Here is a 72,089-nt window from a genome sequence, read left to right as displayed (position 1 = left end):
TCTTACGGACCGCGCCGAGCCTGTTTCCGTTGTTTGCCCGCAGCTCTTATCATCCATCATGTTGGCTCATCACTTTGAAGCTTGTTTTTGTGGTTTTTCTTGCGAAAACGAGTGCTTAGTTGTACGCTGAATGCCTGAATTCAAGTAAGCTATACTGCTATACCTGCAATTGTTAGCGGTTCGTCGGGATCGTTTTTTGATTACAGCGACGGACACGACAGAACCCTTGGCTGGTAGAGGTACAAAGCTTCGCTTTAAAATATTGCTAATCTGTATTTGACTGTCTTAGTTTCATTTACGGTTCTTGTACGCGATATGTATGCAGTGTTGGTTATTTTTTCAATGTAGTTATCAGTGTTCTAATGGTTATTTATAAAATGTTCTGTACTCGCCATCGATGTGTTTGGCTGATGCGACGTATTCGATGGTAGCTGATGTATTCTGGCTGGATATCTTGATTGATATTACCCGCGGTTGCGTTTTCTTGTTTGCATTCTTGTTTTCGATTTATATTGTGTGTAATAAGGTTGACGTACTCACTTGACCCCCCCCCCCCCACCATGTAATGAATAAATAAAAAAAAAACTCTCACTATCCCGAATTGTGTGTCGAGCTAACGAAAGGCCGCGTTTCTAGCGCGTTTCTAACGCGTTTGTGCTAGCGCGTTACGGCCCGTGTAAGAAGCTGGTGTAAGACGCTGTGGCCTCTCCGCCTTACCTTCAACGCGTTTCGAATGCGCTGCCCAAAGCGGTGGCAAGTCAAGTTCAAGTCGAGGAGCGTTTATGAATACGGGGGGTATACTCTCTCAGCAGTCATGTGATGGCGTCAGCAAACGCGGTGCACGTTCCGGCATGTGTAAATGGCTGCGTAAGACGCTGTGGCCGCTCCCCCTTACTAGAGAGTACTGCACGTTTCTAACGCGTTTGTGCTAGCGTCCCCTTAAGCGGGAGATCCGATGATTCCCTCCGGAGCTTCGCCCACTCATCATCATTCACCCCGTGGATATGCTGTGATTTTTTTTATCTCGTCTTTCAACATAACCTTCAGGCGCCACGCAGTACATATAATTTTTCATGTACATATCTCTTTCATGATTGATTGTACTAGACATTATAAGTAAATGTATTTTGTGCATCGTTTGGTTTCTTGTGTGTACTACGCAAGATTGACACAGACAAGTTACGTTACATGTTTCTCTACAGCACTAACTAAACCTTATTTTCACATCGCAGTTATTTTTACACCAGCTTAATCTTGTCAGCACACAGTTTTGTGGGCAAAAAAAAGCAAAATTGCGCGTAGATATCGTCAAATAATTGCAACGAACGCGAAGAGCACGCGCAACGCATGGGAAACTAACTGCCGTGGCCGAGTGGCTGGCTACGGTAAAGGAGGCGTGACGTGTAAACCAAAATACAACAGCGAAAAAGAAAAACTTCTACAGACAGGGGGTCGCAAACATTATATACCAAGCATCGAAGCGCAAAAAAAAATGTGGTTGATCCCTCTTATATAGGAATCGGTATAGAACACGAAAGTGAAACGTGTCTTCACAGAAGTAGTGTAATGTTTATTGCACATTGATATATAATGTCTATTGGTGTTTTGTGGCTAAAGCGCCCTTAGGCGTTGATGCACCCACGCTGACGCCTGGTGGCACGTCTCCTCCATCACGACTACCAACGTCGATGACCATGAGCAACCGTCGTGCATATGGAAGCTGCACTACGCTGCACACGCTAGCACAACGCGAAAGACGAAGCACGTAACTGACACACTAATACAACGCGCAAGACAAAGCACGTAACTGAATCGTCACCGAGTCAAATCAGCGCGTACAGCGCGTCGTAATTGCAGCCTCCGCGATCAACTTCAGAAACATTTTCAGAGCTAATTGCGGAGGCCACGCTCCGCTGTGCTGAGTACGGTGAGTGAACGCCACCTAGGTGGCGTTGGTAGTGCTTCTTGATGCCAGCGTCCCTTCGGATGCTGGCATCGAGGCGTCGTAGTGCTGAGACCACCGAAGCGTTCACTGTCGGTGCGCGTTAGTGTCATAATGCAGTACTTCTCTTTTCTGCTCGTAGGCGGCGGCACCGCCCCGAGCAAGAGCGCGGGTACACGGAGGAGTGTTAGATATATAAGGCGCGTCTGTGTAGCTCTCTGCAAATGCGTTTGTGGCGCAATGGGTTAAACGCTCGGCGATCTATCGTCGCGGACCGAGAGGTCGTGGGTTCGATTTCCAAATTTTGCATGTTTGTGGAACTTTTTCTTCTGGTTTCTTTCTTTGTATTATGTTCGTGTATGTTCGTGTGACGTATTTCCGTGACGGAAATACGTCAGTGAAGTCTTGGTGGACCCCGGCATAAAACGCTTTCGTGTTAAAATATAGTGTGTATTTCAAACATACACACGGCATATTAAATGTAAATTGAATTAGGCAACTTGGGGCGTTCCCGGCGCCATACATTTACGTCTTGGACCTTCGACGAGTTAACGGCTATTGATTATAAAGATGTGCAGATGCGATACCGATAAAAAAATCCTCATCAAGGCAAAGCACTTGGAAGTGCGCCGCGAGTAACACTATTTATGAACGCAAGCGTAGCTGAGTCTCAGCTCGTGTGACTCAATATGGCGGCGCCAGCGGGGTTGTCTCCACCCTGGACGGCGGCGCTGGGCATCGAGGCACTCTATGGCCGCGTCTGGCTACACTGTGCAACAAGGCGGATACGAGGAGTTAGAGGTGTGCGCCGTGCCGGTTTCGACCGGCGGCGGCGTCATCGGCGCGGCGCCGGGTATTTGATCGGCGGCGGCGCACTGCCATTTTTCGTTGGCGGCGGCGTGGAAACCGAAACCACAAATTTAAAGGGCTGTTTCGCTACATCCTCCATTGCTAAACTGATTGAATATCTGGGCTTTTCATAATACGGGCGGAGAGGACCGAATACAGAGGCGTTCAAGTAAGAGAAACACAAAACGTTTTGATAATCTTTTGCTTTATAGCCGACAGATTTGGAAAAATATTGGGCACATATCTGAAGGCGCTGATATAATCTCGACCGGCTGAGGTGGGTCGTCACCGCAGGAATCAGGAGACGACGATGAAGGCGGGCATCGTGATGATGAAAAATAGAAAAGATTGTATTCACTTCATTGGTACATGGTTTTGACTCTATCCGAGTCTCGAGCGGTTCTGTTTAACACGGGGGCCAGGACGGCCTTAAATCCCCTCGTGGTGGCCGATGTGTCCTCTCTCCTGTGGTCAAGTTGACGACCTCCTCTCCCTCGGGTCTTCCTTCTTGGTAGCTCGCCGTTTTCGTCTGCTCCGTAGAGGTGAGACGCTTTCTCGGGGATGAAGGGGATTATCTCGTCATGAGAAAAGCGCTGGGGCTTGCTTCCCACATTGGAGAGATACAGATTCCACGAAGATCATAACCTGCCGATGACTCCTTCGTGGAACATTGTGGAAGTGTCAGACCTCTGTCGGGCGGTCAAGTTGACGACCTCCTCTCCCTCGGGTCCTCCTTCTTGGTAGCTCGCCGTTTTCGTCTGCTCCGTAGAGGTCAGACGCTCTCTCGGGGATGAAAGAGGATTATCTCGTCACGGGAAAGGCGCTCGGGCTTGATTCCCACATTTGACAGGTGCAGTTCCAAGCCAATCATAACAGCGCGTAATGTGTGTTTGTACATTTCATCCCCCATGAATATGCCGAACCTTGCTTATTTTTTGCGTCGTAGGCACAATTGTATTCTTTTTGCTATGCCTCGGTTTATATGAGATATTGTTCCATTGAGCAAATAGTCAGTGAATTCGTCTAGAATTGCTAAGCCAGCACCGGCGCACGTGACACTCTCTAGATATGTTAATCTTGCTTCCATTTGTCCTGAATGCTTTATGTAAAAATAAATAAAAATATAGAACAGACCTCTTCTATGGCCATCTATTGCTGGGTTCAACTCGAAGCAGTCAAAAAGTCACCAGATGGTAACACACATTCCCGACTGGACAGTAAGTCAAATCATTTGTTCTGAATATTAGTGACCCTTTGCTTAAGTAACTATAACGGCCTTCTTCCCGGAAGAAAAATGAATCAAAATACTTTTCTTTTTGCTTCAGGTGAATATTTTTTTCAGCTGAGATATGTTATGATGCGGTTCAAAACAAATCTTGCTAAATTTGGTAACTCGTCATCACCAGGTTGATTGAACCAAGTGCGGATTAGTAGAAATCGGATTAGTAGATTAGTAGAAATTGCTCGGATGCACAATTACTTCAGGAAAAAAAAAACGATTTTTTAACCTGCACGTCGGAACTGTTTTATAGTTCAATGCAGCTATCGGTGTCATTGCATTTGATTTTTCACATGAGTGTTCCAAAGAAAGAGCACCATGCAGTAGACTTGTAGAAATATTTTTATTTAGGAAACGAACAAACTGCGAACAAAACAATGATTGGATTGAACAATTTCGTTCAGAGGCAAGATTTGCAAAGGCTGTAGTCATCAAGGAAATAATCCTTGGCCGTCGCGGCTGCCCCCTTCTTGCAGTCGTCTTGCAGTTTGTGAACATCCATCAAGCGTCTCTGCATGTTCGACGTGCTTACTGTGCACGCGTAGCGTTTTACCTTGCAGCTGCGGTGGGTACAGGCGCATATTTAAACTCTCACAATGAAATGATGAAACGGCTACGACCAACAGATTTAGTTCCATAAAGAACCAACGGCGCTCTACTCACGATTCGAAAGGCTTTGAGTCGTCCTCCTTTAATGACTTCGTCAAGCAGCTCTTGCAGTAGTAGTCCGTTCCAACTGTCTTCTGATTTCCCCCAGTGATGTATGTTAAGTGTCCAAGATGTTTTCAAACAAAATTAGACTTCACCTTCGAATGCAACGGAATAATGCGAAAACTTCCAACCGGCATCTTATAATCACATCGGGGCCAGAAATTTCTATCTCGCAACAAGTTGCATCTCTCACGTCGATGCTGTTTTCAGACATATCGCCAATTCTATCCGCAACCACACTACCCACGACTGTCAAGCCGTCATTCCGACGTTCTGAGGCCGCTGTTCCCTCTCTTCGCTCCATATTGCGCTTTTGAAAGAGGAGTTTCGGAATCCCACCAAATCACGTTGCGTTGACTGGTGACGACACGCATGCGCAGACGCGCGGAGAGCAGGATTGCTTTTGTTTGTTTTGTGTTGCTTCATTGCTCCCCACTTGACATGATTCTATGCCTGAGACAGGGAAAATAATTAAACAAGACAACACAAATCTCAAACGAAGCTGGATTTACTTTTTAAAAATCTTTATTCCTACTTGGGCGCGCCGATCGCGCCGAGAAAAAACGTCGGTGGCGGCGGCGGCGGCGCCACGAGAACAGTCGGCGGCGGCGCACCGACGTCTCGGCGCACACCTCTACGAGGAGGTCCCCGCTAGGGTGGCTAGAAGGCACGGTGTAAGATATATACTCTTTAGGTGGGGACACTTCTCGGCTTGCTTGTTAGACGCGATCGACCAGATAAAGTAGCACGGGCGCGCGTCTATCGGGGCGGTGACGGCAGCGAATGCCTATCGGCGGAACGACGCAACTTCAGTTAGAACGCACGCGAGAGCGTGCGCCGACAAGGAACGCGCGCATGCCCTCTCCCCGGTGACCTACTTTCGTGCGTCACTCAATCATTTCGGATTTCCCGCGAACCGCCGGTTGCTATAACAACGGGAGATTAAACCAATAAAAAGCTTTCTGTGTTGAAGTTGCGTGGTACTGCCGATAGGTATCCGCTGCCGTCACCGGGCAGATCGGCGCGCGCCTTTGCTAGTTTATCTGGTCGATCGAGTCTGGCGAGTGTCCTCACCTAAAGAGTATATATCTTAAGCCGTGCTAGAAGGGGAGGTGTGAATACCGGCGGCGCAAGCGTGACCCCTCAGCGCACCGATGCCGCAGGGCGGCGCTGTTGACCGAGGTAAAATGATAATGGACGGTAAAGCCCCCGACGGGTGGAGACTGAGCAGGATGAGCATGATATATAAGGGAAAGGGGGACAAAGCCGACATAAACAACTACTGTCCCATAACAGTGACATCAGTGGTTTACAGGGTGATGATGCAGATTATAAAGGACAGACTGCAGGCATGGGTGGAGGGCGAGGAGGTACTGAGGGAACTACAAAACGGGTTCCGGAAACAAAGAAGGTTAGAAGATAATCTGTTCTCATTGACGCAGTGTATTGAAATAGCAGAAAAGGAACACAGGCCCCTATGGCTTGCATTTCTGGATATCAAGGGAGCCTATGACAGTGTAATCCAAAAGGATTTGTGGGACATACTGGGCACTCTAGATGTGGAAGATGGAGTAAGAAATCTTTTAAAAGATGTCTATAAAAGTAACAAGGTGCTTATAAAATGGGAAAACAAGGTATCTGGGCCTATAGAGATACAGCAGGGGCTTAGGCAGGGGTGCCCTCTGTCACCTTTGTTGTTCATGCTGTATTTACAAGGATTAGAGAAAAAAATTAGAGAGGAGCGGACTTGGCTTCAACCTTTCCTATTTCAAGCAAGGAGAATGGATTAAACAGTCATTACCAGGACTGATGTATGCGGATGACATTGTGCTTATGGCTGACAGCAGGGAGGACTTGCAGAGATTAATGGACATCTGTGGTAAAGAGGGAGATAGCTTAGGTTTGAGGTTTAGTAGAGAGAAATCGGCAGTCATGACTTTTAATGATAATCAGGGCAGCGAGCATAGGATACAGGAGGTTACGCTGGAGGTGGTGGATAAGTACAAATATCTTGGAGTGTGGATAAACAATGGGGCTGAGTACCTAACGGAACATGAAAAATATGTGACGGCTAAAGGTAGCAGAAATGCAGCTGTGATGACATGGGATGGACGTCATTCGAGGGCAGGGAAGCCAGCAGCAAGATAGAATTTGAGGAGCGATTGAGAGAAATGGCAGAAAAGCGGTGGGCAAGGAGAGTTTTCAGTTATTTGTACATGAGGAATGTTGATACAAAATGGAGGAAGCTGACCAGAAAACTGTCAATCAAATATTTGGACTGCAGGAGGGGTGCAAACCAGGAAACAGCGGTTAAGAAAAAGGTTAAGGAAACAGAGAGGGGTCTGTGGAAAACGGGGATGCAGACGAAATCAGCACTGGGAACATACCGAACTTTCCAGCAAGAAATTGCCAAAGAAAATATCTACGATAATTCTAGAGGAAGCTCTTTGTTGTTTGAAGCCAGGACGGGAATATTGCGGACTAAGATGTACCGAGTCAAGTACCAAGGTATAGACACGTTGTGCTGTGCGTGTGGAGAAGAAGAGGAAACGGCTGAACACCTCATACTTTTCTGTAAAGGGCTTAACCCTACAGTGCAAGGCAACGGGGCTGATTTTTTCAAAGCATTGGGGTTTAGGGACAGTGAAGGCAAAATAGACTTTAAGCGGGTAGAAATAACCAAACAGAGGTTATCTGATTGGTGGATAAAATCAAGGCAGGGGTGAAATTTCACCTACCACAAAGTACAAAATAGGTTAATAGTCATGGCTAGGTGGCGTATGCCACCGCCCGGTTTAAAGGGTTCAGCCTCATCCATCCATCCATCCATCGGTAAAGTCCCTATATAAGAAAAGTAGCGCCATCCTTTGACAAATGCCGCTTCGCTCTCTCCTGTGTTATCCTGTATCTCCTATTGGGCGATGATAGCGCGCGCTTCTCACTTCTTTATATTTTCTTTTTTTCCGCCTCAGAGCCATGTTGAAAGTCCTCTGCGCAGCCGCAGTCGCCGGCGGCGGCGGCGCGCGCCCGGCCTGAAAGCTTCAACGTGGACTTTCTAGGTGCGCCACCGTCGACTTGGCTTTCGCAAGCAAAAAGTAAAGAAAAAGCAAGCGCTTTAGGAGAGGAGGCGGCGGAGGAAAGAGTAGATGGCGGTACTTTTCTTATATAGGGACTTTAAGGCGCGGGAAGGCACGCAACCGAAATGAGCGCATCACCAGCCTCGGGTATCGCGCGCTGTCTGCGAGCGTCATGGAATACGTCTTTATCATGAAATCAACGTTTTATCAGCCCACATCACTACTCCTGTGAGATTTTACGGGCCCAGTTCGCATTGCGTCGATAGATTCAAACGCGTTTTTTTTTTTTCGTTTTTTTTTTTTTCCTCCGGATCAGGATCATAGGGACTGGGGGCTCTGGAATAATTTCGACCACTTCGGGTTCTTTAACGCGCACTGACACCTTACGGCACACGGGTGCCTTGCATTTCGACTCCCTCAAAATGCGACCGTCGTCGTCGAGGTCAGCAGTAATCACCCTATGCGTGCCGTACATACGACCTGTAAACCGCAGTCATTACCCGATTACTTCTGGTGGCTTCGGTGCGCAAGGGGGTCACGCGCGCCCGCAGGAAAGCGCCGCCGGTATTCACACCTCCCCTTCTAGCCACCCTATCCCCGCGTTACAGTGTACCCGCGTCGCCGCAACCACTGTTCTAGCCACTGTAACCGCTGTGTTTGATGATTTTCGTGCAGTGTGATGCGGGTTTGCGCTGTTTTGTGGAAGGAAAGCGAGTTGCTTATGCCGACCACATCATTTTAGCCGATCTGAGAGAGGCACAGTGGGTAATAAGGCTGAAGTGGTCGCACGGTGTGTGCAAACCTCTGGCGTGACAGCGGACCCGCACGAGATTCTGATGAAAATCACCGATGTATTCTTGAACATACCGGTCGTGGAACCGAAGTACTCGTGCACTGTTGGATTGTCGGAAAAGCACAATCGCGTTTCTGCTGCTTTGATTCTAAAGGCTCATTCACACCGGCGACAGCTGGCAGTGGTCGCGCGACCAAGTTGAGTCGCAAATGGTCGCAAATGGTCGCTTTTCTCGAAAAGCGACCATTTTGGGCCAGCGTCCTCCGCGCCAAATGCAATGTCCACGCCACCATATGCAGACTACAGGCCGGTAATTGGTGTCTTGTCTTGTGATGCTGGCACGCAGCAGTTGCAGCAACGTGTGGAATGTACGCGGGCGCATTCCCTGGAAGCTAAACAGCAGGAAAAGAAAGCCCAACACAAACCCTTTTTTCCAGCTGCCGTTGGTTGGATGAGCACGCCACCCAAAGGTGATACAGCGGGTGAATAGCTTCGCTTTAATATTATGCACCGAATCTCACGCAATGCGAACTAGAAATTACAAGTTGCTCTGGTTAATACTCGTTGTCATCCGCACAAAGTTCGGGCAGGAGGCGGCTTGCGTGGCCGGCCACATTTACGCGAGCGGAGGCACGGGCGCACCCACCAGCGTCGCGTTTTCTTCGGAGGCTTCCGCGCTGCCACAGCTGACACCACGGCAGAGCACATCAGCACAGGGACGACGTCTTCCTGTTCGCTCGAATAAAAAATCAGCCATCGCTCGAATCAAAATCCATGGCTGTTGCCGGAACGCGAATGAATGGTGTGTGAACACAGTGTGAATGAGCATAAGGCGCGGATAGTTTTTAGTCCGGCGTTTCGAGCGTGCGAGAAGACAGCGGCCGGCGAAGTTAGATACGTACAATGCGTCACGCTGGCCTCGCCATGATTGCCGAAAACTTACAACCTGCTCAGTTTGGCACGTTTAACATGGCCCGCAGCAGCGCACCGACTTGCTCGATCAGCTTCTGCCGTTGTACATTCGTATAAATGAGCAGCCGGAGCGCACTTTTTCATTGTTGTTGCGTTAACACATTTTCGTTCGGCGAAGGCGCAAACTCTGCGCGCTCTTATCAGTCCAGAGAGAAGCGAACCTAAAATCAAGTTTTGCACTTTATCTCGAGCATGCACTACGTATCTGTGGCGAACCTTTCCCGCTACTTTTGCGCTCCTGTTATCTATTTTACATTCAAGATTTGCGCAACGTGACTGCTGCTTCGCTTAGCTGTAGTTATTGCAGTAGTTGGCTCATGATTTCTCTCGTAGAGAACAAAACGATAAATAAGAAACCGAAGGATCTGCTTACTACAATAAATCACATTTGCACACCATGTGCAGGTATGGCTTTTGGTGCGTGGCCTGACCATGATTGATTACTCCCCGCTGTCTACGAACAAGGCGCTTATGGCTGCTGTGTAAACAAATGAAATAAAACAAATGTTTCTCTACAAATTAATGTTAAATCAGCTACTGCATGATTAATCTAATTTTGCATCTTGTTTTTTTGTTTCTGGGATTTTACGTGCCAAAACCATTTCTGATTATGAGGCATTGATTATGAGGCACGCCGTAGTAGAGGGCTCCGGATTAATTTTGACCACCTGGGGTTCTTTAACGTGCACTACAACGCCAGCACACTTGTAGCGCACTACAACGTGCACTACAACGCCGCATTTCGCTTTCATCGAAATGCGGCCGCCGCGGCCGGGATTCGATCCCGCTACCTCGTGCTCAGCAGCGCAACGCCTTAGCTGACTGAGCCACCCCGGCGGGCAATCTAATTTTCCATGTTATTCTATAAGTGACGTATCCTGCATTTTAAGTGGCCAAAACTGTGCTCGCCTCTGAACTGCCAATTTCCTTCAGACACTGATAAGAGATACAATTGCTTTGATAATTACGCATTTTCAAATGAGCGCCTACTAATTTGCACTAGTTATACGGGTAGCGTGTCCAGGCCGCAAGGAAGGCGTACCGCTATGCCACCCCATGGCTATTTTGCACGCTGGTGCGTACATCTTGTGTTTACATAGAACGATTTACCGACGTTACCCGGGAGCACCTAAACTCCGATTTTCGCTGATATACCATACACGGTAGTTCCACGTTGTGCGCCGCATGTATCCGATACAACAGCTTTAATCAAGGTAAGATTGAGTACCGCGGCGACATTCGCATCATAAACTGCGCAAGACAAAACTAACGCATTGCGACGACTGGACGATCGGCCGTTGTACGTGCAGGTGCTACTTGAAGACCGTCCCCATCGCTTGTCGGCCCACAAAGCTGTGAAGGCACTTCTGTCTTTCTTGAGGGTGTTGTGCCATAGTACGTGCCAACCCTTCATCGAGGCGACAGGAACTCCGATTTATCCGCGTCGAATGGATTTGTCGCGGGTAATTGCAAGCAGCACCGGCCATCATCGCCACCCGTCCCTGGGTCCTGTCGACGAGTCGCCAAGGAGGCGCGACGACACAATACGACGCGGTTGACGTCAGCAACCGCCCCGTATGGTTCCTGTCGATGAGGAGTCGCCGCCAACCGGCCCATTGTTAAGCCAGAGAGTCGCCACCGGCCGCCCCGTCGGTCTGGTGCGCTCTTACTGCTTTGACCAGCTAATGGCAGCTATTACCAGCTATTACCTGCTATATCTGTACATATTTGTACATATTGTATAAAGCTTTCGTCTCATCTTCGTCTGCTTCAAGACTCAGTCTCTCGTCCTGACCCCGAGTCACAATAAGGGCGACTGGCCTATGTTAACGCCTTTGACTTGCCCAAACCCTCCCTCCCCGCCCCCTCCTCTCTCCATCTCATCTTTCTATTCCCTCTTTCCCGTCCGCCAGAGCAGGGTAGCCAACCAGACGCATTTCTGGTTAACATCCCTGCCTTCTCTCTTTCTCTCCTCCTCCGATCCTTATTTTCGCCAAATATAAACAAAATGTCTTGTTTAGTTCCACCGAGGCATCGCTGAAACCAAATCGGGACGTGTTACGACGCCTGAAAATGAGGAAAGAACCATGTTTCGGTGATGCCGCCGACTACGACGGATTTACGCGTAATGGGGTATGTAATGCTTTTGCATTAAAACGACAGCTCATTAGTTAATTGCGACGCTTCCAACTGTACCAGAAGCGTAAAAGGTTTGTCCCCCATCCCCTTTCCACAAAATATAAGCCTGTTCTAACCTACAGCTATGTCAGTACACTGGAAGCATAGTTGATAGCTGCCATATCCCACGCTCTAACACTTTAATAAGAATTTTTTTACAAAAGCTGTGTTTGGTCCAACTGAACTTAACTTCGCACAGAGAGTTCCCATAGCGTACCACTAATTTTCGCTAAATTTGGTCTCGGTGGATTTTATAGTTCTGTTAGGGCAGCGGGCTCAATTCTTCCCTGCTTGTTAGACACGCTCATAACACTCTAGAGTGCTTGTATAGGTAATTTATTGCGAAAGTCACAATTACCCATCTACTTTGAACATCACCTGTTAACTTGTCCTTACTGTCACCAAACATAATGAAGATGCCTCTTTTAGTTCAGTGAGGACACCAGGCAAACCTAAAATATCATGTATGAAAAAGTACAAAAAGAGAAGGATGAGGGTTCAATAATTATTTGTAACGCTTCTAAATAAGCTAGAAACGTTAAAACTACTCGACACATTGCACTTAAAATGCTGCCTATTCCTTCAAAGTATAAAATATCTGAAAAGCAGAGTTCTCTTGGGACATGGGGAAACAGCTAACAGCAGCGTGATACTTGGACTTTTAGACTTTTTTTTAATCTGTATTTGATGAACACACATTTACCGTCGCACATAAACTTGGCGTATTGTTCCCATATATGTGTCGAAAAATTTTATCTTAGCGCAGCTGTCCAAGTAAACTGCTCGTAAAACAGACTGATGACACTATGGACCACTTGCATAGGTATTCTACTGAAAAAGGTGCATTTTAACCACCCATTTGGAACATTGCCTACACATTACCTATACCATGCTCCTAATTTCTCCCAAATATAAGCAAGATACCATGTTTAGCTCACCAAGGGCACCGGAGAAACAAACTACGAATCTCGTATGAAGCACGAAAACACATTGCTTCATACTTCGAAAAAATAAAAACAGAGTGCCCCGCATAGTTAACCGAGGATACCGGGGGAAAACAACTAAATGGCGTGTATAACGCATAACAATTGGGAGAAAGCGACTATTCAGTAACTGTTTTCAGAGCCCATAAGCAACCCACACAGTGCAAACTTTCGGTACACGTCACCTAAAAGCGGCCCTGAATTATTTTTTTTTTTATATGAAATATCTGCTGTTGTTGCCCCTGCCGGAAAACAAGTAATAGTGTAGCTCTTATTTAGAAACAGCCTGAAACTGAAATCGACAGTCGGTAAGCGACACATGCCTTTAGAAAAAATTTAAGTCAGTGTTCTATATTGGTATTGAAATGGCTCTGCACGATCAACCAAGGTCATTTTTGCGACCATATCTACGATATGTCATGAATGAAATTAGACAGTTATACCTGTAAGAGGTTTGATTAGAATTTTGATGGTGATAACATACTGAGACTGCAACACTTTGTAGGCTACCTCTGGACAGAGGTTAAATATTTCCAGCATTTGGTAATCCCATTTCATGCTCAAGGCAAGGCACACTAGTCATTGGGCACGGCTGGCTATATTTTATCCAGACCTCCCACTCAGCCGCAGGTTAAATATTGCAAGCTGATTGTGCTTTCAAATACGAATATAGCGGTCCCAAAAAAACTGGGGAGAGAGAAACAACTTTATTGAAATAAAGATAAAGATTTAGAAGATAGCGCCAACCTTTCCTTTCCAAATGAACCACTTAGTAGTAGTAGATTGTGCTTGGTTACGGTGGGTGGAGCCCCTCTTCCAGGGCCCCACTGGCTATTGCGGCGTGCCGGGCCTGGTCGAGGGTCGCCAATTGGCTTCCGAAGTCCAGTTCGGAGAGTCGTGCCTCCCATGACCAATTGCCGAGTGTGTGGGGATGATGCAAGTAGCGCAAGCTGACATTTGTTAGTGCGGGAATCGCCCAGCGCCACGCCTTCTCCGCAACGCGAGCGTGTATGCCGAATCCGGCACGTCGTCGGCTACAGCGCGTCCCGAGGCGGCATATAAGACAACCCATGCTGCCCAAGCAGGGGATACGCAGTAAAGAAAAGCATTGCTTACGTGTCCACTCTATTAAAGAAAATTTAGCTTCAGCTGTAGTTTTGTTGGGACTCCCCAGCATGCAGCCGAAAGCGCCCTCTTTCAAGTGTGTGTGTGGGGTGGGGGGGGGGGGGGCGCAAATGGCATACTTTGCCCCCCCCCCCCCTGTAAGTACGCCTATGGCTATCAGTAAACTGTTGAGCTATGTAATCTTGAAAGCTGAAAGCGCTTTTCAGAGCAATTTAATGTCGCACTTCGCGTTTAGAAGCGTCGTCAGCCGATTCTGTGCGCCAGCAGTTGGCGTACACACGGATGTATGCCTCAACTCTGCAATACAATTCCTTCTTCGGTTTGAGTGCAGCGAGCTTTGGCTTCCACAATACATGCAGCACGGTTTTACTGAGACAGCAGCGGCGAAAGAGAAGAGCAACACAAATGTGAATGAACGTCGGCGGATAGATGAAGAAAACGACCCCAGCAAGCGTGTCAAGTTAGCATATAATGTGCAGTATGGTAAAGTGTAACTTCACTCTGTAATTACGTGGCCTTAAGGTGGAAGCTACAGCGGCCGTCAGCCAGTGGGGAGCATAATCACACGAATACTCGTACCCCTGCGCCGCGTGTCCCTCCGTATCCCAACGTCATCGGCTAAGTCCCAAATGCAGTCTGGAACACCAGAGCATACGTAGTAGATTCAACTACAGATGTGAAAGCTCGGAAAATAGATAATGCTCAAGAAAAAAAAGGCTCATTTTTCTTGGGCAAACAAATGCATCAGTAAGCACACGAGTGCACACAAGTAAAAATTTACTAATATCATCATCATCAACCTACATTTTATGTCCATTGCAGGACGAAGGCCTCTCCCTGCGATCTCCAATTACCCCTGTCTTGCGCTAGCGTGTTCCAACTTGCGCCTGCAAATTTCCTAACTTCATCCCATCTGGTTTTCTGCCGACCTCGACTGCACTTCCCTTCTCTTGGTATCCATTCTGTAACCCCAATGGTCCACCGGTTATCCATCCTACGCATTACATGGCCTGCCCAGCTCCATTTCATCTGCTTAATGTCAACTAGAATATTGGCTATCCCCGTTTGCTCTCTGATCCACACCGCTCTCTTCCTGTCTCTTAACGTCAGTCCTAAGATTGTACGTTCTATCGCTCTTTGTGCAGTCCTTAACTTGTTCTCGAGCTTCTTTGTTAACCTCCAAGTTTCTGCCCCATATGTGAGCACCGGTAGAATGCAATGATTGTACACTTTTCTTTTCAACGACAGTGGCAAGCTCCCAGTCAGGATTTGGCAATGCCTGCCGTATGCACTCCAACCCAACTTTATTCTTCTGTAAATTTCTTTCTCGTGATCAGGGTCCCCTGCGAGTAATTGACCTAGATAAACATACTCCTTTACAGACTCTAGAGGCTGACTGGCGATCCTGAATTCTTGTTCTCTTGCCAGGCTATTTAACATTATCTTTGTCTTCTGTATGTTAATCTTCAATCCCACTCTTACACTTTCTCGGTTAAGGCCCTCAATCATTACCTGGAATTCGTCCCCATTGTTGCTGAATAGGACAATGTCATCTGAAAACCAAAGGTTGCCGAGATATTTGCCGTTGAATCTCACTCCTAAGCCTTCCCAGTCCCAAGAGCTTGAATACTTCTTCCAAGCATGCAGTGAATAGCAAGGGTGAGATTGTGTCACCTTGCCTGACCCCTTTCTTGATAGGTAACTTTCTACTTTTCTTGTGGAGAACCAAGGTAGCTGTGGAATGCTTGTAGATATTTGCTAAGATATTCACGTATGCCTCCTGTACTCCTTGATTACGCAATGCCTCTATGACTGCTGGTATCTCTACTGAATCAAATGCCTTTTCATAATCTATGAAAGCCATGTAGAGGTTGATTGTACTCCGCAGATTTCTCGATTACCTGATTTATGACATCGATATGATCCATCGTAGAATATCCCTTCCTGAAGCCAGCCTGTTCTCTTGGTTGGCTGAAGTCAAGTGTTGCCCTGATTCTATCGGAAATTATCTTGGTGAATATTTTATACAATACTGAAAGCAAGCTAATGGGTCTATAATTCTTCAGTTCTTTAACGTCTCCCTTCTTATGGATTAGTATAATGTTGGCGTTCTTCCAGCTCTCTGGTACACATGAAGTTGTGAGGCATTGCGTACAAAGGGCCGCAAGCTTTTCAAGCACGATATCTCCTCCATCTTTGATTAAATCTACTGTTATTCCATCTTCTCCAGCAGCTTTTCCCCTGGTCATGTCTTTCAAGGCCCTTCTAACTTCATCGCTAGTTATAGAAGGAGCCTCTGTATCCGGTTCATCACTATTTCGAATGAAAGTAGCTTGGCTGTTTTGGGCACTGTACAGGTCAGTATAGAATTCTTACGCTGCTTTTACTATGTCATCAAAATTGCTGATATCAACATGCTTATCTTTCAGTGCATACATCTTGCCTTGTCCTATGCCAAGCTTTCTTCTTACCGATTTAATGATACGTTCATATTTTACGGCTTCCTCAACCTTTCCCACGTTATAATTTCGAATATCCCTTACTTTCTTCTTGTTGATCAGTTTTGACAGTTCAGGGAATTCTATCTGATCTCTTGACTTGGACATTTTCATGTTTTGTCGTTTCTTTATTAGGTCCTTTGTTCCTTCGGAGAGCTTACCATATAATGAGCCACATTAAAGCAAATCATGGGCAACTTGCTTTGGTGTTTCTTGGGGAATAACCATTCGCACCCCATAGCTAGATTGTAATCAGTTTGCGACACCACACAGGGTATGTACAATGATCCGGTCTCTTTACATGCAGAAGCGCTATAATGTAAAGGTATGCCAATCTTTTTCTATTCCATTTCTGCCACTAGCCATGGCGAAGAAAGCACTAAAAGCTAATGCTCCCTCCTAGTTCTTTCCTTCCCCCATGCTTAGCGGCATAGACCTTTGCAGGCTTGATGCTGCGGAAACTATGCAAGTAATGCGATCATAGAAGTGTCTCTCCACAAGTTTTGCAGTGCAGTTTTTAGTGGCACGAGCATCGAGTGACTCGTTTCTTGCGCAGCACTTACGGTTCACCTCCCGAGACGACCGGGGATGATATTCAGAAAAAATAGAAAAAAGAATACTGCAGTACCAAATTCATGGGTTTCATTATAGATATATCAGAGCATAAGTTTAGTTACAAGTTGTTACTAAAGTGTCTGTAATAATTGGAATTAATTATCTGAGACGAGATTCAAAATAAATCGGAAAAAAAAGAATACAGTACAAAATCCATGGGTGTTATTATAGATATATCAGAGCAGAAGTTTAGCTACAAGTTGAGTTACTGAAGTGTCTGGAATTATTAAAATTAGTTGAGACAACTGGGGACGAAATTCAAAATAAATAAAAAATCACCAGCCCTTCCCCGGTCGAGAAAATGGGAGTAATCGAAGCTTGTGTGTGTACCTGACCTACTATTTTCCCGTAGTTACGAGGCGTGCACTACCATTATCGGGTTCCTGGAAGGCACGACAATGCTGTCACAGGCGTTCCGCTTCGTTTGCCCTAAACTCAAGGTCGGTGGCTCTTTGCTGACGTTTGGCCTCAACATCGTGCCCCTGCAACTCTGGGTCTCCGGCTCTTCACCGACGTTTCGCCTGGGCTTCGGAAGCCCTCACGCTAGAATCAGCACGTCAATGACGAGCCCTTTCCCAAGCGAGTTCGCGGCGCTATTGCTCAAACACAGCCTGCTCCTCGGCAGAATGCACCACGCGCCGCCTGCCCATCCGGTCGCCGAAACTTATGAGAGAAGCCCAACGGAGCGCGCGCCAACCCCCTTTCCTTCTCTTTCCTCGACACACCAAACGACCCCAATTGGTCACGCGCGTCACGTGATCCGGCGGTGGCTCGCTTTCCCTGCACCTGCTCTACTCTGGAAGCAGCCGGGTTTTTTAACGTGACACCACCACCGCCGCCGCCGCCGACACTTGTGAGGCAATACAAGCTTCGCTTGAAAACTAGTACAGTACAAAATTATGGGTTTCATTACAGATATATCAGAGCATAAGTTTAGTTACAAGTTGAGTTACTGAAGTGTCTGGAATAATTAGAATTCGAAATCACTGATTACCGCAAATCAACGCACAGCACACCAACGCCACTGCACAGCGCACCAACGCCACTAAGAGACATCCAAGTCAGATTAGGGTCACCTACAATTTCCGATCTGCAACACTTTCTACGAAATAACTACTTCATGTATTGAAGTCATGAAATTAAATCAAGCCACTTAGTTTTATTTGTTCCCCTTTGCAGTTCCAGTAGTTGCAGAAATGCATTACTCCGGTCATTGGCAAGTCTGTTCATATATGCGACGCCTCCCATGTAATAATTACACCGTATTTTGTACCATAAAAGTACGACACATAATGTTACATCGAATTACATGATTTATACCTACCGCGTTGCATGCATAAGAATGCCAGGCGTATGGCTTTTCCAGGTCACTGGTCGAATTCCGCTGAAATTTTGCGTAAAGGTGGCATTTTTCAGCGAGTTTGGTTTTATACCACGTTTCGGCACTACTTACCAGTTTCGCCAAATATAAATCCAAAGTGGGTGTCCATCGAGACCTTTGCATTGTTCAGAAGCAAAGTTCCCCACACTACCAGTCTTGCATGCTGAAAAAGTGCCCGCTAGATTTGCGGGTCAAAAGCGAAACGGCACACTGTCGTCATTTATAAAGGAAGCCCCCACATGTAGCAGCGAATGCTTTTGCAAAAGCATTTTAGCCCTCATATGCATGAAAAGCCCCTTCGTAATTTGGCACAACAGTTTACAATTTTTTGTTCACATAAACATGCGCCAGATGCAACCAGTTATCTGGGAAAACAGGCAATGCAGGTCCCACCACAAGCCAAAATCTACAAGATGAAGCTATGCATCACCTCGGAACAATACAGCAAATACCTGCACACTATCCAGCAGTCTGCATTCCTGTACAATGCCTCTACAACCCCACACGCCATTTCCATTCCACTACGCAGTCTGGAAAATTCTGTCGCTTCTTGCCTAAACCGTCAGCTGGCATAACCTCCACGTTAGCAGAAACATCCATCTTCACACATTTAACATGGCCAGTAGAGCTTATCAAGCTGCTGCCGTTGATTTTTATTGCGATAGCAATTACACTCCAAGTGCATTTCTGACGTCACCGTTGTCGCCGTGAGTTTCCGTATTGACCCTTTTTGCGGAGCAGTTTGTTCTAGAGAAACGAGATGGCGCGCTTACAGCGGCGCGCCATACGTCGCCTCAGCGACCGCGCACAAATACGAAACCATTACCTTGCTTCTGTGCGATCAGCAGTCGAAAATGCAACAGAGTTTTCGCTAACGCACTGTGCTCCATTCATGCTGGTTTGAATCATGTGGATTGAAGACGTGTGCAGTAGTTGGCTACAGAAATAGTGCCTGGCATATTAAGGAATGTAATGAATATGTGGGACCAAGTTCGCGGACCACTGCTGCAACTGTCCATACGTGTTTCCGGCACTTCGAGATATATGGCTTTCCTCGAGGATACACAAATTTGCTCATCCGCCAGCGTTATATCCCTAAACTTCAAAGAAAAGGACTCAGCCCCGGTACGTCGGCAAGAGCGAGTACTGCTCGTTAAACAATAATAAAGGGAGTAGTGCCGCTTCCTGTCATAGTACGTTTCGCGCACAGTATCTACACACATCTACCCCAACCGGCATGAAAACTTACGCCCACTCTTTCGCCAACGTGTCAAGAATAAGTGAATGGGCACACACTTGAATATATGCTCACTATACAGGGTGTCTCAACTATCATGCACCTAGATTTAACAATATGCAAATGCCACGTAGCTGGACAGAACCAAGGTAACGTTTGCCATCGCTTGGAGTTACTCAGATTATTTTTTTGCATTCTGCCTAATTAGTCTAATTAATCAACTTCTCAAAAAGTATAATTAAAGGGAAAGTGTCTATGAGAAAATTGTAGAGCAACATGAAAAACTCTCGATACAGCTTTCTGTTGCTCAATGCGTGCTACATAAGTGTTTTTCCAAGCGTGAAAGAAGCCCACGAATACACGCAAAGTGCCTCGAGCGGCCAGTCACGTGGCAATTTTTCGTGTATTTGCGGGCTGCTTTCACACTCGGAAAAGCACTTTTATGTAGCATGTATTGAGCAACAGAAAGCTGTATCAGGAGTTTTTCATGTTGCGCTACAACTTTCTCATTGGCACTTTGATAATTAGGACAGTACTTCTCGAGTTAAATAATTACAATTATCTAATTAAATCTCAGTAACAAAAAAAATTACTGGCAGGTACTCCACTCTACTGGAAACAATGTGCACTAGGTTTTATTCGAGTAACGCAATTGCTCTTTTTTTAAGTCTTGATGCATGATAGTTGGGACACCCTGGATACGCACAATAAATGACGGTACTACACCAATAGCGCACGAATGGTCAAAGCTGAATATTTCAGCTTGTGGGAGTGTATGAGAGCGTAAGCTTCTGGGATGGTTATCTCCTATTAAAATTACCGAGCTGCTTCATGCACAATTTTTTTATTGTGTCTTTACAAAAAAAAAAGTGTACGAGATAATTGTGTGGTGGATGCAAGTGTATTTGTGGACACCGCTGTAGCATGCATTGTCAAATACGCTTACATTGGCACATTCTCATATGCAATTAAAGAAAAAAAGCAAGTCACGTCTTTTTTTAGATCCTGCAAGAGTCACTCAGTCCTCAATGGACGAAAGCCAAATGAATAATATACACGGTCTATGTTAAGTGCAATTGTAATAGAAAAGTAATTTGCTCAGGTTTTCACCAGTAAACTGTATTAGTGGGCCTCTTCGATTATACAATCCCGGACTGTTCGCAAACCGTCCGCGGCTTCCGATCTGACTAGCCCTGACAAAAGAGCGCGTCACAGTCACGTGATCCAGCTGTCGGGGACTGTCCCGAGATTTCGGTCGAAGCACCGCGACCGGAAGTCACTCTCCTGGCTGCCGTCGTCTGCTCTTTGCTACTCGTAGATAGCCCCCTACCCAGCGTTTTTATTAGCGTGGCCTCCGCAATGGTGCAGTCTCAGGGGCGTACGCGTCGCCGACGCAACCATGAAGCTAGCACAGTGTAATCGTAGCCTGGGCGCGTAGAACGTTTTCGCAAAGCGCAGTTTATTACGTCGCGCTAGCCAGCACATTGCCTGAGAAATTTAAGTGAAATTCCCACACGGACGTAAGCAAAATTGTGGTGGTGGTGAAATATATTTATTAGCCCTAAAATTGCTGTGGAGAGACTCCGAAATCATGGTCGTGCCACGTCACTGTTCATACAGAAAGCACCCGCCTACATCCTCAAAGCTCGCGAGACCATCTGCTAATTAAAGGCCCGACGCGTGAGAGCGCGTGTACACCGTCTACTAATCCTGCACGTCAAAAATCAAACGCTCGAACTTGGTAGCAGAAGGGATCAACATATATGTCAACAGCAATCCGCAAATCTCCTATTGTATACCACCCCAGCTACCGGCATGAAATAGCCACATGTAATATATGATTCCTTGCACGTACGCTAGTTTCACTTACCTGAAAAGCAAAATTTACCTGCAATGAGCATGACAGATTTCGTGAAACACAGTAAGAAAAGCAAGCATGTGCGCCTGATCGCTGTGCTTCTTTCTTAAAAAAAAAACAAAAAACGCGAAGACTAAAGCTACAGCAATTAGACGGCTCGTAAAAAACTTGCATGATGGCACACAAAGCACCGATGTAACAGAAGCGATAACTCAATGCACAGTAGTTGCCGTCTGGAGCGCGCAAAGTACGCAGAAGCACACGGAATCTTTCACAACATGGCGTCAAACACCATGCGCGCTGCCATCGTCTGCTAGCTACTTGCGCTTGTCCGAGCAAACATCTGCTGACAGCTTCAACAGTCTGCGGGCAGTCCGGAACTTCCGGTCCGTGAAAAAACGAACGTGCTTCTGACAACACTCGGACTAGTGGGCGGAGCTTCGGAAGCTGTCCGAGCAAAATCGAATGCGGCACAGCAGTCCCAAGCAGTCCGGGACTGTCAGGGACTGATAATCGAAGAGGCCCAGTGATCCAAGACAAGATGCCTGCCTTCGTCCTGCCTAATAAATTCCCATTTGAAAGTTTTTACATAGCTATGTGCATTCTCATCATAAGTTATAGCCATGAACAGTAACTTTGCTCTAGTACGTTGCATATCACAGGCTTCGCCGTTTCATTTCTTAATTTATATCGCGGCCATACTGAATTCGCACAACGTAGCTTGAACGGTTTTCCGAGTGCGAATCGAAGCTGCGATAAGCATGAAATACATTTTCCGGTGCAGACACTATTTTCTTCTGATCTTGGGGTAGCACGTGGGCTAACGCTCTTATTTTTTTAAGCTTGAATGAATGACTAGACCGGACAAAACAAATTGTGCACACGAGCGGCACTTGAGTGGGCTTCGACTGCTGCCCGATCGATCCCTGTTCACGTCATTCGCGACCTGCACAAGATACTTTCATGTTAACAAGCATTAAGCCTGGTACACTTATCACTTTAATCTGAAATAACCAATTTCCTTTGCGCTTTGAGTTTTACTGGCTCCACTAAGAACAATAATGTAGGGGAGGCAGAGGAATGCCAAGCCGCCACTGCCGCTAAGCTGGGACTGCTGACCGCGGCGCCATCTATCTGCTCGCAGCAGAGCTACTGGGTGTGCCCGTGCGCTGCCGAACATATTCTGGACGCTCGCACGCATACAATGTCAACACCTAAATGTTCTTACACCATGTTCCTGTCTGACCTTTTCCACCACAAGTATGAACCAACACAGCAACTAGTTGTATTAATAGCTTACATTCCTTGAGTTGTTCACTACTACTACCTTCTATAGTATGCCCTCCTTTCTGTTTCTCTTTGATGTTCTTTCCTGTCCAGTAGTTTTCTTTGTTTTTTATACCGCAAGTATGAACCAACTAGCCCAGCAACAATAATGCACTATCCAAGGTTGATAATGAGTTGTGTTTTTGTCTGCAACTTTTGATCATGCACTTGAGTGCTCTTGAATGTCTTCAACAAATTGTTTTCGAGCTCAGTGTTCTACTCTTCTTGTTCCAGTATGTAAGACGGAATAATTCTCCCCTTGAATGCAAGTCAATGCCCATTATTAGGAATGTTCAGTAGAAAACTTGTGGACATGAAAACACTCCTGAGCTCCATACAGTTCGAAAGAAAGCAACCCAGTACAGCAACAACCCAGAGAAAAGGCCTTTGCTGGACGCATCCTTTTTCAAAACTGCAACTATGAGATGGGCAAGCTATTAGTAACAGTTACAAAGGCCTGGTGCTTTTAGAAGCAACTTTATTAGAATAAAATGTAAAAGGATGAAGTCTTCCGGACTTGGATGGCAAATGCTTTTTTTCTGGGAAAAAAATGACTGGCAGGGTGTCATAGCCCTGTGCTTCCTATGATAACCCGTAAATCTTGAGGGTACGATCCATGGAGACCGAGGCCACGTTGCGGGCACGGTGAGTGAATCGCACACCTGTTGCCAAAGCTGTGTGGTCTGAAAATACCTTGAGTGTGTCCCACTGCTTGCAAAGGTAGAGACGGACATCTGTTCCTGCCACTGCCAGGTAGGTACCACTCTGGTCAAAGTACAAATCCCGCACTTCATAGCCATCTTCCAGGACAATGGTTCTGAAGTTCTTCAGCTTACGCAAATCCCACAGCTTGACAGCAGAATCTGCAGCTGCTGTGGCCAGGTAATAACCGTTTTCTGAAAATGCCAGTGCAGTGATAGAGCCTGTGTGACCTGGGAAGTTTGCGACATTAGTGCGCTCTTTCAAATCCCAAATCTTGACTAAGGCATCTGATGTGCCTGTGCCTAAAATGAGACCATCAGGATGGAACTCAGCTGCTGTTAGACCACAGTTGTCAAGCACACGAGCCAGCACACGGCCGGTGTGAAGGTCAGAGAAAGCCCAGTGCTGGTCAGTTGATGTTGACAGCAGGTAGTCACCAGTTGCATGCAAGCTGAGCCCAGTTACTGGTCCCTCGTGAGCACGAATAACCTGAGTTGTCTGTGCAGATGGGATGTGCCAGACACGCACTGTGGTGTCTGGTGATGCCGTCACCGCTGTGTCTTCATCGGGGTGGAATACCACTGATGTCACCTGCGCAAAATAAATTTAGAAAAAGCTTGTATGCATGCATACATAATGTCTCTCAATGGTGCATTCCACTACACTGATCACTGTTTTGGCCCTAATGCACATGTGTATGCAAAATTTCAAATTATGTTATAAATTATACTTGCAGTCACAGCCAGCCCAGCAGTTATCACTGCACTCTTGTATAGAGCATGCATGCCTCTCTCAAATGAACAAAAGAATAATCTAAGCCCAGGCAAAAATAAACTTTTCCAAATATGGATCAAATATTTGAATGCGGATTAGTTTTGTACCACCACTTATTAACTCTCAATAACTTGAAAAATTAATTTCCAGCGGCCAATAACCCTGACAAGAATTGCCTTATTCTACAGCATCAAACGTTCTTAGAGGGACATGGCAACACTTTTTTTACATGGAAAGAAAACAAGATATGCTGGTAATGCTACCATGAACATGCGAGCCAAATATTCTACTGCTTGCAACAGGAAGCCCACAATCTCTCATAATAGATTGTTTGCTCTCAACAACCCCTCTCCTTTGCCGCTGTCGATGTCATAGGCGGTGAGACAGCCCATAGATGCCAGCCACTGGACAATTGTTTATGACCATTAATTAAGCATACCCCTCTAATCTTCCAGCAAATGGAAAATTGGCAGTTACCTGTCACTACTCCTTTACAACTCTCGGGTGCCTTTGTAAAACATTAATCATGAAGGGCTACCATATGTGGTATGTAATCACGCAAAGAAAAAGAAAGCAGCAATAGGCAGAGCATTACTACAAGTGCCACCCCAGCCGAGTGGAAACACATTGTTGAGGGGGAATGCAGAATGTAAATATTGTACTCTTTATATGTCCATTGTTATTGATCTTTTAAAAAAAATTATTTGGCAGTATATTCATTGAAAGGCATTGCACTTATTCCAGTGTCTTTCTAGATTTGTTGAAAAAGTATTACAGAGCCTCTTTAACCTCGAGAGCATTTAGCCATGCTTCAGCCATCACATAGCAAGCTTGTCACCTGACAAGTCCTGGAGCACAGACAGCACAGAAAATGTAATGGTGAATGAGAGGGGCATAAGTGGCACTAGCATGCAACCGAAAGTGGTGATGCCTATTCCCTCCTCAAAATAACAGCTGCAAACTTTTTCTTTGCATGTGCGCACGTGTGTACGTGTGTTCAGCAAGCACTTCTGTTTTCGGTCAGCATGAGGCATCCGGCGGGATCAGTGTAAACTGAACAATGGAGATAGTATGCACTCAGTTTTCAAAGCGGGCTTCTTCAGATGACACGTTTGCCACGAGGCCACCTTCAATCCACTACACACTCTCAAAGTTGATAACTTGGGTTCTACTGACTACTTATCACCAGTGTATTACCAACTACCCGTTCAGGCTGCTCACCACAATAATTTAGTAGCCCCAACAAAGTAAACTAACGATTCAATGCAGCTGCAGGATTAAGCATGGAGTATGCTAGTTCATTCACGGCATGTTTGAGAGCAGCATTGCTGTGGCATGTAAGCACAGTTGCATCAGAATTTCGAAATTTTGTGGCCTTTATTTCAAAAGCAGTGGAGAAAAAAAAAAAAAATGTACTACACCCTGAACAACTGAAACTGATATTTTCAAATATACTCTCAAAGTTTAATAGTGGCACAGTGAATACAAGTTATAAAGGTTAATTATAAATATTTGATCACAGAATGAATATTGTTCACATATATTGAAATGTCTGCTAACAACATAGAATAGTTTCTGCCCACATATTAGGCTTGGTGCTTTTTTTTTTAAGAGAGAAAGAAAGGATGTATAAAAAGAGGCAGGAAGGTTAGCTACAGGTTGTTTCAGTAGGCTACCCTGCACAGTGGGAAGGGGTATGCATTAGCTGGCACACCCCGTGCAATGGCAATAACTATACATGGGCTATCAAACACAAAAAGCACACAGAAAACCACATTTTGCTGCTTTTCTTTAATTGTCGGTGCAGTTGATGACATTGCTGTTGAGTTTGCAAAACTTCAACATGTATCAATGTATCAACAAACTTCATTATGTATTGTTTTTCCCCCATGAGAATATATTGATTGTGGTATTTAATGGTACAACGGCCAGAAATGACCAAAGAGCGCCAACCCATGAGAAGAGAGCCATGCTTACCAGTAATCTAAGGAACATTGGCATGAAAGCTTATACACTGTGCAGAGGACTTTCTCTTATGACTGGCTAAAGCTGTGTGGATGGATGCACCAGTTTCAACATTCCCATACAAAAAGACTTGCCATTAATGGTGATAATAGAATGCATTGCGCTAGACATTCAATCTTCTGTGTTTAATTTGTCAGCCACTACCAAATGGTGGCCTAGACCACTGCTAGAAGCTAGGCAGTTCAAACGCCCAATAAGCGTGGCGACTAGCAGACAGTGATTTGTACAACTTGGCACAGTATTACCTCAAGATAAGCAGAGAAAAGTGCAGTTGAGGTTAATGTTAGGTGAGCCAAAGCAGTGTAGGCAGTTTTCACTAAACAACCGTTTTGCTTTAGTAGTAGATTAGAAGCCGCTACAGCTACATATTCTGAAGGTAAGAAGTGACCTTTGTACAAAAAATATGTACAGGCACCATCAGACTATACCATAATAATGAAGGCATGTCTACAATGACATAACTTAAGCGGGCCTCTCACCAGGCTACATTGCAAATTTTGGTTATATATTGAAAGTTGTATGGCAACATCTAGGAAGCTTTTCACGAAAAGAATATTTCAAATTGATTCATTTTTGGAGGAGACAGAAATTGAGCTGTTCTGTTAGCATGCCGCCAGGAGGCGAGTGTCCACTGTCTACAGACACACTCTTCCCGTTTGCCTCAACTAGTGTCCCCCCCCCCCCCAGCAGCATTCCTTCCCTGCCTTCTTCCATACTGAAGCCGAGGGATCGCATCATGTTGACGTGATGAGCCCAACCTCCGTCGCCAGCGTTGAATGTTCCACATTGGATGGTTCACCAAGTCATGTGGCATGGTCGGTGATGTGACAAGCAATGCATCTTGCTCAAAGGCCTTTGTGCATATGAGCACAACTATCTTGCTCAAAAGTGCAGCTTCCTCGAAAGGAAGGGCACATGGCCTGCTGTTTAAAGTTTTGACCACTTTAGCACCCTGCAGCAATTTCATGCTTTGCAGACATGATGGCCACTGCGTAATCTATGTGCCCTTTAACAGAGGCAGGCTTTACAGAAAAAACACTGAATGCTTTGAAAGGAAGATGCATTTAGCTAGCACCATTCAAGGCAGCCAAACCAGAAACCTCCAGCACCCTCCGCAGAAACAAAAAGGCACTTAAGGCATGTTCGGGTTACGTCTAACGGTGAGTACCTGGCACATCTCTCCACGACCATCAATGACGAGTGTTAAGTGGAAGGGGAGAAACATGCTCAGTGAACAATGTTTTCTTGAAGGCAACTTTTCTTGCTAAGTCATGCAAATTCTCGCAAAAGTGATATCTTCGAGCTCGAGAATACTACCTTTGAATTGTTGGTGCATCTGTGAAAACTGACAGTGCATCTGAACAATTGCCAGGATTTACAGAACATTACAGAACACCAGGACTATAAGAGATTAATTTTGTAGCAGGAAATCTAAGCCCAACTTTATAAGTTCAGACTACCTATGCACGCAATAAAACATCAAACTACACAACCTAGACAAAAAAAAATTTTGCCCTGCTCCTGCGTTTCGTATCTCTCAAAGTTTAGCGGTAGGACGTGCTGGGTTGTTTTGCACTGCGCTTTGATCCTGCAGTCACCATTAGTGAACTACTAAATCTCTGTCAGTGCTGCACACTATCAAACAATGTTTTTTTCCGAGAAATACAGAAGTCATCAGAAGCAGCACATGTTGTCTTATGCAATTAATGAACCTAAATATCTTCCAGGCAAAGCAGCAGCTTGCATGGAAACGAAGCAATTTGCAACACTATGAGCAAATTGCCCTTACCTTCTTTGTGTGACCTTTCAGGACAGCCACCACTTGTTCAGTATCCTTATTGAAGACAGCTGCATTTCGGTCACTGCCACCTGTGAGGATACGGTCAGTAGGGCTCACGTCTAAGGCCAGGATGCCCGGCAGGCCAGCACTATGCAGGCCTGGGTGTGAACCCAGCGTTTGGTAGGCCCGGAGCTCTTCAGGCTTGGCCAGGTCTTCGGGAATGGCCTTGCCACGTTTCTTTCGCTGTGCTGTCAGCAAAGCAGCCTTCTCTTGCAGACGGCGCACAACCTCGGCAGTCATGCCACCAGCCTCCTCAGTCGTCTCCATAGCCACAGCCTCCACAGCAGTTCCTGCAGCAGCACCACCACCTGCAGCTTGGGGTTTGAGTGTGGCCAAGGCCTCTCGGGCAGCTGTCACTTCCTTAGTGAGACGGGCAATGACACGGCAGGCCGCATCATGCTGGTACAGTGTGTGTGAAAGCTCCTGTCGTGCTGTCTGCAATTGCTGCCGCAAGGAAAAACTGTGCAACATCACAGCATCCCACTCATCCTGCAAAGCCTTTAGCAAGGCAGGTACACTCGTAGCAGAGGGTGGCCGTGGTTTGGCTATTGGAGCAACCTTCAGATCAATAAGCATATCTTCTGTCAGTGGCTGGCCATTGATAGGGTCTGTGCCATGTTCCCGGACATACTTTGCAATGAGACGGCGTTCAAACACATTTCCAGACGCTGGAGACACCACCGGTTGCTCTGGCGTCTCATTGCTCAATGCGCAGCAGAATGACATTGCTGCTGTCACCAAGTCTTGTCAGCCTGAAAAGGACAATAAAGCCTATTCACAGACTGCCAAAATTACTACACAAGCTTTCTGCAAAGCTTTTCTTGGCCATAAACCTCCAACATACGATGGTAATGCAAAAAATTCTATAACCACAACACTGTATCTGCTCACTCTACTCCCCCCCCCCCCCATCACATTACTGTCCCCTCCCCTCTCCCCCCAGCATAGGGTAGCAAATCAGATCTTCCCCTCCTGGTTAACCTCCCTGCCTTTCCAGTTTCTTCTGTCTCCATAACCACAATAGAACTTCACCTTCCTATAGCATGAGGAAGGTGAACTACATCATGGCATGCATTGCTGGCACATGCTTCCATTCAAGTATTTTGCATATTCTGATGATGTAGAAGTTAGTCCCATGCAACTAACTTCCAGTTCTGCATTGTTTAGTTCCTTAAACTGTTGGCTGCCAAAGCTGGCAAGTCGCCGGGCACTGTAATGAGGGCCACATTTGAAAGCCGGCGATTCGCCAGGTTAGAGGTAGGTATTCTTGGTTTCAAATTTTATTTGTTAAATTATGGGGTTCTATGTACCAAAACCACCATCTAGTTATGAGGCATGTCATAGTGGGGGACTCCGGAATAATTTGGACAACCTGGCATTCTTTAACCTGTACTTAGATCTAACCTACACGGGTGTTTTCTGCATTTCACCCCAATTGAAAAGCGGCCGCAATGGCCGTGACTCAATCCCCCGACCTCGTGCTTAGCAGCACAACACCATAACCATTAAGCAACCATGGCGGGTGCAAAAATTTATTCATTATTCATTGGTGGCGTTACAGCCAGTAAACGATGGGCAAGCTTAGAATTGTCTATAGATAGCAGTAGGTGTCCACTTAAGAACGGTCTTTTTATTTTTAGTTGATACTTGTAGAATCTTTGCACGTATGTAACACATGTTCCGGCATCCTATGTACTTCTAAATAGCGCAGTGGGTGCAGTTCCTGTCTCGGGTTCCGCCGAATCCTGACAAACAAGATCCATCATGGGAGTGCGAAGTGTGCAGTGCAAAAAGGGGGAAAAAAGCTACAGCAAGCGAAGGTGTGAAATGAGCAGTGCTGCTCTTGCATGCCTGTGTTTCATCTATCTGACTGGTTATAGGGTTCTGAACTGAAAAGTGCTGCTTCATATTCAAATAGACCTTTATTTAGATCTTTTTCAGCGTTTACTACTGTAGAACTGAGCGCAACAATGGCAGTTTGTGCAGCATGCATGTGGGACAAAATTAATCGAAATGAGCACCCACGCAGCGCGCATAATATCTGGTAGCCAATGGGTTAGTAGTACATTGACGCTGCACACTTTTTCAAAGCATTTAATGTGGGCACTGAGGATTATACGGTATGTGTTTTAGTAGTACCACATTGTCAGTTTTAGTATACAGCCAGCATATGAGCATTGAGATCATGTTTTAAAGATGCTTGGGCATATTTAGCAGTAAGCTCGAGTACTTGCTTTTTTAGAAGAGAAACTTTGCAAGGAGAAGCGCCAGAATTACTGTCACAAATTGTGGAGTTTAACGTCCAAAAAGTGCACAGTGGATTATGAAGGACATTGCTGTGGAGGGCTATGAATTTTGACCACCTGGGGTTCTTTAACTTGCACGTAAATCAAAGAGCATTCTTGCATTCCACTAGCATTGAAATGTGGCCACAGTTGCCAGGAATTGAACCCATGACCTCATGCTCAGCAGCAGAATTTTTCCTTTGCCACTTCACACAGCCAATCCATAAAAAAGCATTTACGAGTGTTTGAAACTGAGAACATTACCACTGATGTAATTATAGGTTGAAAAATAAACACATCTGTCACAATAAAAATGGACCTTCTTGACTCAGACGCTTAGCCAAAAGAAATGCCCTCATTTAAATGTCACCCTTTATGTAATGTAAATGCACCATTAGGTGCACCCACATGCTGAATGTTGATTGCAACGCCAAGTAGAAGTGTCGTGGTGCAACAAGGGGGAGTATGAAAGACATGACAAGTGAAGAAAATGACATAAAAGTAATGTGGAAGCAAGTCTGAAGGCAGTTGGAACTATGAGGGCAAATCTCAAGCATAACAAAATCAATCCAAATGTTGCTTAGAATGCAAGCCAAGACAGCAGGGGGAAAGTGCATTATTCAATGAGCCAGAAGTACCCTTTATACTTGACAATGTCAGAACATGCTAAGCCAACAACAAATGTCTACAATATATTAGCACACCTGTCTGCAGTCACATGGCTACAGAATACTTCATATTCAACAATGCTTCATCATATTTGTTTTCTCAAATAAACTTATGTCCCAGAAGGCACCCACACGTGTCTATGCTTCTCTCAAGTAGAATAAAATGATTCTGCACTTTTTATGCAATACTGCGATGCTGAAGGGCTGTTTATTGCCAGTTCCTTTCAATCAGTGCACTTCATTACAAGGCAAATGGCCTACTTGCACACAGCATCACTGCGTACATTTCCATGCATGCTACCATCCAATCCAGACTAACGAAGCAATGGTGCTGCCAACCTAAGGCCAATATCATGACAAACAGTAACAATGGCCACAAGGCTCGCTGCATGGCAATGCCCTCCCTGAAGCTCAATAAATGTTTCAAGAACCTTACGGCTGTTGAATCAATAACTGTTACCCATGGGACATTGGTATTAAATATACAAGTGTAAATTGTAGCCATGTTCCATCAAAACAAAGGAATTGAAGGGAGAGAAAGTTAAGAAGCAAGAATAAAGAATGCAGACAAAAAGCACACCAGAATTCAAGTTATGTGCAATTTTCTCAGTGTCTTTGGAAACAAGACATTACAGTGGCCCTAACATGTCTAGGACAAATTAGACAAATGGATGAAAATGGTTCAAGAAAGGATGAATTCAGAGCATAAGTCAGTGGCAGTAAAAACAGAACTTTTGATGACACCTGCGAGGGGCAATCATCAACCAGTGTAGATGACCCCAGCTACGACAATAACTAAACACAGAATAATGCATTCAAGAGATTCACTGCACAAAAGCAGCCTGTGGCTACTATGTCATGGTACACAAATCATTAACTCAATGAACAAAGGCTACTCTTTATTTTGCCACATTTGCAGACAGCAGCACCAGCCATATGCCACAATAACAGACCACCTGTATTTGATACTGCTCTACAACTGTAACTGCTCAAACACAGCACTTAAGAAAAACTGGAAAAATTGTTTGCTTCAATATACTGCAGCACTAAAACATGAAGCGACCGAGATGAAAATGGTGAATAGCAGTAATGCCAGTGCAAAGGTAAGAAATGCATGTTAGTACTGTTCACGGCAGTATGTAAGGTAATACAGCATTACAATGACAGCAGCCGCATGTGCCTAACTCATGGAGACAACTAGAGAAATGGAATGATTAACATGCACACAAAACAGGAACCTAACAAATTAGAATACAAAAAAAGAGAAAGGACGATAAAAATTCAGGATGAGAGGTTGATCAAATGCTGAGTGAAACAGTTACTTAAAGAGACACAAAAGAGAAAAATGATTTTTGAATTTGCTTTTTACCATTTCACAATACCAAGAACACCACTCTTACTGTGGTGTTCTTGGTGTGTAGAAACCACTTGGAAAGTCAGAAAAAGCACAAGAATGAAAGATGGCTAGCGACGCTTCCTTGAAGTCCCTGCACCAATGTGCAGTGATGTCAGATTTTCATGCCGTCTTCTACAGACTCAATTCTTTAGCAGTAAAGATAGACTACACTGCATTCTAAAGGAGCCAAAGATTGAACAAGTATAGGGAACTTTTACTGAGCCAACGCAGTCCAAGTACCAGAAAATACTTTGAAATCCGTGACATACCACCGATGTACAAGTGTCAGGGTTCTGGCGCGAAATCCAAAAACAAGCTGACCTTCATTGTCCCTTCTATTAATCAACCTAATATGTCAACAGTTTCCAAAGAATGCTTTATCAGTCAAACTGATTTAGTGTTTTGCTTTGGTGTCCCTTTAATGCCCCATAACACTTCAGCATATAACCTTAAACAGGTCACAGAAAGATGGATACACAGCGACAATGAGTAAACAGGGGAAGCCTCAGCTCTGGACTGAGGTTTCTCTTGTTCGCTATAAAAGCTTGGTTTGGGCTAGTTGGTTCATTCTTTAAAAGGGCCCTGAACTACTTTTTATCGAAATTGAGAAAAGCATTTGAAGTGAAAATAAGCTATTTCAGAAATAGTACTTCACCCAAAAAGTACTTCAATGCATTCAACTAAAGCGGAGTTATTGGCAATCAAACATGGCCTCCGCTGCTCTCCCGTTCCTTCAATGCCTTGCACTGCAAAAGCTATGGCTTTCGGATGTTAATGTAGATGTCACAATTTCCGATTTTGGTGCTTACGACGAGCCACAGTGCACTTACAGTGGACTCGTGGCAGCACCCTGCGGCAGCCACGGTGTCTACATTGCGTAGCAGACCGCAGCTACCAATAGCAGCCACATATGGGAATCTGCTTTATTACGAAATTAAGCGTCCAGAAAGGGGTGAGGAACATGGCTTCTGTCAAAGAGAGCGTTTGAGAGAAAGATGACTTCGCGCTCCGCTTGCGAGCTCCACGCACCACGTACGGCAGCAAAACTTGGCTGATATGTTCACAGCAGTGTATGCAACCCGCAAACTATGTTATTTCACCAAGCCCAAGGAGTGGTTCTGGGCCGCTTTAAGTATAGACTGGGCAGCAAGAAAATACAGGAAAGGTGCCCCTGCTGTTTGTGTTCCTTCGTGTTTTATCCACGCTGCCCCATCTATTCTTGTTTGCTCTCTATGTGAAAAGATTGTGGAACTATCACAGAAGAATGTTAAGTTACCTGAGGCCAAAAACCATCTACAGCAATGCTACCTCCATTTCTTAAAAAGAAAAATTATTTCTTGAGACCAGTTTTTAAGTTCAACATAACAAAATCACCACAAGACACACATGGCTTATTAAGGAAAGGCAAGTTTTATGCAAGCCAACTCTTTCGAATGGTTAACTATGTTAGCTATAAATTTATCGTTGCAACCGTAAGTACATATGCATTACTTATTTTCACATCTGGGACAGGATAATGTAAAAATATTCTAATCTGCTTTTATTCCAAATCTGTGATTAGCCCTCTGTGATAGGTCAAAATGGGTCGGGTCCCGCCCAGATGGTGGGTGCCCTCCCCATATATGGTGGACCTGAGCCTATCACGGAGGGCTAATGGCGAATTTGGAATAAAAAGAGATTGGAATAGTTTTACGTTATCCCGACCCTGCACATTACATCACTACTTTCATGCCACCAGTTCTCCGGTTAATGTGATACACACGACCAAAGTATTAAGTGAAATACATCAAACTTATTGCCTGAAAGTATAAATTTAGCAAATGAGTGCATAAAATTTAGAAACAAAGGGCTGTCTGGCTTCCCATCTTTATGATGTGCTCGCATGGGTGTCAAGTCACAAAAGGTAACACTGCAATGTAGGACCACAGAATTGTCAGCAGGCAATCCTCCATCATATTCTAAATATTTAAAGGTTTCAAAATTGCTTACTCATCCACTACAACATACTGCTCTAGCCATAGGATATGTGCCAAGCAATGCAAATGGCCTAACTTGTTCTGCTGATTCAGTCAATGTAACTAAAAATAAATTGGTCGAAATGCAATACCCTGTGGCAGAATAAATGTCAGCTGCATGATATTGTAATATACAAAGTCATCACCCACCCTCAAGACATCTTTTTTCATGCATTTAACAAGTATATCAATCTGTTACCCAAAAGCCACACCATGCCAGAGCTTACCAATGAAAATCAAGGGGTACAGGGGTGGTCAAAAGTTCGCAGGTTGCCCCGCCGGGCTGAGGAGCGGCAGCTCGCCACGACGGCTTGCCTCTAGCGTGGCGCTGACATCGCAAGCCCGCTGGCTTTGAGCATATGCGTGTAGGAGGATGCATCCCTGTCCCTTTCTTGCTCTCCTTGATAGCAAACCGAGGAATGAGATGGTGCCCCCCCCCGGCATGTGCCCTCACTCTTCCGGAAAGTGATGTGCCATGCTTGCGGCCATGCTTAGTTAGACACTGTATACTTGTCCGTAGTTTTCGGCTTCCTGGAGAGCAATATCGTGCATTTAACTTCCCATGGGCACCACTGTGGCTTTCTCAGCCGTCTGCGCAGGGAAATTCGCTGCATATGATCATGGGAGCCCGAAATGTCCGCTTGTGTTGCCAAAGAGTTCGCTGCGATGTTGCTAGCGCGTTGTCCTGAGCCGCGTGCTACTGAGTGGGTTTACAGCTTCCTCGAATGCAACGCTAATGAAGACGCTCATAGGCTGGAGCAGCTAGCACATGTTATGGTAGGCTTTTCAGAATTGTTCAGTGTGCTGCTATGCAATACCTTCGATGTATCAATGCTACGTTCTCTGTGCTGAAGCTCGTCCGTCTGTGCTGAAGAAACGGAGGACTCATGTGCTATGTCAGAAAATAAACGCCTTACATATATGAGTTTCCAAAGTACTGTCATATATCCAATTAATGTCAGGTGAAGACTGGGCAATGTCTGAACAAAAAATAGCTAATGTTCTTACTTTGTATCGCCCCCCCTTACACAATGCCTCTGCGAGGCCTGTAAGGTACTTGTAAATAAATAAATAATGTGTTGAGGTCATGCGCAATGCTCTTGAAACTGCATGTTAACTCGATTTTATTTTGTCCGCTGGCCGTGTGACGCACAGATAGATTCCTCATCGGAGGGGAGAGAAATAGTTGGTGCGCTGCAGCTATCTTCCTCTCTCTTGCTGTGTTTGCAGTTAGTGTTGCTATCGCTCTATCGAACTCTCGGCGATTAAGCCTGTCACGCTTCGTTCGAGACAAGGAGCGAATCATTTCGCGCTCCTAGTGCCATTCTTGCTCATCTGCAGTACTGAACAGGTAGCTTTAATATAAATGGGTCTGCTTGCAGATTGACCTTTGGAATACGGACCCTCCGGCTGCCTCCGCCGTCGTCAGTCTTCTTTTTTTGTTGTGCAACACAAGGGTGCCAACGCCAAAGTTATAGAAAGTCTCTTGCAGCGACATAGCGCGTATGTTTACCACCTGTTGTCGAGTACTAAAGATGAGCAAGAATGGCCCCAGAAATCGAAGTAACATGCAGTTTCAAGACCATTACACATGGCCTCAACACATTAATTGGGTATGTGAGGGTGCTTCATGAAACTCGTATACGCCAGGCGTTTATTTTCCGACATTATAGCACACGAGTCCTCCGTATCGTGAGCACAGACAGACGAGCATCAGCACGGAGAACGTAGCATTGATACATCAAAGGTACTGCATAGGAGCGCACTGAACAATTCTGAAAAGCCTATCGTAACACGTGCTAGCTGCTCCATCCTACGAGCGTCTTCATTAGCGTTGCGTTCTAGGAGGCTGTAAACCCATTCAGTAGCGCGCGGCTCAGGACAGTGCGCTAGCAGCATCGCAGCGAACTCTTCGGCAACACAAGCAGACATTTCGGGCTCCAACCACGTTCGTATGCAGCGAATTTCCCTGCGCAGACGGCTAAGAGAGTCACAGTGGTGCCCATGGGAAGTTAAATGCACGATATTGCTTTCCAGGAAGCCGAAAACTACGGACAAGTATACGACATATAAGTATGGCCACAAGCATAACACACCACTTTCCGGAACACGCACTGCACAGCAGTGGAATTCGGAAAGTGAACAGCGAGGGCACATGACGCAATATCTCATTCCTCGGTTTGCTATCAAGGTGAGCAAGAAATGGAGAAGGATGCAGCCTCCTCCACGCATACGCTCGAAGCCAACGCGCCAAGGCGGGCTTGTAATGGTCGCGCCACGCTAGTGGCGAGCTGCCGCTCCTCGGCCGGGCGGGGCGGCCTGGAAACTTTTGACCACCCCTGTACTTGCAGTACCTGTTTGGCAAAACCTTTTATCTTTACATTCAGTGAAAGCACAGCTTTGTCAGCAATATTTGCTAAGAATACGCCTCCGGCAAACGTTGACAGAGTCCGCTGGTTTGATAGGTAGTTTAGCATGACTGCACACAAGAACTTTTTCTGATTTTACAAGACGACGACCTGGTGAAGAAAATTATGCATTTTTCACCACCAAAAGTGTTATAAAAATTAGCAGGCCTCGAATGTGGGACTGGTTTGAATAGGCCCCGATACGAAGATCTTTCAATTTTTCCGAGTGCAGGACAGCACTACCAATCATTTGATGCAAACACTAGACTTCTATAACCACCCTCTGCGATTTCCACGATGTTTAGTTAGTCGAGAAACACACCTTCACTCCAGCACCACTGACTAGATTGCGGGAGCGCCTGCTCAATCACTTCCTGAGAAACGAAACGGTACAAAATACGTGCCTATGAATTGGAATTTCCGTTTCTCTTCACTGTCCTCTACAGCAGTGCATTACGGCCTTTTCTGTTGCCGTACTACCACTGTACTCCAAAGTCAAACTCAATCAAGCAGCGTATTAGACGCTCCGCACATTAGTCAAGTGGTTGTGCATGTAGCACGAAAACAGAGACGCGCATTTGCAACTACGTCTGCCTATACAATGCGTCGCTTGAGTTCATGGCAGAATAACCACAGTACAGAGGTTGCAACCACGCTGACAACACTTACAATGACTATCAGGTTATTTATTAAAGTACTGCCGTAAACGAGAACTATTAAAAGTAACGTTTCTGACCACATTTTAAAGCATACATGTCCCGCGCACATAGACGCGGTTAGGCTTAGCATGTCGTGTTTCTGCCTTGCCGCTTTGCAATAACAACGCAACGTTCAATGTGCTCAAGAAACACAACCCGTATCGGTTCTCACCTCTTTAAAACTAGAAGCACCGCACGCTTCGCCAACGACGAGCAATGTTTTTTCAGTCAGTGGCAGCAAGAACTAATCCCACCGGTTCCGCAGTCAAGATACGCCGCTTCTCACATGAATTTTGCTCGCTCAATGTTGCCATCTTGGCGAAAAGTTCGGCCAACGCCTCCTATAAAGACATAAGGCATAGATAGCAACAGAATCAACCATAGAGTTTCATATTACTTATTTAGAAACTCTATGGAATCAACAGTTAGGTTGTTCCGTTCCTAAATATATATATATATATATATATATAAATTATTTTAAAAATACAGAGGGGTGAAATATGAAAACTACATTTCATTACTCCCTTGCACGTTTAGTAGCACAGTTTTTACTGGTGAGCCTATGTGTACTTTGATCATGACTTTGATAAATACGCAGAGTTATAGATCTAATGATCTAATCGCGAACTCGGCAAATCGCACCGGCGCGCTCATATGTTCCGTTTCATCCGGTAATTATCGCCCCAAGGCTGCCAAGGCGGCCCGGTGCAAGGTGCCAGGAGGCGCTGCCGGTGCGCACTGGTACAGTGTACTAGAATTAGCACTGGTGCGATTTGCCGAATTCGCCATAAATTTGCATAACCCACTGTTTGTACACACCGTACGCATGTATGCCACGAGGTCGACGAGGTCGCACACAACTGCTAATCCAACTAGAGTTACTTTCAAGGTAGAAACTGCAGTTCAAAATGTTGCATTAAATGTTGCACCAGCATATGCACTGCGTACTGCTGAATAACACTGGGTTACGGCAAATATGTCTCCACCTGTGCGCTCTTTACACACCCACACCATTTTTTTTCCTAAGTCAAAATATGTGTCTTGCCTTGAGGAGCAGCATCAACTGAGAAATGCAGAGTTCACTAACTGTGGCATCTGGTTATTGGCCACAGGCTACGAAGGAATTGATAAAACAGATAATTTTGTTATCATGTTAATTTGATTACTCTAATACATATATATTTACGTCCGTATGAGCTAGATTTCCAGTTAGCATGATCAGAACAGCAAGTAAAATACCAAATGTTGCATAAAAGGAGCGCCAAGTATAGTATACTTGGCACTTCTCACTAAACTGCTGGCTAGTTCATTCTTAAATTTTGCGCAGAAGTGGTATTTCACAGTGGATGCTTTAAAAATAAATTATGGGTGTGCGAATATAGTAATTTCTGAAATCGAATACGAATCGAATAGTGCCAAAGCGAATCAAATTGACTATTGAATACTTTTTCAGTAGTTTTTGAATAGTTTTCAAATAGTGAAGAGTAATCATTTGACCATTAATATAAAATAAAGTACTAGACATACCAGTATTCCACACATTAGCAAGTGTCTGTCGTTGCATGCACATTATAAAGTATGCTTTATCAAAACCTGAAATGGAGGATTATAAACAAATAAGCAGGATTCTTCAGGGCATGAGTGGTTATGCTTTATAAAAATAAAGATTTAAAAAGCTGTCTTGTGAGCCCATTAGCATCGTTGTATCTTTGAGTATAAAATGGAAATGTGCGTTGACTGTAGTGACAGCAGAGCCAAAAATCACTTTTTCTCTAGTTAGATTTGTCACTGCAGATGGTGCCACTATTACATCAAATGATGTTGCAATCGAGTTCGTTTACATTTAGACTTTAAGAACACGAAACTGCAACATCAATAAATAGTATTGAACAATACCCATTGCTGAATGTCATGCCTGGGCGAAATTTGAGTGCAAATGATAGCAGTTTAGCTCGAAAAAAGTTTGGCTCTTTAGGCGACAGTGAGCTCTGCGTAACTTGCTGTTCTTTATGTTCACTGTGGCAGATGTGAAATTTCCTTGATTATTTTATGTTTGATCGTGCACAGCTGGCAATTTCAAGTATTTGAAAACTATTCAAGCCATATTTCCATTTGTGAATGGTGACTATTCGATTCAAGGAACTATATTCGAATAGTCACTATTTGGCTTTCGGTCCACGTAGTTTGCATCTTTTACATATGATTATCAATACAAATTGATTGATTGATTAATTGACTTCTGCCACACCTTTTACTATGCATCTGGGATTGTTGGCCTCTCCTCACTCTATATGTCTATAAAGTCAGCAAAACGCTGTAAAGTGCAATCAATGATTTGCTTAGCATGCAGTTTAAGTGTTTAAAGTTGTTTATTCTAAAGATGGGATATAGAAAGAGAAGCGCACGCATCAAAACGCTCTTTTTCTACTCGTTACAGGTTGGTCTTTTTAACTTGTCCTAGTCCTCTCAGGCGTGCTTTAATCTGCTGCCGCTCCCTGCCAAAGTGCTGCATGCTTGACTGTTGTGGTGGTGTCCGTTTTTGAGCTTGAAAAATGTCGGTATCTGATAAGACACGTCCCAAGTGCATGAAAACTGTGTCTGACAGCAGCCTTGTCATGAAATGCTCAGTATGCGATAAATCGTATCACCTGGGCAAATGTTCAGGTGTTACGGAAGCGGCGGCTAAGAATAAGACAGAAGCATTCTTTGCCACATGGAACTGTCCTCAGTGTTACTCATCCCGTTTGAGAGGCTCAGGCAACGACCGAACTGACGGTGACATTTTTGCAGTGCTAATTGCTATCCAAGCTAAACTAGAGAAGATGGAAAGCCTCCCAGAGAAAGTAGACAACATTGAGAAGTTGATTACGTTGATGTCGGACAAGTATGATGAGGTGTTGAATGTCATGTCGCGACATGACGCAGAACTGAAAGAGCTGCGGAAACGCGTTGAGGCTGTTGAATCCCGCAGTGACACTGAGGAAGTTGAAGTCCTGAAAAGGACTGTTAATGACTTGGAGTATAGAAGCCGCAGGCAAAATATAGTTATTCATGGCGTCACAGAATCCCAAAATGAGGACTTGCTTTGCAAAGTCAATGAGGTTGCCCAGTCTGTTGGCCTACCGGACCTACTTCCAAGTGATGTTTCCGCTATGCACAGACTTCCCTGTATGCCAAACAAAACCCCAGGTATCATAGTACGCTTTGTTCGCCAGGATATGCGAGACAATTGGCTGCAGAAAAATAAGGACCTAAGAAAACTGAAATCTAAAGTAGCAGTAACAGAAAACCTGACTCTGTTAAACCGGCAGCTACTGCAAACTGCCAAAAAATGGGCGGAGCGTTCTGGGTATCAGTATGTGTGGTGTCGAAATGGCAAGGTTCTAGTGAGAAAGAAAACTGGAGAAACTGCACATCTGATTCAAAGCAATGAGGACTTGAGAACACTAGCCGAGTAAAGTGCTCCCTTTAGAAATGGCTGGTAAGAGTATGACTGGGATAAACTTCACGCCTGACGACATAAACAAGCTATTGGCTGGTGGTTCTGACTGCTTATCTTTGCTGAATATAAATGCCCAGTCAATCCGTGGAAAACTTGATGTTTTTCACGTGTTTCTACAAAAATTCACATTTGACTTCACGGGAATTATGTTAACAGAAACGTGGATTTCTAATGATTCTGAGTGTTTTAGTTTGCCTGGTTATAGTTCATTTTTTCTCAATCGTGTAAATAGACGTGGAGGTGGTGTGTGTTTGTTTGTTCGCAACAGTTTGCACTGCGAATATGTTGATCGATTCAGTATTCTTACTGCTGATTATGAGGGGTTGTGTTTGTTAAATAACAAATTCCTATTCATTGTGGTGTATCGTCTGCCGCAAGGTTGTGTCCAATCATTTTTTCATTATCTAGAGGAAATTTTTCAGTTTGCGAATGTTAATAATTACCATGTACTACTCGGTGGTGATTTTAATATCGATATTAAGGAGACGTCAAATAGAACTAATGAATTATTTGTTCTTCTTGAATCGTATCTTCTGACTAATGTAGTGAATGTTCCCACCCGTGTCACACCTACATCAGAAACAGTTCTTGATCTTCTGATCACTAATATGGCAACTGAAGTTTTGTTCACCGGTGTTTTAAACTATGCATTAAGTGACCACCTTCCTGTGTTTTTAGTGTGTAATGTTCCTGCTTTAAACACATACCGCAAAAAAACACCCTTTATGACGACACAGCTTATCAACTCTGAATCACTTGGGTCATTTAGGGCTGCCATCATAGATAAAAACTGGGAGCCAGTACTCGAGCAAACAGAAGTAGGTGAGGCGTTTAACACATTCCTGGATACTATATTCATTTCTGTATATCGAATAAGATTCCCTACAAATGTGTCAAACCTCCGAAAAAAGCTAGGAAGCCCTGGATGACACCAGCCATCCTTCATATGATCTCTTATAAAAATAAACTATTTCAGAAGTTTTTACAAAGCCGTGATCCAGGTGACTTTGCAGCCTTCAAAGCGTACCACAATAAGGTGACTTCTGCCTTGAGAAAGGTTAAGGATGATTACCATATCTCTATGTTCAATGCCACAACCGATCAAAGTCAAGTCTGGGCTAAGCTTAATCGCCTACTTCATAGAACTTCGAATAAAACACCTGAAGCTCTCGAAATCGACGGAACTCAGTATAGCGGTGCTCATTTAGCCGACAAATTTAATGATTATTTTACTACATTAGTTAACAGTTCACATGATCTTAGTGCGCTACATTATATTAACAATCACGTGTGCGACTCCATCGTATTATTGCCTACAAGCAATGAAGAAGTACTAACAGTATTTAAGAATATGAAAAAAAGCAGGAGCGAAGATGCATTTGGCTTAAAATTGTTACCGGTTCTTCATGTACTTGACGTCATATCCCCAATTCTAACTCATATATTTAATTTGTCACTTAGCTCCGGAGTTTTTCCATCAGCGATGAAAAAAGCTAAAGTTATTGTTATTTATAAAAGTGGTCCTAAAAACGTGCTCAGCAATTACAGGCCAGTGTCGATCCTTCCGATCTTTTCCAAAGAGCTGGAGAAGATAATTTTTATTCGCCTCAACAGTTTTTTAAAAAGAAACAATGTTATATCATCTAAGCAGTTCGGCTTTAGAGAAAACTTATCAACAGAAATAGCCCTACTTAAACAGAAGGAATTAATATTAAATAATATTGAATGCAAAGTACTTACCATTGGTGTATTCGTAGACTTCTCGAAAGCCTTCGACCGGATACATCACATCACTCTGATTAAGAAGCTCTCAATGTATGGTGTCCGCGACGTAACGCTTAATCTACTTTCCAGCTACTTGACTGATCGCACTCAGTCAGTTCACCTAGGAAATTTTTGCTCCCAGTGGAAATCAATTAGCCACGGGGTCCCACAAGGAAGCATACTGGGGCCCTTACTGTTTAATATCTACATAAATGATTTGGTGGAAATAGATAATGAGGCTGATTACATCATTTTCGCTGATGACACAAGCATATTTCTTTCAGGAACGGATGCAGGTTATTTAATTCGTAAGGGTAATGATGTACTTGCAAAACTTCACGCGTGGTCCAGAAGAAATGCATTAGCAATTAACACAGTAAAATCTAAAGCCGTTATATTCAGACCAAAAAATATGCACTTTATGACTGACCTCAACTTAACCCTTGGTGAAAACGCTATAGCAATAGCGAGTACCGTGAAAACACTAGGTGTTTACTTTAATGAATTCATGTTGTGGAACAATCATATTGATTTGATAACCACCAAGCTAGCTCGAGTTGTAGGACTATTAAGAAAATTTCAACAGACGTTACCAATTAAAGTAAAGATGATAATATATCATGCTCTTTTCACATCGCATATTAACTACTGTCATTTAGTGTGGGGAACCACTACCATTACTTGTAAAAACAAACTTCTAATATTGCAGAAAGCTGCGATGAGAGCTATACTGAATGTACCTTTTACATCACATGTAAGTTCCCTATTTTCAAAATACCGTATCATGGAAGTAGAAAAAATATATGAATTCCGTATTCTTAAGTCCTATAAAATGCAGGTAAAACAAAACAATATGTTGCTTAGAGACATCGCTAACTTACATGAAAATCCCACAAATTACCCAACATGATGTCATGAACACTGGCACGTTCCACACCCACGCACAAATTATGGATTCCAAACACTCAGTTATGCATTACCATATATTTTAAATAAGTTTAAAATTACGCAGGAAAATATAACCACTTCTTCTTATTCTTTTAAAAGCATACGAGAACTTTTTTTTTTTTCTGATACAATATAATGTTGTTAGAGAAATTGCACTAATATCAAATGTCTCGTATGGCTGTATTTCTACTTTTGTAGCCGCACTGTACTGCTTTATTCAGTTTTTTTTTTCTTTTTTTGACGACATTGTAATTATTTGCTGTATACCAATGTACTCTGTGTTTTCTGCCCTGCACTGCCAAACACAATAGGGATATGGGAGCTTTGTCAAGCTGCTTTTTAGCGGCTTTTACTCCCATACACCTCAAACATGTTGTATGTAAACATGTTGGAAATAAATTCAATTCAATTCAATATATACAGGGTGTTTCAGCGAACACTTTCAAAAATTCTTAAAGGTTTCCTGTGGCAGATAGCACAATTCTAGTTAATGCGCCGGTCAACTCGAAGAGGCGGACATTACTTGCACAAAAAAATTGAAATGCATAATCGAGTAATTAACATAAATTCACTAATTATGTTTTTAACTAATTACCTGATGGCCCATATTGCAATTTACAAATTGTAGCCCTGGAGTTCGCCAGGCGGATCCACTTGGAACGGTTTCTCGGGATGACACCAGTTACGAGATATTAATTCCCGAACTTTTGCGGAGAAATGCATTGGCGTTCAGTTAAGGTTCTTAAAAAAACGTCGCTTTATGCATTGAAGAACAAAATTAACTGGAACGCCAATGCATTTCTCCGCAAAAGTTCGGGAATTAATATCTCGTAACTGGTGTCATCCCGAGAAACCGTTCCAAGTGGATCCGCCTTGCAACCTCCACAGCTACAATTTGTAAATTGCAATATGGGCCATCAGGTAATTAGTTTAAAACTTAATTAGTGAATTTATGTTAATTACTCGATTATGCATTTCAATTTTTTTGTGCAAGTAATGTCCGCCTCTTCGAGTTGACCGGCGCATTAGCTAGAATCGGGCTATCTGCCACAGGCAACCTTAAATAAATTTTGAAAGTGCTCGCTGAAACACCCTGTGTATATATATATATAATTTATTTAAAGAGCAGACGATGATGGTCGTCCCCAGGTGGGCGGCATCCTTAGTCCAGGACGCCGTGGTTCCTAGGTGCCCGTCGCGCTCTGTCCACCAGGCGAAGCTGGTCCTCAGGGCACGAGCTGGTCAGCAGGTTCTCCCACTGCTCCGGAGTAGGGGGTTGGGGGATCGGGGGCAGTGCCTTGTGTGCACACTCGCATACCATATGGTAGAGAGATGAAACAAAAAAAAATGTTCTGAAAAGGGACTTTAACATTTTGTGACGTGGCAAGTAAAAGCTCCAAGACAGTAGATAATGTGTGCTCTCGTCACTGCAGGGATACACTTATTACTTGTCCATGCAAAGTTGTGGTTGAGTAGATTGCTCTACACTCCTTTCAAGTAGGTGTTCTGTGGCCCCACGGCACAAGGGATTTCCACTAACAGCAGGAACTATTCTCAGCAAGCAGAGCTAAAGAATAAAAAAAGAAACTGACTATGACCCTGAGTCAGTGACAGCACTGAGCAGTGACAGGCCTGAACCAATACAGGCAGTCTGTGCCTGAGCACGATTGCACGTAGCTGCTTGTTCTGCTTCGCTTCCAATGCTGAACTTTCTCTGTTGCTGCTGATTGGCATGAACATGGTTCTCAGCCTCTGCTAATTGTGATGTGATGGCTGCGGATCTCTGTCTGGGTGGCTTGAACAGAGGCATACTGCGTGTGCATCTATGCTTTGGCTAAGTGGAATGCTTTTTATATTATACACACAATGTATCACTAACTTCTCCGATTCAACTTAGCTTGGCTCCACGTTACTCTTGATACATGTCACCCCAACATGGTCTCGCGCTGCCTCTGCACTGGCTTGCACCAAACCCATGCCCCACTGCTCTATGTGCATGTCATCTTATGTTTGTTAATATTCCTCATACAACCCTAACAAACTGTAATTGGACACCTTTTGACTGCCCTATACAAGTTATAGCCCATCTGTCATCCTCCTTGTGTAGGTTCCATCAGTTTACTTGCTCCCATTTACCGACTGTACATGGACAACTGTGAGTGTACAGTAACGTATGCATATGCTCAATGTACTGTAAAAAAAAAGGGTAACAGTAGGCGTCATCATGACCATACTCAAACTAGTGAGAAAGTGCAATTACTTGTGTCCCAATGTGTACGTGTTACAAGGAGGAGAGAGAATGAGCGAAGGCAGGAAACATAGAGATTAACCCGATGCACATCCAGTATGCCACCCTTTGCTGGGGGCAGGAGGTAAAGGTATCAAAAGAGAGAAATAGGGGAGAGGAAGAGCATTAGCTGCATGCAAAGGAGTCAAAAAACAAAACGGCAGATGCAGACTCTTTTTTAGCCTCAGTCATTTACTGCAATAGGCAGTTTACTTGGGAAGTACATTTCCCTTGTTCCAACTTTATTACTGTTTCTGCATGAGCTTCGTCTTCATTCCAGTGTTTGTGGAATACTCTGACTCATTCCCATGTCAATTCTCTCACAGCTTCTGCACAAGCCCCCACTCTTCATCTGGCCTTCAATTACTCCCTCTTTGGTAATTAATTATGCTCTCACATCATTGAAAATTTACAGTTCTTTTAATTTGCCTATACCAAATCTTATCGCAATATTTATTCCCGCTTGTCCATGGCAACTGGGCAAAGCTATCAAAATGAGTGTGACATTACATTATGTACATTGAGAAATCTGGTTTCCTAGAACTTAAGTACTTGTCGCAGTGAAAGACGCAGCATGGTCAAGTGACAGTCGACCGAGCATTGTCATTCATGGCAATGCAGTGCAGCCTTGCAGTATACTAGGAAAAGTGAAACCATACAAAAACTTCAAGGCATACTTCTTGTTTTTGTATATCCACTGATACTAACGCTTTCAATAAATTATTGTGGGAAGTCATTCCTGCAGTTTTTTCACATGCAAGGCATTTAAGGAATATACAACATATGGAGTTTATTCGAGATCAAAATATTTCTATATGCAGAACACCACAAAGTTAGCACAAAGTCTTTTTACACAACTTTTCAACAAAAATTTCTGGTCTGCACACATACACATGCCACTTGATACAGACTTCACTATGGCAGTTTGCCTTACGCTGACTCTCCTCACACACCATAATTTTCGTTGTAACCACAGTGATAAGCAGTAAAAAAACTTTAATAAATAGCATAACCCATTATTAAAAAGCAAGTGCATGATTTTGACAGCTCTTCTCACCTTCCCTAAAACACAGTCCTAATAATAATCAAAATGTATGTGCACTTGATTTGGGAATCAAACCAAGTGAATGCAGAAAGCTTTTGAGAAATATTTTGAATGTAGAAACCTTTTCAGCCTGTTCAGGCCACCTCTACAAGCACACCATAATTTTGATGTGCGCTAGCAGTAAACTAAAGGAGACCTCACTTGAGACCTGACCCAACTAAAAGAAGATACTTCCCTATTAAAGACCAAACACAAGATCAGACATAATGAACCGTGAAAACTATGAAATAAAATTATCATTTCGATGGGGGTGAAATGCAATAACACCTATGTACCGTGCATTGGGGACATGAAAAACTCCCAATACAGCTTTCTGTTGCTCAGTACGTGCTACATAAGTGTTTTTCCGAGTGTGAAAGAAGCCCGCGAATACACGCAGAATAGCCGCGCGACTGGTCGCTCGAGGCACTTTGCGTGTATTTGCGGGCTCCTTTCACGCTCGGAAAAACACTTATGTAGCATGTACTGAGCAACAGAAAGCTGTATTGGGAGTTTTTCATGTTGCTCTACAATTTTCTCATAGACACTTTGACAATTAGGACAGTACTTCTCGAGTTAGATAATTAATTACAATTAGCTAATTAAATATCAGTAACCAAAAAATTACTGGAGGCTACTCCACTGCACTGGAAACAATACGCACTAGTAGGTTTGTTTAGCGTAACACCGTTCCTCTTTTTTAACATCGTGCTGCGTGATAGCTGGGACACCCTGTAGATGTTGCACAGGAAGTTGGTGGAAGACACCATTCATGAAATATTTCTTTACCAAAATTAATTTAAAGAAAAGAAGAAACAATGCGCTCAAGGTGTTTAAAAAATTAAATTCTGGGATTTTACATTCCAAAACCATGATATGTATATGAGCCATGCTGTAGTGCGGGACTCTGGATTAACTTTGACCACCTAGGGTTCTTTAATGTGCACCCAATGCACGGTACACAGGCGTTTTTGCATTTCACCCCCATTGAAATTCGGCCGAGATTTGATTCCGCACTCTTGGGTTTAGCAGCGCAACACCAAAGCAACTAAGCCCCCACGGCGGGCAAAGTGTTTTGGAGACGACCAAATAAAACATCACCATAATAAATTGTTTCAGGTACAGTATAAAAAAAGTAATGAATTTGCTGCAATTAACATATAAAGCTTTGGTATGTGAAGTCCTGCAGGAACAATGTCCGTGAAGAGTGGGGCTCACTTTTCTGGACAGACACTTTATTGAAGCCTATGCACTCTTGCATGGCCAGTACATAGATTTACGTAAAATGGCAGTGATTTTCAATGCAATACTCGGACTTTGTACACCAAAATAATACTTTGCACACCATACCAGAGAACAAGTGTCCCCCAGTTCAACAACGAACATCCTTATCCATGCTTCATTTGTTTAAAGGGAATGACAACTAATCTTTATATGGTACCTATTTTCTAAATGTAGTGGAATGTTTACCATCCTGCGTGACCAACCCTACAGGCAGTTTGGTGAAAACAGTGGAAAATTTTTATTAATTATAATTTTTATATTTGTAGTGATTACCGTGCAGTCCTACGATGGAAACAGGCAAGCAAGTGTGATAGCAAACGTACTCTGATAATAAGTAAAAAAAAACCTGCCCACACAAGAAAATGAAAGAAAGACGTTTGGCTACCCAATTGGAGCTGACGAGAGTCAGGGTAGCCGAAAAGTGTAATTTTTTTCTGTGGTTGGCATCCTTTTTATCGCTTTTCTCATCAAGGTTATGACAAGCTTCCATCAAAATCTTGACATAAATTGTACACTGGCATGAGATAGAAGCCAGGTGCCAAGCGCAGCTGCAAGAAATGTTTTTTACATTGATGATCCTTTTGTCCAGAGTCAAGCCTATGCAAAACATCCTGTTTTTTTGTCTAAAAGACAGGCGCTTTTGTATGGCGCTCATGATTAACCAGCACGCGAATGTCTTTTCTTTGCGATTCCAGGGCTAAAGCTGTAGCTGTGGTTATGGCTTTGGCTGGCTACGAGCTTATCTAGGTAGCCAATCCAAGGAAGCTTGGCCTATTCAGTTCAAAGTTAAAATAGGGCGCATTATTCGTATCGCGATTATGAATTGCGGTTCACAACGTAAAAATATGCTACAAAAGTGTGCGTTGTACTTGAAGTGATCAATATGACCTGGGAGACATAGGATGATGCCGCAGAATATGTTGGTAGAACTGAAATGCGCACTGCACTGAATTTCATTAAACTGAACGGCATTTGCATCGGGTACAATGGCGCTTCGGTGGGGGATTTAAAGAAGTTCGTACAGTTGAATAGTTCGTTTAAATGATGTTCGTTAAAATGGTACTTTACTGTATGCACTTAATTTTCATGCTTTCTATTCCAAAATATTTTAAAATTGGACGCAATGCAGTTAACAACGAAAACAAAAAAAAAGCGCATTACAGCAAACACAAGCAAAAGAAATATAACCCATAAAAGCAAAGACAGTTTGATAACCAAGCGACACAGACAAATGATACATTACAGCATTTTTCTGGGCAATGTTTAATGGAAACCAGAGCATACTTCCACGGTTCCAAATTCACCAGCATGGATGAACAAAGCTGACCCATACTGGTTAAGCTATGTTCATGCCATTAATGGCCAAACTAATTAACAAAAGTTTTATTCAATACTGGAGCAACCTGCTTGGCTTGAGCAAAGTTTCTACAACATGGTTCTACTGCATCCTGGTCACACAAAGGCCAACTGAGAAGCCTGTATACATCAAACATGATAATGTTCCTCTCGCTATTTACATTGTGGGGTATGCACCACAGTGCACAAAATGTGTACATGCTCTGAAACCTTGATGCATGCACACAAAAGGCATGATGCAAAAAAAGGCATGATGCATTAAAAAAAAAAATCCGTTTTGTGAAACTTTTTGTACTTGCAAGGAAATGAGTCAGCTCTTGAAAATGTTCAAGCATACACAGGAATTGCTTCATAAATAGTCTGTCGACACATCGGACATGTCTGTCGCTGCTGCTGAAACAGTGTTCCAAGGCATTGGGTACACAGGGCAAAATGACGACAAGGCATAAGGATAACAGAACGTGCCTCACTTAGGCAGACAACACAGAGCTGTTTTTCTCGTTCCTGTTCAAGTTCTTGCTCGAGGCGATTCATTCTGTCCCTGCGTAGTGCAGTGGTTCGTCGCAAAGTCATCGTAAATGGAGGAGGCGATGGACTTCCCCTCCTTCCACCGGGCTGCCGCCGCCGCTTCCAATATGTGATGGTGTTGAAAAGACGCAAGACACGTCTCCACACGGTTCGATGAGCTCTTGCACGAACAGCAATCTTCAACATGACCGCTGTCAGGAGCAGGATTACTAATCCGGTGTACACGTCTCCCGGCTGTCCGAAAAGAAACTGCGACAGCACACAAGCCGTAGTGACGATCGCACTCAGTACGGAGTCAACTGCCGCCATAACACAGGTCAAAATGAACTTTGCGATCCCAGATACAACGCAGAGCGCATAACGCCCAACCTGAACTGCAATGTACGGCAGCATTTGCAACAACAGTACTGCTGAATTCAGCAGAAGCGCCAGGAAGCTGTAGCATGACGACACAACTACAGATGCTGTTGAGACCACTCCGTAGTATCCGTTCACAAAACTTGTTTTCAGAAAAGCTCCTAAACGAACCAGTGCAGATGAAGTCTTGATAATGCAGTCTACACTGCCATGGACTAGTGCGTCAGTTACGTTTACGATGAAACTGACAAACGAGACGATGTCCTGACAGAAGAAGGTAAGTTCTGTGTAAGCTTGGCACAAGCATTTCCCGAAATAACGAAGCACGGTCGTTGCATAAAAGCAGGAACCAAGAATAATACTTCCAATAAGTTCGTTGACGCGTAGAAGTAAGCACACAGCAGCAATGCAGCCATCGGTCACGCTGCTTAGTGTCCACAGAATGGCAGATATTACGTTCATAGCAGCCTATTCTTGAACAATGAAATACAACAGACATTACAACATTGCGTCCGTCTGTCCGTAACCACAGCGTTCGAAAATCAACCACCACCTCCTCAAATGCTGTCGCTGACGATGATGCTGTCTACCGCATCGAAATCGTGCGTTGCATCATCCGCTGCGCGGCTCTCCAGACGAATCCAAGCTAAAATCCAAGCCGCAAAGGATTGGAAAGGGAGTGGATGGGGAGTGGATCTCAGCGTAAGCAGGACGCATACTATAGTGCCTAGAATATACTTACTAGTGTGCCGACCGCGGGCTTTCCGGTGGCACGGAGAATGATGCCTTCCGCCGGCGGCCACCAGACGGCGACAGCCGTAGGAACCGTGCTATGCCGAGCAGCGTCTCTAGCCAACGCGCGCGTGTGCGAGAGACGCCGATGGGCTGTCCCAACCCGTTTCGCTCTGCGGAACGTTGGTTGAGGTGCAAAGCGTAATCGAAAGATTATGATTTTGTTGCACTTACAAACGATCGTACGCACAGTTATCATTATAACGCTAGATGATACCGGGTGTTTCTGCGAAAAATACGAATAAATAAATACGTGTTTTCCGAAGAAGTGTAACTTTTTTCCACAGTAAACTATTATATGCGAGCCATGTCCACAAATGCTAAATTCACACCAATTTGTATCTAATTACCACAAATTTACTAAAGATCTGTTTAATCACCTAACGGCACTTATTACGACTGACGGTAATTAAACAGGGCACATTTTCATGGGCGACACACCGTCGACTAATTTTGAACGTGCGCTCAATGTAGCAATTATTAAAGTGTTTCTCACAAAACTCACAAACAGCCGCCAGAGTTAGCCTTCGATCTGTCCTCTTATATTCTTCTCTCACTCGGCTAAACGTCCTGGGTCAGCAGGCACGCTGAATGATGAGACTTGCTCGTTGTTTGAGCGGCATCCAGTCGTACAATACGGGACAAAACATGTGCTGTGTTTACGCCTCGTTTTCTGCGACCACATCGTGGTTCCGTCCGTGAACAGACATAAGTGCGAACCACGTGCACAGGAAAGAAACCCAGCAATGACGTGCGGAGGCACCACACGCTACTTGCTCGAAAGCAACAACGCGCCGCAACCGACTGCGCTTACGAACGCGCATCCGAAGTGCATCCGAAGCGCAAGCGACGCGTGATGCGCCGCTCGGTTAGCACGGTCAAAAAGAGTGTCGCCGTCTGGTGGCCTCCGGCGGAAGGCATCACCGGCGGTGCCAGCGTCTCCCATTAGAAACGCCCGGCGGTCGGCACACTAGTAAGTATATTCTAGAGTGTACTAGACAAAGTATATTCTAGGCACTGTAAGCATACCAAGGAATAAGTTCAATTTTTTTTTTATTTGGTTGTGTTAGGTTAATCGAGTTATCTATATATATCGTTTTTTATGCTTTTTTATTTTCTTGGTTATTTTGGTTGGATGTGAGTAGGTAAGATAGTTGTATTTTTTGGAAGCGGGTGCACGTGTTGCATTTGTGAAAGCAGTGTAGGGCGGCAGTTTTAAACCTTGTTAAGGGAAGCTATCGGAGGTAGCCGGATAGCGAGATTGCCGTATAGGGCTTACCGTGGGGCTTTGTTCAGGTATTTTGGCGGGCTTTCTCGTTAGGTGGTCGGGCGGACGATGGCGCGGCAGGCTAGGAAAGTCAGGTGTGATGGCGAGCTGGTGCAGTGCGAGGAGTGCAAACGTTGGTGTTTAGCCGACGCTGAGGAGGCTAGCTTCGCGTGCAGGTCGTGTGAAGGATTTAAGGGGGCTGTGCGGCGGATGGAAGGGGAATGGGCAGCTAATGTGGAGGAGCTCAAAGGGGAGCTGAAGGTGGAGCGAGAGCGGAGGAGAGCTCGAAACTCGGATCGGCGAGTTGCTTGACAGGCAGGGGGCCGAGGCCAGCCTGGTAGAGCGAATAGCTGGCCAGCTACAAGAAGAACGGGAAAAGCGGGCCATGCTGGAAGAGCGGGTGGAGGCGCTAATGGCACAGGCTGACGGCGGGGACAGCGCGGAGTCTCAGGCAGAGGCATGCTATGAGAGCAGCGAGGGACAGTGGGCGAGAGCAGGCGGCAACACGGGGGCTCGACAATTAACGCTACAGCGATGTAGCGCGGCAGGCTTCAGGTGGGACGGGACGAGCAGCAGGGAGCCCGTCGCCGCATGTCAGTGGCGCACGGTGGGTGGAGAACCAGCTACCGCGAACTGGAGGACAGCAATCGCAGGCGGGAGGCGAACGTGTAGAGCGAAGGGTCCTGGTGGTGGGGGACTCCAACGTAGCGAGGGTTGAGCAGGGCGTCCTTACAAAAGTGAAGGCAGACGGGCGAGTGAGGGTGGAGGCCCAGTCAGGGAAGTGCATGGTTGATGCAATGGCAAAAGCTCAGAAGGTGGTATGGGACAGCATGGAGCACAAAAATCTGGTTGTTATCCATGGTTATCCAAACCGGGACGTGTACGAGTCTGGCTCCCACCTTTTTGCACAGGATGGCATTCACTACAGTGGTGCCACGGGCAGGAGGGTAGGTAGGACAGGACACCAAGCTACGGCTTTTTGGGGTGGACCCAGAGCCCTGAGGCCACCAGCGTAGATAAAGACGGACCTGGAGAGGCCCCAAGATTCAATAAACGTAGAGTCTGTAGGAGAAGAAATAGACGTAAGCACCAGTGGCAAGGTTATTCGGACATAGGGTATATTAACATGCAAGGTGGCAGGAATAGGCTGAAGTGGGAGGAGATAGATGAGCAACTAAGGCAGGAAAAGCTGATGGTATACGGTTTTGTGGAGACACATCTTAGGGACATAGAGCAACCACCCTGTAATCCTGACTATGCATGGGAATATTGCAATAGAACAGAGGGCAGCAGAAAAGGGGGTGGAATTGGGGCGTTCAATTATAAAAGCATGAATTGGCAAAGGCTCAAAGAGGAATGTAAGGAGCATTTATGGCTAAAAGGGAAAGTGGCAGGAGAGCAGACACTCCTTGGCTTTGTATACCTGTGGACAGGAGCAAATGCCAAAGAGGAAAACAAAAAAATGCTGGAATGCATATTAAGTGACATTAATGAGCTAGGAGGAGGGTGCGAGATTATTATACTAGGAGACATGAACACACACATAGAAGACATGGACGGATACACAGACTCAACAGGCAACATGATGCTGGATATGTGTGAAAGGCATGACTTAGTTGTATGCAACAGTACTGAGAAGTGTGAAGGGCACATAACATGGGAGGTAGGGAGCCTGCAGTCGACGATAGATTATGCACTAATGTCACATAGGACGCATGATAGGCTAAAGGTAATGAACATAGATGAATATGGCTCCAGAAGTCTAGGCAGTGATCACAAACGTATTAAGGTGAATTTTGGAAGAGAAATGAAAGTAGGTAGGAGGCAAGATGAACAACCAGGTGGGATATTTTACTCGGAAAAGCAGCTGGAAATAGCAACTCAACAAATTGAAGTAATTTCAGAGGATACTAAAACAGAATGGACATAGGCAAATTTAACAGGGCTATTTGAGCTAGAGCTTGCTAAGGTACGAGTCATGCCCAAAGGGACCAGAAGACATAAACCAAAGAGCTGGTGGGATGAGGAGGTTAAGAAGGCCATAGAGAAACGTCAGGAAGCATCCAGGGAACACAGATATTCAAAGCAGAAGGGTGAACCAGAGGCTGATGTAGACAGAAAATGGGATAACTTCTTAAACTGTAGAAGGGAAGCATCCCATTTGATCAATGAGAAGATTAGAAGAAAGGGGACCCAATGGTTGTCAGAAGTAAACAAAAAGGATAGGAAATCAGTGAAGAAATTTTGGAAACATCTCAACTCCTTGAGTAATAAGACTAGCCTAGAGCAGAGGTTTATAGTTACAGCTCAAGGTGTTTGGCTAGAAGGAGATGAGGTAATGGAACATATAAGAACAATGATGACAGAAAAATTTAAAGAAAAAAAACGTAGCATGTGCTCAATCTGGTGAGGATAGACTGGTTAGTGCAGTGGCTCCACTTGAACAAAGCAAGTGGGAAAGGGCAGAGAAGAGGGTTCCTAGTAGCACGTCGACAGGTCCTGATGGCATCCCAATTATGTTAATAAAGACATTTGGGCCCAAAATCTAAGAAAGCATTAAGAGAGGCAGTGAGCAAAACGATAATGGAAGGTAAAGCCCCCGAAGGGTGGAGACTGAGCAGGATGAGCGTGATATACAAGGGAAAGGGAGAAAAAGCCGACATAAACAACTACCGTCCCATAACAGTGACATCAGTGGTTTACAGGGTGGTGATGCAGATTATAAAGGACAGACTGCAGGCATGGGTGGAGGGTGAGGAGGTGCTGAGGGAACTACAAAACGGGTTCCGGAAACAAAGAAGGTTAGAAGATAATCTGTTCTCATTGACGCAGTGTATTGAAATAGCAGAAAAGGAACAAAGGCCCCTATGGCTTGCATTTCTGGATATCAAGGGAGCCTATGACAGTGTAATCCAAAAGGATTTGTGGGACATACTGGGCACTCTAGATGTGGAAGATGGAGTAAGTAATCTTTTAAAAGATATCTATAAAAGTAACAAGGTGCTTATAAAATGGGAAAACAAGGTATCTGAGCCTATAGAGATACAGCAGGGGCTTAGGCAGGGGTGCCCTCTGTCACCTTTGTTGTTCATGCTGTATTTACAAGGATTAGAGAAAAAATTAGAAAGGAGCGGACTTGGCTTCAACCTTTCCTATTTCAAGCAAGGAGAATGGATTAAACAGTCATTACCATGACTGATGTACGCGACATGATGATGACATTGTAGTTATGGCTGACAGCAAGGAAGACTTGCAGGGATTAATGGACATCTGTGGTAAAGAGGGAGATAGCTTAGGTTTGAAGTTTAGAAAAGAAAAATCTGCAGTCATGATTTTTAATGATAATCAGGACAGTGAGCACAGGATACAGGAGATAACACTGGAAGTAGTGGATAAGTACAAATATCTTGGAGTGTGGATAAACAATGGGGCTGAGTACCTAACGGAACATGAAAAATATGTAACGACTAAAGGTAGCAGGAATGCAGCTGTGATGAAAAATAGGGCACTGTGGAATTACAATAGGTACGAAGTGGTGAGAGGGATTTGGAAAGGGGTGATGGTCCCTATAGTTTGACTTTCGGTAATGCGGTCCTGTGCATGAGATCAGAGGTTCGAGCAAGGTTGGAAGTTAAGCAGCGAGGGGTAGGTAGGCTTGCTTTGGGAGCACACGGAAATACACCAAATCAGGGGATACAGGGTGACATGGGATGGACGTCATTCGAGGGCGGGGAAGCTAGCAGCAAGATAGAATTTGTGGAGCGATTGAGAGAAATGGCAGAAAAGCGGTGGGCAAGGAGAGTTTTCAGTTATTTGTACATGAGGAATGTTGACACAAAATGGAGGAAGCTGACCAGAAAATTGTCAATCAAATATTTGGACTGCAGGAGGGGTGCAAACCAGGAAACAGCGGTAAAAAAAAAGGTTAAAGAAACAGAGAGGGGTCTTTGGAAAACAGGGATGCAGACAAAATCAGCACTGGGAACATACAGAACTTTCAAGCAAGAAATTGCCAAAGAAAATATCTATGATAATTCTAGGGGAAGCTCTTTGTTGTTTGAAGCCAGGATGGGAGTATTGCGGACTAAGATGTACCGAGTCAAGTACCAAGGTATAGACACGTTGTGTGGTGCATGTGGAGAGGAAGAGGAAACGGCTGAACACCTCATACTTTTCTGTAAAGGGCTTAAACCTACAGTGCAAAACAACGGGGCTGATTTTTTCAAAGCATTGGGGTTAAGGGACAGTGGAGGCAAAATAGACTTTAAGTGGGTATAAATAACCAAACGAAGGTTATCTGATTGGTGGCAAAAATCAAGGCAGGGGTGAAATTTCACCCTCCACAAAGTACAAAATATGTTAATAGTCTAGGCTAGGCGGCGTGTGCCACCGCCCGATTTAAAGGGTTCAGCCTCATCCATCCATCCAGCGGAAAGTGATGTCACTAAAACACAACATCAATGAAATCACTAACCACTACTACTACGGCGGCTAGAAGAGGGAGGTGACAGCAACGGCGGTGGCGGAGTGAAGCAAGCAATCATGACAGCAGCGGCAGCGCTGCATTCGCCAGCAAGATCGCTCCCCAGGCGCGGAGGAACGGCGGTTGGTGCCGCGGGTTTCGAAGCGGGCGTTTTTGTTCGCAATTAGCGATCGCATATTTGACATAACTAGCGTTAAGCTAATTCATATCGTACCTTGCTAGTAGAGAAGACAATAAATGACTAGCAGTATTTCCTATGATGAGTGTTTAAAGATGCATTCGCTTCAGCCACGTCACGGCCGGCACAAAGATTTTTCGCTGGTCTCGGCCGCACGCGTTCTACGTGCTTTCCTGAATCGTCGGGAGTGAAAAAAAAAAAAAAAATGATTGCAGCTAATGCGAAGAATATTATGCTAGTTGCGTGCGTAAAGAAAGCTGCACTGATTTCTAGGCTCGCAGTGAAGAGCTCCTTAGGTCATATTACTGCGACGCACTGCATCCTGCTCGTCAAATTGGTTAATACCAATATATAATGCTTTAGAAATCATTCCACATAGGTTGAACTGTCCTTGGTGCAGTGGCATACCTACCCTAATACATATAACCCGGGAGTGCGCTAAGCACCCTCATAGGCCAAATACCAGTAACACAATGGAGCAGAGGGAGGCACAGCTCGCCCGCTCCGACCTGGCAAGACAAAAGTCCTTAATTAGCCAGGTCAGGCAGGCGGCAGAGGCCAGTGGGGCCCTGGACTGAGAGGCTCCGACCGCCCCTCTTTAAAATGTTTTCCATTCCAATAAAGTTTATATTATTATTATTATTATTATTATTATTATTATTATTATTATTATCCACATAGGAGTTAAGTAAACAAACTTATTTTAGTCGCCAATGTGATGAACTGGAAGGGTGCCCATGAAGAATACTCAAAAGGACGAGAGACAGCACTTGATTATATGATTCAATATACAGGGTGTCCCAACTATCATGCACCAAGATTTAAAAATATGCAAATGCCACATAGCTGAACAAAACCAAGATAATGTTTCCTGCCGTCGCTTGGAGATACTGAGATTATTTTTTGCATTCTGCCTAATTACATATTTAGCCATAATTAATAAATCAACTTTTCAAATATTATAATTAGATGAAAGTGTCAATAAGAAATTTGTAGAGCAACATGACAAACTCCCGATACAGCTTTCTGTTGCTCTACAATTTTCTCATTGACACCTTTCATCTAATTACATAATTGAAAATTTGATTAATTATGACTAATTATGTAATTAGGCATAATGCAAAAAAAATAATCTGAGTGTCTCCAAGCAACAGCAAGCAACATTATCTTGGTTCTGCCCCGCTGCCACGCTTTAAGTACCGCATCATCATTAGGCACCGAGAAAAGGGATGTTTTCTTTTTCTGCTACTCTAGCAGAAACCAGAAACGGGGGGGTTTCGGGTGTTGTAACCCCCCCCCCCCCCCCCTCCGAGGCTGTGTTAAGCCCCCTACCCCCCACGCATCCAGCCCCACCAGTCTAATGTGTACCTTCAGCGCTCTGTTCACAATTTCATTTCAATTCAGGAGGTGGCTTGAGGTCGAATTTTCCGGATCAACAAAAACACTTTATCACTGTCTTGTATTTATTCATTCAATCTTAAATTTTAGTAGAACACTGAAAAATGAATGTCATAATCATTGGTGTCATTATATTATTATAATTATTAGGCATTTTATTTGCTGTTGGATTCCTCTGGCTAAAACAAGGAAGTTGTATAATATGCAAAGTGCTTGCTTCCCCTGCCCCCCCCCCCCCCCCCCCCCCCCGGCAGAAATCCTGGGCGCACTACTGGCAGAAACATAGCCTGTTGTGCAGCCCGGCGCAAAACAGTGCGTCTGTCGTTTCATGCGACTTGCCATTGCTCCTGACGGCATGGCAACCTGTAAAAATATTGTCACCACAAGGAGGCACAACTGCACAGCGTGAATGCGAACAAAAAAGAGCGTGGAGCAAAAAGAACAGAGCATAACCATGCCAACCGAGCGCACTCGCTAGCTCCGGCAGCACCCAAACTACAGCGAAGGCATCTAAGCGTCAACGCGCACGCCACCACTCGGCATCATGATTCACTGCTTCATGCGCCGCACTCTCCAATGGCTGCGTTGCTCCCACCTCCCCTTTAGCCACCACCTAAAACGCCACACCGCACGCTCACTCGAGCTCAAGTGGTTACACTCAGAATGCTACAGACAGACACATACCCCACGCAAAACAGACTACACCACTACATGTGTGCCTTTTTGGGCTAGTTGGTTAGATACATCAGAGGTGGTCATAGCGCTAAAAGACAGAGACAAGAACGAGAGAACAGGACGAGCGCTAACTTTCAACTGAGTGTTTATTTCGAGGAACAACTGTATTTGTAGGCCCACATACAGAAAAGGTCCAATCATCGCACATGAAAATCGGCCACAAATTCATTTGTAGTCAGAGAACAAAGAACACAAATTCATTTGTAGTCAGAGCACAAAAAGGAACACAAATTCATTTGTAGTCAGAGCAACTGAAGGGCAGCTGATGCAGCTATCACCGGCCCTCGCTATCAGAGTGGCTTCAACAACCTCTCGCGTAACTTTATCTACATTTCCATACAAATAGAAATGTATAGAAATGTAGATAAAGATATAGAAATATAGATATGGAAAACCAGCTCTACTCCTTTGCAGAGGCACCACACCGACCAGCCGACCAGAACCTTTCAAGGTGCTGGCTTTGCATTTGTTGACGGTGTACGCGTCTGCTGCAAGGGATGCATGGCTTGGTGTGCCTGGGACAGCCTACCTTTCTCCATTTTCCATGAAACAAGTGTACCAAGCAGGGGGAACGTCGAGGGGAGGTCTGTTGATCCAGTTCTCTTGACACAAGTGGTGCAAGCACCACTTGCGGTCCAGCACTGGAGAAGCAGCTGTGCCATAGGCTGTCTGCTAGCGTGACGACAGTGAGTGGAAACTGGTGATATAAAAAAAAAAGGCGGTGGAAGGCTGCGGCACTGTGCAGGCAAGAATGGAGCTGTGACCTGGCTGCAGACAGAGAAGGCAAAGTTCTGCTGCGACATCTGCAAACCAGTGACAGTGGAAAGTCAGTCTGCTTCTTCTACCATCTCTGGTAGCAGGCTTCAAGAAGAAGCCAGTGCCTACCATAGCACCATCTGTGATAGCTTTGACAAGATGCAGCATGTGGCTAGCAGGCAGTGGAAAGACTGCTTGGTGACTGCTACAGCTGACTGCAGAGCTGTCATAAATGGCGTTGCAAAGGAGGTCACTGTCTGCGAAAGCTGTAAGCCAGGAACAACGCAAGACGGGGGAAATCACAGGCAATCCTGGCACAGAGGCTGGTGACCCTAACACAAAGCTGGGCACATTGCTTCCACATGATGCAGGTGTAGTGAGGCCGCTTTGACATCCAGCTAAGGGCCTGCTAACTCAACCAGGCTGTTTGTATAGAATCTGGTGCCAACGCAACCAGAGTTACTAACATTGTAAATGTACTGCATGGTGGATGGATGGATGAATGAAAAAAAATTTATTGTGGTCCTTTAGGGCTCGCGTTAGCGTGCAGTGGGCCACTCCCACGTCGGAATAGAGAGGCCAAGCCTCTCCGCCATGTTGCGGGCCCTTTGGACAGCAAAGATAATTTAAATGCAACATTTGATAATTTTATTTCTTTTAAAGAAAGCTTTGACTAGTGGTGCAGCGAGGGCAAGCGTGTAGTTACAATAAATAAGTCTAACAGAAGTTCATTTGCATCATAATCTAATGAGTTTGAGTATATTAGGATTGCATATATAGTTGTGTTCATGGTAGTACTGTGAAGCCAAGAGCCACAGGAAAGCGACCCAAGCAAGGCATACAATGGTACTGGCTATGAAATGGCAGTTTTCTAAGCCCGTGCAAATCGCCCACTATGCACTACAAGATAACCAAGCATAATCACCCACTGGATTATTATGACTTGTGCAGGCTCCTGAATGATGCAGAGAAGGCATAATTCTCCGATTTTTCCAAAAGTAGTGTTGGCCCAAAAGATGTTAAAAATTTGGTTGAACAGAGAACATGCAGGCATGAAGTTCACTACAGAAGATAAGAATTACAAGCGAAGGTTTTCTACTCCTATTCGAAACGAGCAGGCTCATGGGGAAATAGTTTTAGAAGATAGATACTTTGTTAGGAAATAATCCGTACTGGGTCACTCACTACGAAAAAAAGCAAACTAGCAATTTCTGCTACCTTAGTCAACCCACATGCGCGAGATGTGGTTACCTGTGGCATCAAGAATGTTAAGGCCCAACCACAAGGAACAAGATTCTGACGTATTTTCGACCAGCTTTCATGCTTTGCTAGCCACTTCAAGCCTTGGCGTTGTGATCTGGCATAGGTAGACTTCAGCGTGTTGCGCGGCTGTTAATGCCAGTCGGCACCAAAATTCCATCGGCAACTTGTTCATTGTGGTTGAAGCTTTAATGTGGGCAGGCTCACTTTGTATTATTCGGTTTGAAAACTTGGACGCTGTGCTGCTAAGTAGTCACAAATATTTCAAATACTCAAGCGTATTACAAAATTTGCTTGCCAATGGTCTGGTACAGCTTTAGCAATCAAAATCTGTACATTGGCCACATCACCTTCCCATGGCAGCAAGTCTGGCCACTACTGCAAACATTCTCGGGAGGTGGAAAGAGAAAGGTCCTGGTCACGAGTCGTGCTAAGCAGCTTCACCACAGATGACAGGCACTTGTGCACGTGGACCAACAGGCTAACAAAATGCTAAACAGCAGTCCTCGGCTTGTCGCAGTGACATGTTCATATGTAAATGCAAGTTGCAGGTGTAATTTCTTTTTAATCCTTTATGCTTAATCTTTTGGTTCTTTGTTGTTTTATAGTTTCGAACTAGTGGTGCTCATTGAGCTCTCTGTGAGGCGCTTCATAGCACATGCATGCTCCACATAGATAGGAGACAAAGGCACTACTAGTAAGTGAAGGTCTAGTACATGTGCACAGAAATGTACAGCATTTGGTAAGAAGCAATATGACACACCATAAAGCAAAAACTTGCAGTAACATATAATCTCACCGTTCAGGTGGGCTCCTATGATCACACATTACTTGACGCCTGCAGTGAAAGGATGTTGCACATCGTGCTGGCTAGCACAGAACTAGGTCTAGTATATATACATACGCAAAACCTAAGTTGCTGCCTAGCTGCCTAGCTCCATTGGTAGAGCATCGCAAATGTCATGCGGTAGTTGTGGGTTCAACTCTCACCAGTGACAAGTTGTCTTTTCCTCCACTTTCATTTCCCTTCTCCTTCTCTATATTTCATCTAAAAAACATTTACTTTCTCCCGTGCTTTCCTTGACTTCACTCTCTCTTGGTTTCATATGGTTGTTACCGAACAAAATCAACTCCGCCATTTCTCTCCCAGAGTCCCACTGTTTATGTGGCTCCTTTCTGAGAAAGAGAATGTTTGTTCTCAATGACAGTAGTACAGTCAGGCAGCTTTTGTAAATTCCCCTGTGAGGTTGCCAGCATTTTTAAGCAGTGCTTGCACATGCACTAACAACAAACTTATACCCAAGCAGCTCTGGCAGTGCATGACAAGGTGGCCTGTAATAGCTGTTTCCCAAACATTGCTGTGGTGCTTCCTAACCATTCATTCAGACATTTGCCTATATGTAAGCCTGCTGCATGCAACGGCACACTCGTACCGAGCAAAAATACCCAATCGTCTAGCTTCCCACTTGTTTTACTAAAGCCTTTTGCACATTTTATTCGATCTTGCAGCACAATTCCAATCCGAAGTTTTTCAAGATGTATGCGACACATTTTAAATACCATTACTTTCATCAATGCTAGTGCTGTTGATGCACAATCTTGACGTACACAATTGTGCACATAGCGCCTTAAAGGGTTAATGTCTGAAGCACCTGGCTTCTTGACACATGAAGCACCTGGTAATGACATATCACCAGGCTTTGTAGTTCCCACCTTTCACCTAGCTCTCTGCCAATCGTGTATGTTGGCATTTCGAGCCAAGAGGAAATGAAGCTCACTCTTCTTGCACACCAAGCTTAGCCCAGTCGAATGTGGTGAAGCGAGGTAGATATTCTTGACCAATTTTTAAAACCCCTTCATCGAAATCCGTTCACACTAAGTCAGGTGCCGCACTTTCACAATGGATAGAATGGCCCGAAGTGGAAGAATGGTGGTAGAGCTCTGCTCTATGCTCGAGCAAAGCTTCATTATAGTTATAACCGAGTTTAAGCATGCTTACTACATCAATTAATGCAGCTTTCACTAGGAAAGACATGACAGCCCAGGAAGCACAAGTTGGCTACTAGCTAGCTTGATACAGCTTGAGCAGGCTAGAAGCATCTAGAGCTACGTCAAGCTATAGTTTAGATATCTTCAAATCTTTAACATGGCTAGCACTTGTTGTCTCGAAGCTATACGCACTAGCAATTGTAAAGACGTTTAGTTAGAAAAAATGTCACAAAATTTTAACGCCATGGCTAGCACTTGATGTCTTGACTTCTAGCCATTATGAAGGCAATTACTTAGAAAAAGAGTGGAATGCGATAGCATTCAAAGATCCCTGACTGCTACTCATGGTTCCCGACGACTGCAGCTTATGCAACCGTAATGGTTACTGGCAAACACTAGCGGTGAACGCTATGCACGTAGGTGAGCTTTCTGGTGGAATCGCGGCCTCTTGCATGGGCTGATCCCGGAGATAGTGCACAACGGCGCCAAAGAAATTACATCATTTTCAGCTTTCTGTATTTGTTTTGCACTTTTAATATTTCAGTCTGAGAAGATTTAACATAAAAGGCATGCGCTGTGGGTGTTTTGTTTCATGAAATTTGTTTGTGGATTGTCATTCTCAAAATTCCGAGGAATAGCTTTGCCAAGAATGCAAGACAAGGTATGAGCAACATTAATGCTAGAATGGTGTGGCATACCTAAACGTGGTTGGGGATGATTTATTTGCCGCGGGCGCCAATACCGACGCCGGATTTTCTGCGACACGGGCCCCTAAACGCTATCGCGTTGAAAGTGTCAGAACTTCGAAGGCATTACTAGGGAGGATCTAGGGCAGCCTCACCGAATTGGAGGGAAGAGGGGGGGGGGGGGGGGTCGGCTCACCAATACATAGAGTAAACGGGGGGCGGGGGTGACAGGGTCAATTTTGTAAGCGCGGAAGTTGCCAGCAAGCTTCCGAAGAGGTGAGGGGATAGTTGCGTTGATAGGGATGCATATGAAAACCCTTGTAGCACAAACAGCTCCACAAATAGAGCCCGCGGAAACAGATTCTTCATGGATTTACTACGCACGTTTTGAAGCGCGCACATACTCTGGTTCAAATCTGGCGCCACACTGATAGCATGCAGCGACTTGCAGCCGCAAAGGGAACGCACAATTTATTATCCCAGTCAAAAAAAAAAAACAATTGACTCCAATTAGCTTTTCCAATAGAAATCAACTGGAACCAATAGGAACCAATTGAAAAATGCTTACTTCTAACCGGTTACGATTGGATCAGAGGAGAAACCAATTGGAGTTGCCAACTGAAATGAACTGGACCCAATTTGAACCGATTGGAAAATCCCTGGTTCCAACTGATTATGATTGAGTCAAATTGAAACCAATTAAGTCCGATTGGACTTGCCAATTGGAATCAACTGGGCCCATTGGGAAATCCTTACCTCCAATTGGTTACGATTGAGTCAGGGATGGAACCAATTAAGTCCAATTGGACTTGCCAGTTTGAACCAGCTAGGCCCACCTTACATTCCCAAATGAGTCTAATTGGACTACCAATAGGAATAAACTAGCTAGAACGTAACCAACTGGGAAATCATACTTTCAGTTTATGAACCCATTCAAGGAAACTGTAATGAGTTATAGCTATATATGCATGCAGTACTAAGGCTATATAGCAAACCTGCTTCTGACAGCTGGAATCCTATTTAGGTTTGCTTTGTGGGGTATATATGTGTATTGCCCACTGGTGCAATTGGCCATTCCAACCAATTGGTTTCAAACCAATTGGCACCCATTGGTTACAATATGTCACATACTCCAACAAAAACCAATTTGTCACATTCCAGTTGGTTCAATTGGTCTAGTTACGTACTAATTTACGATTGGAAATTTTCCATTTGGTACCAATTGGAAATTTCCCAATTGGAGTCAATTGCTTTTTTTGACTGGGATGTGCATAAAGAGCAAGTAAAAATAAAATGTTTGTCGTTCAAGAAACATATATGTAGATTAAAGTTGATTTAAAGTGAAAATGTGTAAGCATGAGAAAAGCTTAGACAGCTTTATTCAAGCACAGTGCAAGTTGCACCACATACAACAGCCGCTTCGCGCTCTTTGACGATTTTGAAACTTTCGGTAGCGGTGGCGGCAATTCGTTTGTGCTGTTGAGTTTTCGAGTGGAGAACTTGGATCGTGTTTGCAAGAATGGCAGCGACAACACCGCTTTATTTCGGTTCAGTAAGTGATTGACAACTTTGCTGGAAATCATGCTGCACGATTTGAACGGCACGAACGTAAGTTAACCTTTCGGATAACATTTCGGAAGTTTTTTTTAGTTTATTAGCAGCATTTTTTTTTTTTCGTTTGACTGTTTGCAACTTGAATATAGTACTGGCGTTGAGGCTACGACGGTAGCTATGTAATTCTGTTACCGACTCGATACGCGGTTGCGATGCTATATTCATCCCTATGCTGACAGTGCAAACATGATCGCGTAAATAACACTCGCAGGCTGCGACTACAGACGACAAATAAGCGAAACTACAGAAATATCGCATAGAAGTCACCTCAGCACCATTTGTTGACCTTCCAAATGAGGGAAAGAACTGCTAATGGTCGCATATTTAGCTTATGGAAGTGTGTCCACTCCACTATTGGGCATTAAGGCAATAAAAATTATACCAACGACAGGCAACAATTAAGTGCGGTCGCCGAAGGTAACGGCCGCATACAGCTAAGGCTTCTTTTGTACAGTGATGCCAGTAAAGAGCAGAAGTTGATGATGCTGTTTTGAGGGAAGCCCATCAGCAGCTCGTAAGCATACATATGTGCAACATTTCATGAACAGTAAATTTTTAAAGCGGTTCAAAAATCTGACGGGCACTGCATGTTATTTTGAGTGCAAAAAAATTATCACCTTTACACATTAGCTAAATGAAACTTGCAATTTAGTACTCCTTTCAATGTTCCTCTGTGAAATGTAAAAAAGCCTATCTGCAAATTATCGTGAACTTTTAAATTACTTTTGTGTGTATTGTTTTGGATGCGTATAATATATGTTTAAAAAATTTTTAAAGTAACATACCTTAACCGTCAATTGGCCTTCATTCTATTTTTACTGAATGGTTTCTGCGCTGCACTAACCCATGTGACTGTCAAGACTGCTCCGTCGCGTGCAGTGTTGTCAGAGTAGCGTGAAGTCAACGTAGTCTGCATCTTTTTCCATTTTTGTTCCGAGCATATGAATATTTTTTTTTCGGAGCACCTGTGCAAGCTGTCACTCTTAATATGACATTCTACCTTTCTCACTGCGAGGAAAACCTTGGATGAAGCGATTCATAGATGTCATTGAATGTGACCTTGAAGTAATGTAGGGTTAATTTGGCTGCAGAGAGAAATAAATTTGATACAAGAAACAAGGCGCATTTTGTTTGTTGAATAGCGAGCTATCACATTTAAACTGTTTCTGTGACAAGCCAACTAGTGCAGCTTAAGGCTGTTAATAGCCACTGTGCTATTATTTTGCTATTCTAACTTAAGAAATAGTTTGTGCTACCCACATCAGCTGATCAGTGTTGTCTGAATTTCAGAGGCTGCTAGGAACAACCCAGCGTGAGCTACTATATGCCGTCATACTCTATCAAGACAGTGGCAGACTGGCGGACACAACTGCTCCGTGAGCGTCATCTGTGTCTCAAAAGTAAATGTGATGCATTTTATAGTAAACCTTGATTATGTTAAATTCTTACTGTGTTTTCCAACATATATGAAAGTGAGCTATACTTGCATTTCTTGGTGGAGAACCTTGTAGCTTTTTCATTTAGTTCTAAATCTGAACTATAACTTCGCCAATTGCGATGTTTCAATGCTATCAGATTCAAGAAAGGGAGTTTTGTGTTGTGCTATTTTTCAGTCAGGAAAATGGCCTTTCCATTTTGAAGTTTACCATATCCAATGTGAATTTGACATCAAAACAATGATGAAGAGGTGGTTTCTGACAAGAGGGTACTTAGTTCTTTAGGAATATATCATAACATTTTTGTCTAGTTTTTATATTTATAATGGATAGCTGTCAACTCAGTAATTATGCTATGGAGCCTCAATTACTTGTTTCATAATACAGAAATATTAATAATTGATACATTACCTTTTGTGCGACAACTCAAAACATCTGCGAAGTGTAGTGTGGCTTTGGATGTGAAACAGAAGTCTATTCATACCACCAGTACTCCATGTGGTGGTCTTCTAGTACCAGACGCGACTGACACACACAGACTGTGACCATGCTGCGAAAACAGATAATTCAACACTCGACAGCGAACGAAGGAGAGAGTCCTCCTCCATTTCAAAAAAAGGGTCACATTGACGGCTTTTAGTCACAAGGTCATTATATCACCGGCAACTACTGCACTGAGCCAACTGGCTCGTTTTTTAGTTGTTTGTGACATCATATGAATCCCAACTGGCTGGCTTCAGGAAGGGATATTCTACAATGGATCACATCCATGTCATCAATCATATAATCGAGAAATCTGCAGAGTACAATAAACCTCTCTATATGGCTTTCATAGATTATGAAAAGGCATTTGATTCAGCAGAGATACCAGCAGTCATAAAGGCATTGCGTAATCAAGGAGTTCAGGAGGCATACGTGAATATCTTCGGAAATATCTACAAAGATTCCACAGCTACATTAGTTCTCCACAAGAATAGTAGAAAGTTACCTATGAAGAAAGGGGTCCAGGCAAAGAGACAATCTCTCCAATGCTATTCACTGCATGCTTTGGTAATTCCTCACAGAGAAACCTAGGGTGATCATGATAAGGAAATTTACAGAAGAATAAAATTGGGTTGGAGTGCATACGGCAGGCATTGCGAAATCCTGACTGTCATTGAAAATAAAAGTGTACAATAATTGCATTCTACCGGTGCTAGCACATGGGGCACAAACTTGGAGGTTAACGAAGAAGCTTGAGAACAATTAAGGACCACACAAAGAGCGATGGAACGAAAGATGTTAGGCCTAATGTTAAGAGACAGGAAGAGAGCGGTGTGGATCACAAAGCAAACGGGGATAGCCGATATTCTAGTTGACATTAAACGGAAAAAATGGAGCTGGGCAGGCCATGTAATGCGTAGGGTAAATAACCGGTGGACCATTAGAGTTACAGAATGGATACTAAGAGAAGGGAAGCGCAGTCGAGGGCGGCAGAAAACTAGGTGGGGTGATGAAGATGGGGAATATGCAGGCCCAAGTTGGAATCGGCTACTGCAAGACCAGGGTAACTGGAGATCGCAGGGAGAGGCCTTCGTCCTGCAGTGGACATAAATATTGGCTGATGATGATGATGAATTCCAACTGGTTTCGGTCAAGTGAATGGTTTCCTGCTTCATGTCTAAAGTAGTGCTGCACTTGAAGTATATTTTAAACTAGCTGCATAAGATTTGATGTAATAATTACTTGTGTTGCTCAAGGAATTGAGGCTCCATCCCATAATAGTGGTGTCGGCAACTACCTAAGAACGCACAAAAGTGGGACACAAATTTTTCTGTCAGTACTCTCTAATGAATTTCTCCTAGGTGCATTGATTGATTTTAAAGGAGAGTAATAATTTTCATGCACAGTTTGTTTACACTGTGAATGACTTGTTTAAACTAGTGCAGAATGCTAGAAACCATTGAGCACGTACGTCCCTGTATAAGCCGCTGCATCTTTCCCTGAGGTGGCACGAAGAAGGAAGAAGTTCAGTACCCATGATCTCATCGACCAACTTTCTGCACAGGAATCCCAGTTGTCAGGAGAAGATTGCAACAAAGTATTCCAGGATGAAAATCATGTCTTTCCGGTTAGCAGAAATGGTGGGCCTCCTAATCAAAACATGGCTCCAGGGCGCACAAGGAGAACTTCTTGGTAGGGCAGCCACAGTTCAGCTGTAATTCAAATTGGTAACTTTTGAAAGCACCACAAATCAGTTGTACGTGCGTGATGTGTGCATGTGTGCGTGCACGTGTATGTTGTGACAGTGGTATACTTTTTGCAGCCATGATTTAGGCAAAATAAGTCTTTTAAAACATTCGTTACTGGAAATATATATTCAAGAGATCATTCTGAATGCACCTTTGCTGCATTTTAAGCTCACAATTCCCTCAAATATTAGCCTGTTCTTTACCTGTGCTGTTTGCATTATTTGAAAATTAAGTGTACTACATTTAGTAATGCACTCAAAAAAAGCTAATTGGCCCCTGTATACATTTTATACCACTGTATTAATCATATTCATGATAACCATATACTGAATCACATTTGTATTTCTGAAATAAACTCCATGTTTTACTGCTCCCTTAAGCATCTATGATCCATTATGGAAGGTTGTGTCTGTGTAGAGACAGGAAACAGCCTTTCTGCATGCTGTTTTATCTTGCTTAAAATGCACTTTCCACACACACTTGCAGTCAGTTCTGCTGCCATTAGTACTGCATGCAACTGTTTAGAGTGCAGTTTACCTGAGGAAATAGTGGTATTTATTGGCTGTATTTGGTCGTGGAAATGGCATATGGGGCTGTTGTATATATAGGGTGTTTTTTTTTTAGCTGCACCAAATTTTTAAAATTAGAAAAATATATATCTTGGTCACGTTATGTTTAGCATTCGAGTGTACGGATTGGCGGCCTCTAGATACATAGCAATTTCCGCACTTGCGTGCGTAATTAGCGAAGTTACGGTAATTAACTGTCTAATTATAAACAATAGGTGGCTCCAGCAAATGAGTACTTTAGGGCCCGACCTCGACACTACCTATCCCAACGATCAAATTTTGAATAGCGGAGTTCATGTGGGAGCTATGCGAATAATTAGTTCCCTTTGGCAGGCTCCTTGAAATTTCCGAAACTGGCCGCAAAAAGAGCGTCTGTGTCGTCGATGTTGCTACACTTATTTAAGCTGTATCTTCTTAAAAATAAAGGGGTGTAATGAAGAGCCACTTTTTCTGCCACACATGTAGCGGCAGACGTCATACTTTGTATGAAAGCCTCCAATAATATTTCCTTACGAACTTTGGTACACATTAAAATTGGTTAGTGCTGACGCCACTAGATCACTAGAAGTGCTTATACTTGCACGAGCTTAGGCAAAAACTGTGTCTTGCAGCTTAAAAGGAAGGTGTGGGAGAAAGATATATAGAGCACAAACACATTTCTTTGTGAACGTTGGGATAACTGTTTTGGTACTAGTGCTGTGTATTGACAAAACGTACTTTGTTGAACTGTAATTATTACTTTTTTGAATGATTATCAATTTGGTATCTGTGCAATATTACAGGGGCATGAAATCACGGGCTTGACATCAGCTCATCTGGTTGGGAATTAACTTGGCACAAAAAAGACACTGACCTCACTCTAAGTGAAAATTTTACTGTGGTTGTTGCCTTTCTTGTGCTTTTGTAATAATATGTAAAATAAGAATTCGGCCTTCCAGGATCGTAAACATGGTAAGTAGAGCTATAGCACTTGCAAAGCTGAAACAAGCCTGAACATCGAATGACTACACCGCAGCTACAGCAGTGCTTCCCAAGGTGGTTACTATAGTTGTAAGTGGAGGGAGCATTAGCTGAGCTACCAGCTGGCTTGTAGATGTCTAGGTCTAGAGTACAGCTTACAATAGATGGCTACTAGTTGTGGCCTTGTCTTCCAGCTTCCAGCTAGATCAAGCTTCCAGCGACCTTCCAGCTAGATCAAGCTGGAAGGTCGACATCTATTAGCTACCTGAGTGCTTCCCGGAAGGGCACTGAGTGCAAGCAGAACACAAAAAACAGCTGCTGCATCAGCTGGTTTGCCTAAAATCATGCCACTGTGGACTGGTGACTGTGGCTTGATAAAGAATAACATGTAGGTGTAGCAAGAATAGCAGCTGAGCGTCCCCACGTCTAGGAGGAGGCTGCCTCGGTGTTCTCGAGTTAAGAAGACGGAGAGCTGAGCTGCTGCACCATCAGGGGCGGTGTGCCCCTTACTATGGAGGAGCACAGCTGTCAGCACAGGCACATCACTCACACCACACGTCGGCACAAATGAGTGCGAACATCCAACGCATGTACATTCGACGTTACTTTACGATAGCGGCGCCATGCACTCGTTGCTAGGAAGCAGCAATAACTGTTCGTCATGAAATAAAAACTGCATACTTTCTTGAACACAGTACCACATCCTGAACTAGAAAGGCTGTTTGCAAAATGCGCTACTTGTCCATCCAGGCTCTGAACAGTTATAATAAGCCGGAAGCAGATGCAATCATTGCGATACAAGCCACATCATAACACTCGTCGTAACCTCACCGTAGAACTTGTGATCGCTGAAACGCATGAAGAAGTGATGTTCACGCACGAGGTTCAAACGATGCGCACACTCGCGAATGCTAACATACAAGTGGATTGGGTTGGCTTGCAATGTTTGCTTGTATCTCTTGTACCTGAACAAATATATGGGTTTTACCG

The 72,089-nt window shown here is 44.2% G+C and overlaps 2 protein-coding genes across 2 annotated transcripts; both read right to left on the bottom strand.

Annotated features, from left to right (window-relative positions):
* Nucleotides 1–23,285: 23,285 nt before the first annotated feature.
* On the bottom strand, nt 23,286–37,964 carry LOC119434711 (pre-mRNA-processing factor 19). Its single transcript, XM_037701797.2, has 3 exons — nt 37,808–37,964; nt 28,115–28,917; nt 23,286–24,117 (listed from the first exon to the last, which is right to left on the bottom strand). The coding sequence occupies exons 2-3, from the start codon at nt 28,889–28,891 to the stop codon at nt 23,407–23,409; spliced, it is 1,488 nt and encodes a 495-aa protein (XP_037557725.1). The 5' UTR covers nt 28,892–28,917; nt 37,808–37,964; the 3' UTR covers nt 23,286–23,406.
* A 9,002-nt stretch (nt 37,965–46,966) lies between these two features.
* On the bottom strand, nt 46,967–51,338 carry LOC119434698 (E3 ubiquitin-protein ligase RNF26-like). The gene has a single exon (XM_049672098.1). The coding sequence runs from the start codon at nt 51,205–51,207 to the stop codon at nt 50,188–50,190; it is 1,020 nt and encodes a 339-aa protein (XP_049528055.1). The 5' UTR covers nt 51,208–51,338; the 3' UTR covers nt 46,967–50,187.
* Nucleotides 51,339–72,089: the final 20,751 nt, after the last annotated feature.

The sequence above is a fragment of the Dermacentor silvarum genome, chromosome 1, assembly GCF_013339745.2.
Source record: "Dermacentor silvarum isolate Dsil-2018 chromosome 1, BIME_Dsil_1.4, whole genome shotgun sequence".
NCBI classification, from domain to species: domain Eukaryota; kingdom Metazoa; phylum Arthropoda; class Arachnida; order Ixodida; family Ixodidae; genus Dermacentor; species Dermacentor silvarum.
The sequence above is the reverse complement of the archived record's forward strand: the minus strand, read 5'-3'. Positions and strand labels throughout refer to the sequence as shown.

Bases quoted from the DNA above. Each gene is read 5' to 3' on its own strand.
- LOC119434711 (XM_037701797.2), bottom strand. From the start codon at position 28,891: ATGTCATTCTGCTGCGCATTGAGCAATGAGACGCCAGAGCAACCGGTG. The intron at 24,118-28,114 runs GTAAGGGCAATT...TATTTTGCGCAG, and splicing joins TGAAAGGTCACACAAAGAAG to GTGACATCAGTGGTATTCCA.
- LOC119434698 (XM_049672098.1), bottom strand. From the start codon at position 51,207: ATGAACGTAATATCTGCCATTCTGTGGACACTAAGCAGCGTGACCGAT.